The sequence below is a fragment of the Marmota flaviventris genome, chromosome 15 (genome assembly GCF_047511675.1).
Source record: "Marmota flaviventris isolate mMarFla1 chromosome 15, mMarFla1.hap1, whole genome shotgun sequence".
In the NCBI taxonomy this organism is placed as follows: Eukaryota; Metazoa; Chordata; class Mammalia; order Rodentia; family Sciuridae; genus Marmota; species Marmota flaviventris.
In genome coordinates this window covers 1,205,403-1,266,703 of record NC_092512.1, presented here as the reverse complement: position 1 = coordinate 1,266,703, position 61,301 = coordinate 1,205,403, and the positions used below count along the sequence as shown (strand labels likewise).

Here is a 61,301-nt window from a genome sequence, read left to right as displayed (position 1 = left end):
ACCTGTTTGAGGAGGTAGAACTGGAAAGGGGCTCTGTCTGCCCTGGGGTTTCAGCACCTCCACTCCTCCCCACCACTTATTAATCACAGCCATCCTAGTGGGTGTGATACCTCATGGTTTTGATTTGCATTTCCCTGATGACTAATGATCTTGAGCATCTTTTCATGTGCTTGCTGGCGATTTGTACATGTTTGATCCTTTGCTGTGGCCCCAGATTTTATTTATTCATTCATTCATTCATTCATTCATTGGTACCGGAGATTGAAACCAGAGGTGCTTAACCACTGAGCCACATCCCCGGCCCTTTTGTAGGTATTTTATTTAGAGAGAGGTCTCACTGAGTCGCTTACGGCCTCACTGCGGCTGGCTTTGAACTTAGGATCCTCCTGCCTCAGCCTCCCAAGCCACGGCGATTACAGGCCCCGGGCCCACACTTTGGCGCTGTGCTGTTCTGGGTACCAGAGCGGGTGCGGCCGGAACGCAGTGTCGCCGCCGAGGCCGGCCCATCCGCGGCCGGCGGGAGGAGGGGGTGCGGGCGGGTCCCGGGAGGTTCCGGGAGGGCGCCCCGGGCACGCAGCCGCGTCGTCCGCAGTTTCGCTTTTGGCTCCCGCGCGGTGCTCCCGGCAGCGGCTCCCTCCGCGGCTCCCTCCGGGCTGAGCGAGCTCAAGACCCCGGCCCGCCCGCCCGCCGCGCCGCCTCCCTTCGCATCCGGCCGGACCCCTCGGCCCGACGGCCACGGTGAGCTCAGCGGCGCCTCCCCGGCCCTGGCGGCACCCCCGGGCGCTGCCCCGCGCGGGCGGGGTGCGCCCTACCCGGAAGCCCTGCCGCTCCAGACCTGCAGGCCGAGTCTGCGCCGGACTCCGAGGTGGGCCCTCCGGGCGCGGAGACCCCGGCTGGCCCTGTGGCCCATCCTCCCACTTTGGCAGGTCCTGAGCCCCGGGCTCCCTCCCACTGGCCAGGTGGCCTGTGTGGCTCAGGCCTGTTTTGCCCTCTGACCCCTGAAGTCTCAGCCCGAGACAGGTGGCTCAGGGAGCTGCTGGGGAGAAGGCCCAGGAGACACAGCCAGGATGGGGAGACTGCCTGGCCTTGCCATGGACCCCTCCGCCAAGTGCCCTGGAGGCGGAGGCTCCTGCTCCTTCCTCTTCCCTGGGAGCTCCTCAGACAGGAAGGTGCTACCCATTCGGGAACCCTAAGCCTTGTCGGGTTAATTGCTGTATGACCCTCAGCAGGTGGACTAGGGCTGCCTCCAACACAGGTAGCCCCAGTAGCCACAAAAGGACCGCGTGGATAGCTTGAATCCTGCTGAGGGTCATGAGTGATGGTCCTGCCTGGAGTACTCACGGCCCTGGAGAGCTGTAGACAAGCAGGGGACAGGGTGGATACTGTTTTGCTATGGGTTGAGTAGTGGTCAGGGGCAGGAGCTTTCTCCCAGCCACAAGGTCTCAGGACTAGTTCTGGAGGGACTGAGGTCCCAGGTTCTGAGGCATTCAAGCACAGACTCAACCAATACCCTTCTCAGGAGTATGCCTTCAGCCTTTGAGGGGTTGGTCCGGAGCGTGGTCCGGGAGCTGGACCACAGCAGGGAGCTCATCCCAGTGGACAGTCTTCAGAGCTCCACCAGCTACCAGCCTTACAGACTGCTGAGCAGGAAGTCCCCAAGCTCCTGGTTCTGGAGACCTCGCTATACCTGTGTCAACCTGTCAATCAAGGACATTCTGGAGCCTGATGCCCCAGAACCAGGTATCCAGGGAGAAGAAAGGAGTGGCCTGGCCACACCTGCCACCTGCTAGGCTCACCAGCTCTGGGCCTCTGGCCCTGTTTGCAGAGGGTTGGCCTTTTCAAAGGTCCCACTGCCTGGGGGTGGGACAGGACAGTAGCAGGTGGGACAGGCCCCATGCTCAGGTCTGGTCTTGCTTCAGAGTTGGAGCGTAGTGGCCCTTTCCACTTCTATGACGCTGTGGACGGCCAGCTGCAGGGCAGTGTGGAGTTGGGAGCCCTGGGACAAGGGAAGATCTCAGGTGGAGCTGCAGTGTCCGGCAGCTCCAGTGCCTCCATGAACGTGTGCACGCTGCGTGTGGACCCAAACACTTGGGAGATCATGCAACAGGAGAGGTGAGCTCTGGAGGGACTGAGGTCCCTGACCCTGTGCAGCCACACATATGGGGAGGCCACTGGGTCATGGACATCAGGAGAATCCCAAGGCCATGCCTGTGTGCCAGCAAGGAGAGTCTAAGAGGCAAGGGAGCGCTGTGGCCATGGTGGGCTGCCAGGGAAGGAGGCGGCACAGTCACCCAGACCTCAGTTGCAAGGACATATCATGAAGGCAGGGACCTGGGGATCAAACTGAGCCTCAGGCTCAGTGTAGAGGAGAGTAAAGGCTAGCGGGTGCCCCGGGGTCCCATGGGTCCACTTCTCCCTGCTGGACCTCATCCCTCCTCTTCACACCCACCTAGACACTGTTGGGAGTACCCAGGAAGGGTACCCATGCCTGGCATCTGCAGACTCCCAGATGCCCTTGCCACTTCACCCCACCCATCGTGGGGCAGTGGGGAGGCCAGTCTGTGGTGGACATACCCCAGTGAGCTTCCTGCAGGCGCCTGCGGCAGCCCGAACACAAGATCCTGCAGCAGCTGAGGAATCGCAGGGACAATGTGTATGTGGTGACGGAGGTGCTACAGACCCAGGAAGAGGTGAAGGTCACCCAAACCCGCAAGAAGGAGGGCTCGGGCCAGTTTGCACTGCCTGGAAACATGTGCCTTCAGGTGTGTGGCCGGCCCTCAGCCCATCTTGGCCTGACATGAACGCAGGGTGGCAGCAGGCAAGGTTTTGCCAAGAGCCCTGCAGGAGCAGTTCACAGCCCCACGCTTGACCCAGGGCTCCCCAAAGCCTGGGTTGGCTGACACCAGTAGCAAGTTTGTTACTAGCACCCAGCCCACACCACACCCCACGTCCCCACACCTAGGGCCCAGTCCTGCTATGTCTATTCGTCCCTCAGGGTGAGAGCCAGGGCCACCTGAGCCGGAAGAATACGGTCACCGTCCCCGCAGGCAGCACCCTTGCGTTTCGAGTGGCCCAACTCATCATTGGCTCTGACTGGGGTCAGTAGAGCTGGGGATGTCTCTGGGGCCCAGACGCCATGGAGAGGTGGAAGGCCTTGGGAGGGCCACCAGCTGCCTAGGGGCTGCTGCAGGCATCTGGCTGCTCAACCTCCCAGGGCTCTGGTGTGTGGAAGACTGAGGCAAGGCCTCACCTGGGGAGGGGGCCTATGCAGGAGGGGATCCTGGTGACCTCCTTCCCCTCTCTGCTCCCACCCATCGCCAGACATACTGTTCTTCCCGGATGAGAAGCAGAGGACCTTCCCACGGTCCCCCAAAGGTGAGCCCTGCCTGTCCAAAGGGAGAACCCTTCCTTTGCTATTAAGGCCTTCTCCTGTGTTCAGGGCCCGTGGTGCTGGACAGCCTCCCCAAAGGACAGGCTCCTCATATGCACACACAGGGGTCACATCCAGGTGTCACGGCCCTCTGTGGCCTCACACCTGCTCTGGGCTGCCAGTGTTGGGGATGGGGCCAGGGAGGAAGGCCTCAGCCCTCTTCGGCTCAGGGACCTACTCTGGCACTAAGCCATGCTGTCCTCCCTCCCCTGTCCTCACACCTCTGCCCAGGCCACAAACCTCCCCGAGGGGCAGGCAGCTCACCGAAGCAAGCCTTCAGACTCTCCTCCATGTTAGAGTCCATCCACGACCGCCTCAAGTTCCTGTCAGGTTTGTGAACTTTTGATACCTCTTGGACCCCTGGGGGCTCTCCTTCTGCTCCTGGGGTGTGCCCTTCCTGTCCAGGGCTCTCCAGGGCTCTCTGTCCCCATAGATGGGCCACTTGAAGAGTTGGTTGTCACTGAAGACTTCCAGGGCCTGCAGGCAGAGGTGCAGGCTGGCTCTGAGGAACTGGAGCACATGGAAAAGAACCTGAGACAGCAGCTGCTGGGGGCCCTGGGGAGGATCCTGAAGGACCCGCTGGCCCTGCAAGCTTTAGAGTCCTCAGTAAGTGGGCTGTGTGGGGGTGGAAGGGTCTGCCCAGCCAGCTCAGGCTCATGCACCCTGTCTGTGCCCCAGCTGGAGCAGGGCCTATGCTATGGCGGGCAAGTGGAGCAGCTGGACGGCCCAGCAGGTGCTGTCCTCGAGTGCCTGGTGCTCCCCTCCAGGATGCCTGTGCCAGAACTTGCCGCCCCTGTCTTCTACTTGTTGGGGGCGCTGACGGGTGAGTGACCTCTGGGGAGTAGATGTGGGACAGAGGGAAGGACTAGGTTCCCCACTAGGCCTCCCTGAGCCCCCTCTCAGACCATGTCTCTCCCCAGTGCTGAGTGAAACGCAGCGTGAGCTGCTGGCTGACTTGCTGGAGACAGGGACCCTGTTGGAGCAGCTCAAGCTGGTGAGAGGGCACAGCATGGGGGCTGGAATGGGCCCTGGGACACCTGTGAGGGCAGAGCATGCCCAGGGACTCAGGACTAGCTCTTCCACCCATAACCTCCTACCCTCCTGCAGGTGGAGCACCTCTTGCAGCAGAGCACCCCATGGCAGGAGCAGAAGGCTATGTCCTTGCCCCCTGGGCTCCTTGGGAGTAGCTGGGGCAAGGAGGCCCCAGGGTGGACCCTGTTGGAGGAATGTGGCCTGGTGCTGCAGGTGGGCGCCCCCCATGTGTGCTGGGAACCTCAGGCCCAGGGCCCCACGTGTGCGCTCTATGCCTCCCTGACCCTGCTGTCAGGGCTACATGAGGAGCCCCGTTAACCTGCACGCTGGGCAGCTCTCCAGCCAGGCACCCCCCTGCCAGCCCTAGGAAGGCTGAAAGCCCATTTAACTACAGGGCCAGCTCACTCAAAGGCCCAGGAGTTGGGAAAACTCAATAAATATGATGTACAAAGGAAAGAATGGTAACAGTTCTGTTTTTGAGGGTCCTGAGTCCTCAAAAAGATGGGTAGGATGGGGACCATGCCCAAACAGGACCAGAAGGCACATGTGGGCCAAATGCAGGTACCCCCCATGGTCTTGCTCCTGCCAGGGGAGGAGTTTGGACATGGCCACATCCCCAGCCTCCCCAGCCTGCTTGGTTGCCTGTGAAAGGAAAGCAGAGCAGTTTAGGGGAGTCAGTTCCACAGGGTGGTCTGTTCCTGAGGCACAGGGAATGGCTGCCTTGCTTTAGGGAACTTGGGGTACCTTGCTGACAGGAGCAGGCCCCTTCTCAGCCCATAGGCTGGGACACAGGGATGCAGCTGTGGCTAAGGCCCAAGAGACCCAGGACTCCTGGGACCACAAGGAAGGTCCTGGAGAGGTAAGGGTGACTTGTCCTAAAGAAACACCTTTGCTCATAGGTAGGAATCTCTGCAGGTTGGAGGCCTCCGAGTCCTCATGTTCAGATCCCTGGGAATTCAGCAGGTCTCAGAGCACAGGCAGGGGATTCTTCCCAGGGGATCAGCAGCCCATGGCATCCATGTCTAGAGTGAAATGTGTGGTTGATGTGGCCAGGTACTATGGGTGCCCCGGGACCTGGGATGCCAGGTGAGTGTCTTTATGGCAGGTCCACAGTCCGCAGCACAGCACAGGCCTGTGATTCCAGCAACTTGGAGGCTGAGGCAGGGGGATCACAAGTTCCAAGCCAGCCTCAGCAACTTAAGTAGCTGGGGGTGTGGTTCAGTGGTGAAGCACCCCTGAGTTCAACCCCCAGTACCAAAAACAAATAAATAAATACAGCCTGGCTAGCCTCTGGCAGGGCCTTATGTGAAAAGGGGAGAGGGTGTACATGTGTCAGGGTGCAGCTGTCCCCTGGCCCTCTAAGCCCAACACCCAGGTGGAAGATTAACCATGAGTGGACTTTTCTGTGGGTGAAGGGGATGGGTCCCCTGGAGGGCTGGAGCTGAGGCGCCCTCACAGAGGGCCCAAGCCACCTGGCCACCTGCAGCTTCCCTGGAATTGTAACAAAGTCCCAGGGCGAGTCACACTTCCAGAGGCTCTGGGTACTTCACCTGAACCTCACACCACACCAGGGAGTACGCATGGCTGCCAGCTCCTGGGCCAGGGCCATGGCAGACAGGTGGACCCAGGTCTACAACAGGCAGACGCTTGGGCAAGACAGCCTGGCTCCGAGCAGCTTGCAAAGGGGTGTGGGCTGTCCAAGTACCACAGGTAGGGTGGTGGGTGCTGTCTTCTCACCACGGCTGCTTCCCCGTCGGAGCCCCGACCTGAGGGTGGGCTGGGCAGCACCGTAGGGCTTGCCCATGGACACGCTGTGCTCCGGGGTGCAGATAAGCCTGTGCTTGGAGGGAGAGTGTCACATGCCCCTCCTGGGGTCTGTTCCTGGGTTGCAAGGAAGGTGGGGAGGCCAGGCTTGCTTTGGGGGGCACTGTTCCTGAGGGGATCCATTTGGCTTTTGTTCTGACACTCACCCTGTACATGGCTGACCAGCTTGAAAGCTCCTGGAGGCCAGCATGGATGTCCACAGCTCCCACACAGACGCTTTTCCTTCCCTCCCTCTCAGTCACCAGATCTGGCGCCTCCCAGGCTCTCCGGCCTTTCCTTTGACACATCTCTTGCATGTGATCCCTTTCAGCATCTGCTCTGGAGGATCCAAATTGATTCACTGACCCTCGCCCCTGGGTCTACAAAGACTCACTCACACATTGGCCTGACCCTACAACGCAGCCTGCGAGATTCATCTACAGAGACCCTGAGGCCAGTCCCAAGAGCGCTGGCCCCAGGGCTTCCCTGGGCGGGGCCAGTGGCTCTGCCATCTGGCTGCACTGGCTTTGCCTGCTCCTTAGCTCTCCTGCTGGCACTCTCAGTCAGACCCACCCCTGTGAGCCGCGTGTTTATTGTCCTATGGGTGGAGTGGAGCCAGGGAGCTGGGGAGAGGGCAGGACCCCATCCCTGTCCCTGAGGGAAAGACACCTGCGTGTGTGAGTCTCTCTGAGGAAGAAGGTTCCCTCAGCCCATAAGGGTAATCCCCCTGTGCTGTCCTCAGGATGGGTCATCAGGGGAGCCTTCCAGAGAAGCCCACTGTCAGGTGGGGTAGGGGTGGGTGGCCCCTGGAGGTGGACAGCAGGTGTGGGCAGGAGGGCAGAGAGGACATAAACCAGGACAGCAATCAGGAATAGGGACAGGGTAAGGAGGGGGTGATGACTGCTGGCAGGGCTGGTCGGCTGTGGCGGGCGGAAGGCAGAGTCCAGGAAGGGGCAGGACAGCCTGTGGTGTGTGGCTCCATAGTGTCCCTACCAGACCCCCATTTAAGACCCCCTCTAGGCCAGATGCCAAGCCAAAGTTTGGACAGGGCACACTCCAGGGGACCAGGAAAATAGGCCTGGCAGGGGACAGATGGACCCAGGGATTCGAGAGGGGAGGAGCTCAGGGTGAAATGGTACCAGCTGTCCCTCTCTGTCACGTGGTGATCTCTGGAGAAGAGTCCCAGAGCAAGGGGATGGCGTCCAGCTCCAGGCCCAGGGTACCCTTTGCAGATCTGCCATCGTGGGGACTGAGGATGGTGTGGGTCAGTGCCCCCGTCAGACGCTGGTCCGAGGGCCCTAGCTTGAGCTCAGTGGGTTCCCGAGCTGCCCCAGCGGCCTGCGAGGCTCCTACGCTGGAACGGGCTGTCGTCGTAGAGAGGCGCGGGCTGAACTGAGCGGGCGCGACGCCAAGGGAGGCGCAGGAAGCGAGGACCGCGTCGTCGGTCCTGCGAACGGGTCAGCAGCGCCACCTGCTGGGCAGACACGAGCGCCGCCGCGGCCACCGCCGGCTCGGGGTCGCTCCGCAGCTGCCCTAGGTCTGTGCACACACACGGTTCAGGGAGGGAGGGAAGGTCACTCGGGATGCCAGCGTCAGAGCCCTGGCCCTCCAGCATCCCCCCGGTCCTAGCACCCGCCACCCCTTCAGGACCTCACGCTCTGACATGCTGAGTCCTCACCCTGGAACACGGAATCCAGCAGCTCCTGGCTGACTCCTCTGGGACTTGCGTGATAAATCAGGAAGCCTGGAGCAAAGCAAACCCCGAGTTCCGGCTGCATGTCCCAGAGGGGAGGGAAGGGTCCAGTTCATAGAGCCCTGGGTGAGATGGCCTACCCAGGACTACCTTACCTACAAGCACAGTGGCAGCGTGCCGCAGTGGGTCCTGAGGACTCCGCAGATAGCCCTGGGTCTGGCTCAGGAAGCTGGGCAGGTGGTTGGGGTATAGCTGAACCTGGGAACAGAAGGGTTTGTTGCAGGAAGGAGGGCCAAAACTGCAGAGGTGAATCTTGGGGTTGGGAGCCCGAGAGCTGGGCAATATGGAGCAAGGTCGTGCACCTGCCCCACCAGGAGCATGAGGGACCACACCCCCTCACCATCACCGTGCTTCCTCTACCTACCAGGCGCCGGCAGACACGGCTTAGAGCCTCAGGACTGTCATAGTGGGCCACAGTGACCATCTCCTCCAGCAGGCCCCAGCGAAGAGCCTGGTCACAGCGGGCCAGCGTCCACTCCGAGCTCTGGCATAGGGAAAGGGAGCAGGGTTAGGGACCCAGGAAGTGGCACGAGGTAGAGGGGAAAGGGTTGTGACCAGGAGCGTTGGAAGAGCCCAAGGCAGGGGATTGAGTACAGCAGCCCAGGGGAAGATTAGGAACCTGGGAGCCCATGAGGTCACTGTGGGTGTCCCTGACCTAACCTGAGGCAACAGCGTGGGAGTAGGGAGACACAATTGGATGAGATAGGGATGGGACGGAGGGGCAGCTGACCTCAGCAGCGTCCCGACTGGGGTCGTGAAGGCGCAACAGCAGCGGCACGAGACTCTGTAGTATGAGCTTCCGCAGGGGACCGCGGAGCCCCACACGGAGCCCACTCTGGCCCTGTCGCACCAACGTCCCCAGGAGCCCGACAGCCGAGGCGCGGACTGAGTCCCGGGCCTGCATGGGAGGACACAGTCAGGCGGATGGAGAGGGAGAAGGGTTCAAGAGTGAGGGGGTGGTCAGGTGGAGCGAGGAAGGAGAGGGTCTGGGGGCGCTGACTGGGGTGCCTCTGGAGTCAGGGCGGCGGGGAGCGTGCAGAGAGCCTGGGGGAGGGGCGGAGACTGCAGGCGGGACGGGGCCTGAGGGCGGGTTGATGGAGGAGGCGGGGCCTTGCTCACGTCGTCCAGCAGCGGCGGGAGGCGTAGCCGGAGCTCCCGGCTCAGCAGCCGCACCGGAGCTCGCCTTTGCATCAGTAGCCTCCGCAGTGCACCCAGCGCTGCACCCACGAGCCGCGCGTCGCCCTCGCCCAGTGCGCCCAAGAGTGCCGGCAGCAGCGTGCCCACATGCCGCACCTGCAGAGACAGGGACTAGTGGCCAACCCCTGGCAGACCTGTCCTGGCCCCGCCCTGACCCTGTCCTCACCTTCCCTTGATTCAGGGCAAGGTGGCCGAGGCCTAGCAGGCCCAGCCAACGCACTGTGGGCTCAGAGTCGCCCTGCCAGGTTCGAAGCCGCTCTAAGATGACGTCCTCCCGCAGTAGCCGTGCGGTGGGCCGGCTTTGCAACAGCTAGGGAAGGGACACACAGTCAGCAAGGCTCTCAGCCCCCGTGCAGGCCGGTGCTCCTTAGGGTTCACGTAACCATCATCCCTCACCGCCCTTCTGGAAGAGGACTCACCCCTGTGAAAAAGGCCATAGCGGTGAGGCGCTGCGGGTCGTTGGCACTGCGTAGCCGGGGAAGCAAATCTGCGAAGAGGCCTCGAAGGTGGTGGTCGGCGTGTGCCACCATGGCACTGAGGGTGGGGTAAATGGGAGGTCTCCCTCCACTTGGGGCCTCACCCACCCTCCTTATACCCCTGCCTTGAACCGGGCCAACAGGAAGCCTCCTCCTGGTGTGCAGTCCTGAGGCCCCTCCTCACCTGGCCAGCAGCAGGACACCCTCTAGGTGTGTGTGGGCTCCCACCAGTCTCCTCCAGCCTCCCGCTTGCTCCATGCAGGTGACCACCATGCGACCACCATCCCCGGTGAGCAGGGCCTTCAAGGCCTCCACCGCACAGCTGGAGGTAGGGGCAGCAGGTCAGTGGACAGTGAGGGCCAAGGAGGTGCTGAGCATCCCACTTACCTCAGTGTCTCTCCTCACCTGGCATGGCTGTGTGGAGGCCCTCGGTGGGACGGGGCCCAAACCTTAGGGCTGTCAGGAGAGCGTGCCCCGTGAGCCAGTTCATGTAGCTGTGTGACCAGCGCAAGCAGCAGGTGTGGGTAAAATCCTCGCGTGGCTCCCACACAGCCGGACACTGCCAACATCTCCCCAAGAGCCCGCGTGGCCTGTGGAGCAAGTGGTCCCCCAGGCTTGAGCAGTGCCCAGGACCGTATCAGGCACCAGGGAGGAGGGTGCTCCGCAGACAGGACGAGGACAAAGCCTAGGACACCCATGTGATATTCTGCAAGATATCCGTGACTCAAGTGGGAACCTGTGGGCTGACTCACAGCCAGGGCAGCCAGACTGGCCTCCTGCTGGTGCCGGTGGAGCTACTCACCGCCAGCGCCTCGGGCTCGGGCCCTGCTGCTCCCTTCAGCGCCCACAGCAGTTGCACCAGCACCTGTCCGTTCACGCGCTGGTTCCGGCTGAGGCTGCGCCACAGTTCTGCCGCTGCCCTGGGGGCACAGGGTGACAGGATGTGAGACAAAGATTGGGTGCAGGGCCAGTGCTGAGTGGCTGCGGGAGGTCCTCAGGCTGGGGCCAGGGAGGGGAGAGTAAACCATCCCTTGCCCTCCCAAAGAAACAAAATAAGCCACAACGACTTTGGGGTTGGGATGCACTTTGGAGCCCTGTTGGGCATGACAGTGAAACACACCTGGTTCTTTCTATTTACACAATAGCTCATAGAGAATAAAACCAAAGATGATTTCTCCTGGAGCAAATTAAACCAATAACTAGAGGCATCCCTGAGCCGAAGCCACTCTGCTTGCTCACCCACCCCAGAGCACAACACCAGGTATTTCGTGGAACAACCCTCGATCCTCAGGAGAGACAAGGTGACCCCATGAAGGACTTCCATCATCTGGGATCCCAAGACAGAAGGGCAGTGGGATTTCACAGAATGGTAAGGTGGAATGGATGGAAAGCAGCAGGGGAGGGAATTCCAAGGCTCTGTTCCCTTACAGCCTGCCTATTGCAGAGCCGGATGGCCAAGCAGGAAGGGGGAAGGAAGCTGCGTGGGGCCGCAGGGGAGCATTCGGATCAGGTTACCGATCTGGAGGCAGCGACCGTGGCAGCAGCGCCCACACCACATCCTGCGCATGCTCCAGGGCCAGTGCGCTCAGTACCCGCAGGGCCAACCGCCGCGGCCTCCCCTCGGCCAAGCTGGGCACTTGTGCCAGCAGCCCACGCACCAGGGCATGCACCTGGGTGGAGGGGGCAGGTGTCAGTGGCCAGAACTCCACTCTTCACTGAGACCCTCTTGCCAACACCCCACCCCCAACCAGCAGAAACAGCCTGAAGGGGGCATGGGTGCCAGGCTGCAGGCTCCAACACCCCAGTGTGAGTAGGGAGGGAGTGGGGGCTGACCTGCTCTCCCAGTTGTGCCCCATGGGCCTCCAAGGCTGAGGACAGGGTGAGTGCTGTGGCCTGGGTCCCTGCAAAGCCAGCCTCTTCCAAGCAGGCAGCCGTGTAGAGCGCAAGGTCAGAGAGAGCACCCTCCTCCCAGGAACTCTGGAAGGCCTAGGGCAGGGTGGGGGGTGTATGCAGTCTCCAATCCTCTCCCAGCTCTCCTCCCCAGCCTCCAAGCTTGGCTGTGGAACCCTGAGCCCCTGTATTGCTCCTCAGCCCATTTTATCCTGGAGCACCTTCCCCAGTTACAGCACCGCTTTCCATCTAGTGTCTGGGTGACCTGGAAGAGGAGCTGTGCTCCCCAGTGGTCCCCACAGTGCCCGATCCCTCAGCACTCACCTGCTGGGGCCCCTCTGGGGCTGGCTCCTGGGCACTGTGTGGGGAGCAGGGCTCACGGCCAGCTCTGGGGTCAGTGGTCCCACTTCCAGGCTCAGCTTCAGAATCAGTGGGTACCTGGTCCTGCAGCTCAGCCTGAGATCCAAGCTCCTGGGACTCAGGCTGAGGGCCTGTGGAAGGGGGTCCCAGAGGCTGCCTCTGGCCGGACCGTATTCCTTCAGCTAGAGCTGTCAGGGTTAGGGTCCCCATGGGGTGCCCCCAGTCAAGTCCCCACATGCCCCCAGCCATAGTACCCGACTGGCAGCACTTGCTACTGCTCCTCCCAGGAAATCCTGTCCAAGCTTGACCTAGAAGCAGGCCCCGGGCGGGCCCACAGACAGGTGTGGTGTGTCGTGGCGCGTGCGTGTATGCATGCATGAGCATGTGCCTGGGGTGGCTGGGGAAACGCCGAGCTGCTTGGCTTGTGAAGGGCTCCCTTGCTGGAGGAGAGCAGCCAGCCTGAAGCCTGGGTGTCTGTCATCTAGCTCTGCCCACCGGGGCCCTAGGAGACCATGGATCCAGAAAGAATAGAGAAGGATCCTTAACCCCAACGTCTGACCCCTCTTGCCAGGGTAGCTGAAGACATCCCTGGTGAGGTCCCAGAAGGGTCGGGCCTGGGCTGGTCTGTTGCATTCCAACCTAGTCAAGCATCTGGGTATAGGCACTGATGGGTGCTGTCACCATCTGAGGTTGGGGAGAGTTTGCTCCCTGCTACGGAGCAGAGGAGATAGGAGAAGTTGCAGCCTCTTGCCCACCACCGTTGGGATGGGCCCTTCTGGGTCCTGGCTAGTTCTGACATAGTGACCCCTGGGCTGGCTCCTAGGAGTACAGGGCTGAGATCACTAGTGCCTTGGGTGCCTGGGTGTCATTTGTGCTACCCAGGGTATGAGTCCATACTTCTCTCCAGGCTCATGCTTCTCAGAACTGGCCTGATAAGGCCTTTGCCCTAAATCCCTACCCTCCATCTTCACCCAATCACACAGTGGGTGCTGCCCAACCCAGAGCCAGGGGAGCCGGATAAGCTGGTCTGGCAGAGTGCCTGGGCAGGTGGCAGTGCTCCCGGAAGAACCCCAGATGGTTCGGCATTCTCCCCATTCCCTCACTGGCCTGTGTACCTCAAGCAGCCGGATGGGAGAGGCCCAGGCCCCGTGCCCTGCTGTCAAGCCTGGAGCACCCCTCCCAAACAGTTTTGAGGTCACCAACCTGCTGAGCAGAGGCAAGACTAGCCCCCACAGAGCTTCAGCTTTGCCCCTCCTCCTTCCCCTTTCCCAGCTGCTGTCAGGAGTTGACGTCCCAAGGCAGAGACCCTGGCTGGTCTGTGACACTTGCTAGGATCATGCAATAGCAGGGGACACCTGGGTTCTCCTTGGCTTGGGAGGCTTGAGACACCCCTACTGCTTCTGAGCCCAGGGACAGTGACCTCAGCAGGTGTGGGAGACAGAGCCATGCTTGGACTGTCTGATGCCCCTCTCCCCCATCTGCCCTCTGGCAGGAAAGGTCTTCCACAGTAACTCCTCCAACTTTGAGGTAGACACCAAAGCCCTCCCTCTCCTGGCCTGAGGCTCCAGCCTCAGCTCCGGTCCAGCCCCTGAGCCTGGGGTGCTCCAGGTGACCTCCACATTCCTGACTCCAGCCCAGCCCCCAGACCAAGAGACAAGCAGGCTGAATGAATAAATGACACGTGACAAGTTGTAGGGACAATGAAAGAGTCATGTTGTTTCCAGGCAGCACTCCCCCCCACCGCCAGGGATTCTCACAGGAGGCCTCCAGCACTCAGACTGTCCACCAGGGCCCGAAGCTTTTCAGAGAGAGCAACCTGCGGGAGACAGGAGGGGGCTGGCAGGTGGATGGTGGAGGGTGGGGTGTACGTACACAGGGCTGCCCACCCACAGGCCTTCTGCCCACCTGGTACACTGCAGGGCTCTGCAGCCGTCTGTGCGCAGGGCTGAGGCGGCTAAGGGACTGCTGGGCAAAGGCTCTGGACTCTGACAGGGACGGGAGCGGCTCACACAGCTGCAGGAGAGGGGTAGAAGCAGGGCTTGAGCGTGGCTGGGGGTCGGGTCTCAGCTGGACTCAAAGTGTGAGGAGCAGTCACCTCTCCCAGGCGCAGCCAGAGTCGCAACAGGGGCTCCACCTGGGCGGGCCTCACGGTGCAGGGCTCTTGAGCCCCTCGAGGCCAAACCCTCAGCTCCTGCCCAGCCTGGGGCGGTGGCTCTTCTGCCAACTGAAGCAGGTCCATCAACAGAGACCCTGTGTGGGTGGGGGGCAAGAATAACAAACGTGTGGTGGGGATCTGGGGCCTTGAAGAAGAGCCCCAGGGACAGGAAGGGGCTCACCATCAGAGCCCAGGAGCCGGAAAGCAGCCTTGCTCCCTGGCAATGTCTGTTTCTCAGGGTCCTCGGTCAGCTTCATTCGAGGTTGACCTCCCACAGATACCAGCTGCAGGGAGACAGTGTTGGGATAGCTGGACCCCTGTCCTCTACCTGCCACAATCTCCTGGACCCACCCAACCTTGGCCCAGACACTGTCCCCACCTTGTAGACGCAGCCAAGGGAAGGCTGTTGGGGACAGGTGACCACACTGGTGCCAATGCCAATGACGTTTACCTCACTGCCCTGGGGGGGAGAGGTAGAAATGAGCCCAGCCAGGACCTATAGGGTTACAGGACCCTTCAGATCACCCTCCATCTACCCACTTCCACCCCACCTCCTGGGCCAATCGGGCCAGCTCTTCCTCATCAATATTGTTGCTGACAGCGATGGGGACAGCCTCCAGCCAGGGCACCTGGAACCTGTGTGTGATGGGATTTGGGGACAGCCCCTTAGACCTTCCCGATTTACCTGGGCCTCCCTCCCACCCCCACTCAGTCACATTCACATTGGTCCTTAGCTTCAGAGACCCTGGTAGACCCACCCCATGCCTCCCTTCCAGGGCCTGCTCTATTGCCCCTAAAACAAGACCCAAAGCCTTCGCTGTGGGGAAAAAAACACTCTTCCTCCCTGCCTCTACACCCCATCTCCCAGCTCCCCACAGGGCCTCCTACAAGGCATGCCCCCTGGCGGGGGACTCACTGGGCAGCAGTGGTCCGGAAGACCCTGCGGATCTCCTGAGCCTGCTGAAGTAGGTCACCACTGTCCAGCCTCACACCCACTGCCCTGTAGCCCAGCTCCCCCAGTGCCAGGGCTACTGCCAGGAAGTTAGGAAGACCACTCCTGCAGGCATAAACAAAGGGTTAGGGGCTGCAGCTGCTCTGCCAGGCCAACCCCTGGGGAAAGCCTGCAGCTTACCTCCGCACACTGTAGGTGTCTAAGAGGCCCTGGAAGGCCCGGGGAAAGGCCAGAGCATAGGCCACAAAAGCTGCCTGCTCCCCCAGGTGGGGCTCTTGCAACCCCAGCCCCAGGTGTGCACACACTCGCTCCAGCCACAACTTTACACTGGCAACCAGGTCCACCCTGGGGCCTTTGCCAGCAGCTGGAGCCAACATCTGCAGAAACAGGTCAGTGAAGGTCAGACCCTGTGGGCAGTGTGAGCTCGGGAGTGGTGATACACCCTGCCCTGAGGGCAAAGGTAACGCCACCAGTGTGCCAGCTTCCTGAGGTGGCATCTGTGTATAAGCAGCTGGGCCCAGCCCACCCCTACAGGGACAAGGGTTGGTCTTGAGGTTTGCCCTCTGAAGTACAGCAGGGTTAAGAAGAGGTACTGACCGGGTCAGGGGGCACCTCATTGCCTGAAAATGAAGTGATGAAGGAGTGGGCCAGGGTTCCAGCTATCGGCACACCCCGAAGCTGCCCAGCAAGTACGTTGCTGCTGCTGTCAAACCCTGGGCAGAGAAGTCAGGCAGGCTTGTGGGCTCTGGGCTGTGGTGGGGCTTGCTCCTTCCCAGCCCTGGCCTTCCCCATTCTCACCGCCCAGGTAGCTGTAGGTGGAGGCCGTGAGACCCCCATCTGGGCCCTGAGCACGCCGCAGGCCAAGCTCCAGCAGTCGCTTATCTGGCCCTGCAATCAGGCGAAGCCGGGCTGCGTTGGTGGCGACCAGACTGTGGCAAGTGACAGGCCAGGGAACCCGAGTGAGGATTAGGAAGCTACCCAAGTAGGCTGGAGTTCCCATCCAGAGCTCCACCTCAGCCCTCCCACTGTCCCTCCTGGAGGCCAGCCCTCCAAGGATCCCAGTCCAGCGCTCCATCCAAGGGGCTAGGCCTATTGGGGCTTCCCACGAAGACTCAGGTCCCACCTGGCATAGCTGACCAGGCAGAGGAGCGGCGTCTCCAGCAGCTGCACCAGAAGGAGCGGCCCTGAGACCTGAAGGAGCGGAACCTGCGGGGACGCTAGTCAACTCCATTTGGCCGACGCACCTCCGGTCACCCCCTCCACCCCTCCACCCGCACTCACGCCTGGGAAAGCAAGAGAGCCCTCAGGAAGGGCTCGCACGGTCACCCCGGAGCAGTCAAGGGCCCGAAGGTGCTTGAAGAACGCAGGGTCCGTGTCTGGGGGCAGCATCGAGGCCAGGAACTGCACGTCTGAAGAGGACAGAGGCACTTGTGCAGTACGGGGTCTCGCGGGGTTGTGGAGGGGCGTGGGGCTTCTGGTGGGAAGGGGACTGTCCCGTAGGGTCGCGTGGGCCTCGCGGCTACCTGCGTCCAGAAGACGGAAGGTGCGCAGAAAGCGCATGCAGTCGCGCAAGCCCGCGGCCAGGGCGAAGGAACCGCCGAATGGGCAGCGGCGGAAGAAAAGCTCGAACTCGGCGGGGTCGAGCGCCCGGCCTGCCCGCCAGTAGCCCAGCGCCATGGTGGCCTGGTAATAGTCGGTGAGCAGAGGCCGAGCCGCCGCGCGCCCCTCGGCGTCCCACTCCGCCGCCATCCTGCTCCGCTGAGCTAGTGACACGCCCCGCCTAACCCCAGCCCCATGACCCCGCGCCTTCCCCACCCCGCAAAACCAGCCGGCGGCCACAAAGCTTGTGGAATCTGGACGGGGCGGGGACTTGTCTGTTGCTCGCCCCTCTCGGAACCCAATCCAGAGCCGGCCTCTGGACTAAGGGGCGGGCCCTCCAGCAGTCATCTCTCCCGTGGCGGGTAGCGACTTGCAGGAAGGCAAGAACTTGCCAGGAAGTGGGTGTCACCCTGGCTTGTGCCCCAAGTGCAGAGATCCAGGACAGGCTAGGACTAAAAGGAGGTGGGTAGCTGGGGAGCTTGCAGCAGCTGGGCTAGGACACAGCTAGCCAGGTCAGGCCCCCAAGTCTGCCCTTCACAAGTGAGGGGTGCCTAGGAAAGGGAGAGGGGACTGCGTGTTGGTTTTTGAGTTTCTTCACTCCAGGCCCCCACAGGAAATTCTCACACTTTTTGAAAAGGTATCACTTTTCCTGGTGGACAAGAACCCCAGGATGACAGCTCCAACATTAAGTAACCATATCCCCAACACCCTTTTAACCCCAAACCCATTGTGACCAGCAGTGCTGGCTTACAGCCCAATGGGGCACAACTCCAGAACACGACTCATCACATTTTGGACAGCCCAGTTCATAATGGGACTGGGCCAGAGCCAGGTCTCCAGCAGCTGGGGAAAGGGACCCAGAGAGTTAAAGAGGTGCAGCATGCTGCAGATGGTGGGAAGAAGCCAGTGTCAGGTTGACAAGGGGGTTGGTTCCACCTTGTAAAGCAGCAGGGCCAGGACACCTACTGGGATCAGGGACAAGAGGCAGAGCAGAGAAAGGAAAGGGATAGGGGGGTTGCTCTTCAGTAAATGAGCCAATAGGCAATGTCTGGCTTAAACTGCTTCAGACTTGTCACTTGCATCAAAAGCAAAAACAGGTGGAGACCAGAGCAGAGGGCAGGTGAGCTAGGGGTGAGGTCATATGACCACACAAAGCTGTGGAGCTCCCAGTGCTGTGTAGGAGGGGCAGTGCAGGGGCAGAGACCATCAGGGACAAGTGTAGGTCTGGGGCCAACCAAATGACAGGACAGGAGTCAGAGTGCTGAGTCTCAGTCTTTAATCTCTGTAGGGCCTCACACAATGTGTGCTTGGCTCAGATCTTGTTGAAAGCTGCAATGTCGACACTCTGCACCTGTGGAAGAAATGGGTACCATCAGAGGCTCGTTTCCCCAAGGCCCACTCGCTCCAGTGCCTGTGCAGTAGGAGCGCAGTGGGGCTCCATTCAGGGACTCATTCATCACCGATGGGGCAGCAAGTGCAGCAGTGGGATCCCAGGTTCCGCCCAACTGCTCACCACCCCTTGCCCCTTACTCACGTGCTCCTCAAACTTGGTGATCTGCTCCTCCAGCAGGTCGGTGCCCACCTTGTCATCCTCCACCACACACTGGATCCGCAGCTTGCGGATGCCATAGCCCACAGGCACCAGCTGAGAGCCACCCCAGACCAGCCCATCCAGCTGGATGGAGCGCACACAGGCCTCCAGCTGGGCCATGTCTGTCTCATCATCCCACTGTGAGAGAGTGGAGGAAGGCTGAGTGAGCCACCCAGAAACCCCCAGAGCACCAGGGGAGAGCCCACCCCTCTTTGGCCTTGAACCACCACGAAGACATAACTCTGCTTCTTTTGAAGGGCTCTTGGAAACAGCCCCACTTACACCCGCCCGGCCCCAAGTTTCTGTTCTTATCCCAAGATTTCTAATCTTGACTTCCCACCAGGAAGAGTCAGAGGCTGAGGCTGTGGGCAGGCCACGATATCCTGCGGTTGAGGGGACTCCTGCCCTCCCCGAGTCCCTCCCTACCCCCACTCACAGGTTTGACATCCAGGAGGATGGAAGACTTGGCCACCAGCAAGGGCTTCTTGGCCTTCTTCTCTGCATACTGCCGCAGCCTTTCCTCCCGCAGCCGAGCTGCCTCCTTGTCCTCCTCCTCGTCACCGCTGCCAAACAGGTCAATATCATTGTCCTCGTCGTCCTCTGCAGGTGTGGCAGCCTTCTTGGCTGGGGGTTCCACTTGGCGCATGGGAGACACGTGCTGCCACAGGTGAGGAGAGGCTGAGACCCAGCCAGGCCTCTCCTCTCTGCTGACCCTAGGCATCCCAAGGGCCTGGGCTCTGGGTCCACAGGAACTGCCCCCCCAGGTGAGGACAAGCTCCCTCCACCCTGACTTGGGGGTCAGCCTGGGCACCATGAACCTTTCTGGGCCCTACTACCTCACTGCTGACCACAGCAAGAGGTGTGAGCCAGGAGGGTGCTCACCTGGGTTTGAGGGGCTGTGGCTCGGTGGGCGGGCGAGCTCTTCTCCAGCACGCTCAGCCGGGCCTCCAGCCTAGCAATGGCCTGCTGCAGGTCCTGCACCACTGTGGGTACAAGGGGACAGGGTCGGATGGCAGGTCTGGGGTGGGGAGGGACCCAACCATCAGCCCAGGCCTCACCACTTCGCAGGTTCTGGTTCTCTACTTCCAGGCTGGCAATGCGTACAGCCAGCTCGCTGTGGTCTCCACCAAGCCCGCCAGAGGCCCCAGGGCCTGAGCTCTGCAAGGCAAGGGAAGGGGAGCTCAGTGCCCCAGCTGTGCCTAGGGCCCCTCAATCAGCCACTCAGAAGCAGAGTGCCATCCTGGGCAAGAGGCTCAGGATAGTCCTCCCTGCTGAGGCCCACCCTCGAGGGTGTGAAGACCTGTTAACCTCAGGGAGGGTGGCTGCACAGCCACAGTAACATTCTCAGTCAAGCATGAGCACAGGACAAGAAGCAGGGGGCCTGTGGCAGCTGAAACACAGCAGCAGCTCAGGGTTGTCACTGCTCAGTAGCTGGACAGGAGGCAGCAGGACTTACAGTCCCAGGGGCAGCCTGGCTCAGGGATTCAGGGGGGCCGGGCAGCACCACCTTGAGCTGGAAATGGGAGGGGAGAGCAGTTGAGGGGCCAATGGGAAGGAGCAAGCGTGCAGGAGGCCACTAGTCCAGCCCCTTGCCTCCCAACCCTCACCCCCCTCAACTGGGGATTGAACCCAGGACACTCTACCACTGAGCTGCATTCCCAGCCACTTTCATTTTATTTTTGAGGCCTCATTAAGTAGCCCTGCCTGGCCTCGATCCTTCTGCCTCAGCCTCCCAAGTTGCTGGGACTACAGGTATGCACCATGTCAGCCAGAGCTGACCTGTGAAGGTTCCACTTAACCATAGGGCAGGCTCCCCCCATAGGGCCTACCTAGCTTCTAGACTACCTCCAGATGTTGCGGTCCTTAGGCCAAGGGGGCAGGGAACTACATAACAGGTCAGGGGGTGCACGAGTCCTAGCCTAATGGTTCTTGCAAATGGGATGGGATCCTCCAGAAGGATGGGAGGGCCTTTCTCAGGATCTGCTCCACAGCAGAACCTAATCCTTTCAGCAGGAGGCAGGATTCAGGCCTCTGCCCATTGCACAGCACGTGGGCCCCTGGGTCCTATCATAGCTCTTGGGAAGACAGTGAGTGTCCCCCCTGTGGGAGCTGAGTGACACAGAGCAGAATTTGGGCAGGGATGGCAATCAAAGTGAGGCTCAGGAGACCCACCTGAGAGTGGAAGCTAGCTAGAGTGCCAAGGCTGTTTCCAGGGCAAGGAATGGGGCTATGCCCTGGGGACTGGTGCCCATTCCAGTCTGTGAGTGGCAGGGCCTGGGAGCCTGGGGCCTCACCCACCATATGCAACAGGCCTGAGGAAAAGGAAAAGGTCCCTCTGGAAGAGGCACAAGTTAGCACAGGATCTGGGAATGGTCTCACTCTGTCTCCACACAGCCTGGGCTGGCTCCAGGGATGGCCAGTCAGGCAGGCGGGAAGACTTCCTGCAGCCCCAGAGCCACCAGCCGGGTCTGACCCTCTGGATGCTGGAGCTCAGTATGCCTGATTCCAGTGCAGTAGTCTGTGAGGGTCTTCCTGGACTGAACTGGGGTGAAGGGTTGGGATTTAGGACTGCTGAGATGAGATCAGGTAAAAGGCAAGGACAACAGGGAACCAAGGATGGGCACGGTGGCCAGGCCTGTAATCCCAGCTGCTTGGGAGGCTGAGGCAGGAACATCAAAAGTTCAAGGCAAGCTTTGGCAACTAAGCAAAACTCATCTCAAAAAAAGGGATGGGATGTAGCTCAATGATAAGAGTGCTTGCTAGCAAGCCTGAGGTCCTGGGTTCCACCCTCAGCATAGGGGGAAAGAGAGGGAAAAAAAAGTGTGTGTGTTGGGAGAGAAGCCAAGCATGAAGCAGGAACCATCATACAGTGGTGGCACTGCTCCCAGGAGCCCATGTGCCAGCTGTGCCAGACAGACTGGCCCCCAGACTTACCATATGAATGCCATACAAATGCCCAGAGCCTGTAACACTGGCTCACATGGCAAAGTGGATTCTGCAGAGGGCATTAAGGACCTGGAGATAAGGGTAGGCCTAAGGTCACCACAAGGCTTTGTGCAAGAAAGAGGAGCCAGAGGGGAGGCCGGAGTGATGGACAGCTGAAGAGAGCCTGTGCTAAGGCAGACAGAATGGAATTTCTCTAGAGACTTCAGAAGGAACCTGCAGACAGCTAAGACACTGCCTCCTGAGACACATTTCAGACTTCTGATCCCGGAACCACAGGATAATAAATGCATACCATTTTAACCACTAGATTGTGGCAATTTGTTACAGTGCCAGCAACTAGAAAACACAAACAGGCCTTGGCTTCTACAAGGCGGGGGGGTGGGGGTGCTGCTAAAAGTCCCTAGAAATGTGGAAGTGGCTGTAGAATTGGCAACAGTAAGGCTGGAAGGCCTCTGTGAAGCATGACAGAAAAATCCTGGCTCCCTTGAGCAGGCTGTGGAGCAAAAGCCTGGGAAGAGGGTGAGAAGCAGCATCACCTTGGAGAACACTAATGGCAGATGCTGCAGTGAGCTTAGGTGACAGAAGTATGCATCACCAGAGAGGGTAGGGGCATTGGAGGACAGGCTGGCTCCATGTATCAGGCAGGGCGCAGAAAGCAGGACTCCTAGATGAAGGAAGCTGACCTTCCACTGAGATTCCTGAGCCAAGTCTGGAAGGCACAGGTTAGCTTTGTGACCCTTACAGCAAGATGAGGAAAAGAGAGGAAGGACTTGATGGTCTGGGGAATTCACAGAGCCTCGAGACTGCAAGACACTAGCGAGGCGACTCATGCCAGGAAAGCACGCTCTGGAGAGAGCCGGCGGTGGCTGGTATCCAGGAAAGAGACACAAGTCAGAGGATTTACATGCCCACCCAGAGATCAGGAGCTTGACTTATGGCTCTCCTCAGCCAGCTCAACAGGAGCCAAGAATGGGATGAGATGATCCACTGAAGACCTGCAGACCCTGTGGCATACAGAGGGACCCACAAACCTCAAGAAGTTTGTATCAGCAGAACCCCTACCAGCTTGGACCAAAGGAACAGAGACAAGATGAAGTCAAAGGAGGCTGTAGGACCCCAATATTCACAGGCAAGAAGGCTGCTGAAGTCCCTCAGCTACAAGTGGTCTCTGGCAAGATGGTCTCCAGGCAGGGTCCTAAGCCACAGGCTTTCGAACCCCATGCAGTTTGCCTGGCTCAATCCTGAGCTAGCTTGAACTCTTTCTGAATGAGAATTTCTACTCTACACCTGTCCCACAACTGTACCTGGGGAGCAGATACCACAGCACAACTCCCCAAGCCTAACTCAGGTGACCTGCTGAAGTGATACAGTGGACTATGGTAGACATGTCTCCCACCCCCAAAGATAACATAAGCCTGTGAATCTGTTACCTTACATGGCAAAGGGAATTAGCAAATATGACCAAATTCACTTAAATTTTTTTTTTTTAGTATATTTGTTTAGTTATCAAGAGCTATACCACTAAGCCACAGCCCCAACCCCAAGGTTACGTTTTTAGAAGACAAGAAGGGCCAGGCACAGTGGCACTTGCCTATAATCTCTGTGGTTTGGGAGGCTGAGGCAGGAGAATTGAGAGTTCAAAGCTTACCTCAGCAACTTGGTGAGGCCCTAAGAAAATTAGGTAGACCTTGTCTCTAAAATATAAAAGGCCTGGGGTGTTGTTCAATGGTTAAGTGTCCCTGGGTCCAATCCCTTGTACCAAAAATAAAAACAAAAAGGATATCCTGGGGCTGGGGTTGTGGCTCAGTGGTGGAGCACTTGCTTGGCACGTTGTGAGGCACTGGGTTCAATCCTCAGCACCACATATAAATAAAATGAAGGTCTATTGCTAGCAAAAAAAAAAAAAAAAAAAGTTTAAAAAAGGGGATGTAGCTCACTTGGTGGAGTGCTTGTCTCACATGCCCAAGGCTCCGAGTTCAATCCCCAGCACCACCACCACCACCACCAAAAAAAAAAAAAGCAGCAGAGACGGAGGGTAAAAGTGCAGGCCAGAGCCATAAGCCAAGAGTGTGGCGAGTTCTGAAATCTGGCAAAGGCAGGGATGGATGCTCTTAGAGCCTCAGAAGGATCACAACTCTGTGGGCACCAGGGCTTTAGCTCTGACATCCATTTTGGATGTATGGACCTCTGGACCACGATAGAGGGTAAGTTTGTGGGGTTTTGTTTTGTTTTGGTGGTGCTAGAGATTGAGCCTAGGGCCCTGTGCAGGCAAGGCAAGCAACTCTACCAACTGAGTTATATCCCCAGCCCCAAGTTTGGTTTTAAGCACAAATCATGGAGTAACCCATTACAACAGCCAATGGGAAACCGGAACCCAGCCCTCAGGACAGGACATCACCCACATCCCAGAATGAGGCCCTGACTTCCCTAGAGTAGGGAAGCCAGAGCAGCAGATCTGTCCTCCATCTGAAGGGCACACCTTCCCCATCCAGCCTGCCAAGCCAGAGCGGGACAGAGCTCGCCATTCCTCCTCAGTCTGGGGCCTAGAGGCCAAGCAGGTGCCAGCTCTGATCTAAAATGCAACACACCCTGTGAGCCACCGTTCTTTCCCTGGGGAAAGCCACTAGATTGTGGCTTGGCAGACACACACACTCCTTCAGCAGGGAGCAAGCAGGAGGACACAGGCTTCCAGAGTGTACCCAGTGTGTGTCTTGAACCACTCAGCCAGCAGCCCAGGGTTGACACCAAGGGAGTGGCCAGGGTGACCACCAGCAAACAGGTGAGGGGTGTGTGTAAAGGTGGAAAGCAAAAGATCATCTCTGTGGAAGTTTGGGTCCTGCAAGAACACAGCACTGCACGCGGTACCCTAACTTTGATCCACAGGACCAAAACAGTCAGTAGTACCAAGAGGGAAAAAAACAAAACAAAACTGACGTGCGGTTTGGCCGAGCACGAGCCCACGTATATGTGGGCCGTGGGTACTCACTCCGGCCAGGGATTTCTGGATGTTCTCTCTGGCTCTTGCAATGTCGCGGAGGATCACGCTGGCACCATTCTCCTGCAGACAGTGCAGAAAGAACCAGTCTCTCTCTTTTTTGTTGTTTAAACACACACACATACATACACACACACCACACCCACACACACTCCCAAGAATCCTCACTCAGAAAGCAAGAAAGAACTGCACAGAATGAAAGTTCCAGGGGCAGTGAAAAGCAGGATTCAAGGACAGGACCACAGGGTCTCAAGTGCAGTGTCTGCAGCCTGGCCCCCCACTGCCTGGGAGCATCAGAAGCATGCTGTCCTGTGTTGGGGCAGGAGCCAAGAGCAAACGCCACTCCCAGCACCCTGAGAAGAGCTACTTGGCCCAGACGTGCCACTACCCACCCGACCTTGCCAGCAACCTCTTTGCAGGCTGCAGCCACTCCTACTGAGCAGCAGAGCCACCTGGTGGCCCCAAGCATTCCCTCACCTGGCGGGAGGCACCAGCCACAGGCCCATTCATCTGCTCATAGAACTTCCTTTCTGCATCATCGTATTTGAACTTGTCAAACCAGATCTTCTCATGCACTAGAAAGTTTGTAGCCATTTTTCTGCTGGGAGCAGGAGGAGAGGTAAGGTCAGAATGGCTGGGAAAAGGGGGGTCCCAGTCAGTGCGGGCCTCACCTTCACCACAAGCCCCCAAGCCTGAACCACCCTGCCTGGGGAGTGGCCCAGAAGCAACAGGGTGCTGGGTGGGCTGTAACACCCTCCTTCCGTAAAGTCCCAGATGTCAACTCTGGGCCTGCCCAGTCCTTCTGGCCCATAGACCACCAGTCCTGGGTGAGAGGCTCCAGAACCCAGGGAAAACACAAGTGATCCTCGGCATGACGACACGAAGCCCACAAGGGCCCTCTGCACATAAGTGGCCACACCAACACATCATCCTCTCCTCCCACCCCGTAAGGGTTTCCCCCAGGGCCTCGATGGGGTCCATAGGCTTGTCCCCTGGCCAGTGGGTCTCAAAGTTGGTCCAAAATCCTCTGGGGATCCCCAAAATTCCTCTCCTCCTCCTCCTCCTCTTCTTCTTCTTTTTTATAAACAATTCTGGGGATTAAACTCAGGGCATGAGTGCCAGGCAAGTGCTCTACCACTGAGCGACATCCCCAGCCCTAAGGTGCTCCCTTTCAAAATCAGTCAATTTCTGCAGCTGAGGGCAGAAGCAGCTGCTGCCATGAGAACACAGAACTCTGACCCAGACAGACCAAGGGAGACTGCAACAAGGTAGAACAAGGCCACTCTGCTTTCTGAATCATCTTGCTACAGGAAAGGTATTTTTGACAACATGTTTTGGGCACTAATGTGCAAAAGCAAAGCAAAAAGCTTTTTTTTCTTCAGTAAATATATACTTTTGGTACTTGTAATTTGCTTTAATAGCCAAAATGTAAACATCAATAGATACAAAAGCTCTTCAGGGTCCCAAGACCAAAAAGTTTGAGAACCACTGCTCTGGCCAAATCCAGCAAACTATGGCCCACAGGCCATGTCCAGTCCCATCTCTGCACGCCAGGCCTCACTGGGTCTCTGGCCCTTCAGTTTATCTACTCTTTTTCTCCAGCTGTCCTGCCAAGTAGTACAGACAGACCTGTCTGGCGCTGCCATCAATTCTCTGTGCCAGGGACCCCATACTATCACTGGGCCTCACCAAGTGCCCTCTCCCAAGAGAAACAACCCTGCGTCTCCTTTACTGCCCTCACCTAGCACGACCTGGCATGCAGCCAGGTCACCAGGACAGGTAGGTGCAGGCAGGAAGTTGCACACCTTCCCCCAGCACACAGGGCCCAAAGGGTATTGTTCCTAGGAGGCCCAGGCAACTGGTTGAGACCCTTCATATTCCCTCTGTGTCCACCCACCTCACCCATCATCTGCCCAGGTCCAGCAGCTGTGGACATAGATGCATTCTATGACCAGGCACTGACCCAAACCCCAGGCCTCCAGCCTCCACTGCTGGGTCTATGTCCACCTATCCTGGAACAAGGCCACTTGGTTCCCAGGCTGAAGGTCTCCCTCCGCAAGGAGTCCTTTAGACAGAGGCTGCTAGACGAGCCACCAACTCTCGATCTGATGCCCACCTTACCTCAGAGGCAGGCACACCCAGTGGCCGGGCTTGCCACCATGGCCCCCATACCTCACCAGGGTATCTGCCCAATGATGACATCTTCCCCGACCAACCTCAACAGTTTAGAACTGCCACCTCCAGGACAGACACACCAGCCTTGCCCGCCCACCCCACATTCAACTTGGCCGGGTCCTCAGGTAACTGGAGTGCCCCCACCCAGGGGAAGGGTGGGGAGGGAAGCATGAGGGGCCCAGGCCGGACTGGGTGCCCAAGAGCACAGGTCTCCTACTTGGGTCTCAGGCTGGACATGGATGGGCCAGAGCGGGGCCCAGTTCGGTGAGCCAAGGAGGCGGCCTCAAGGCGCCAGGCCATGCGCAGGGCCTCGGCAGCATGGTGGCGGCACTCAGCGCTGTCGTAGGAGGGCTTGCTGAGCCAGGGGGCCTCAGCATCCTTGTGCAGGAAGTACCAGTAAGGCAAGGCGGAAGGGGCCTCCCCATCAGCCCGCCGTGGCCCGGCCCTCTTGCTTCCTACGGGGTTGCGGCCCCGCCGGTCTCTGCGGCCCCGCCGGGTGCCCTCTGCCTGGCCAGCTCGCTCCTGTAGGCGCACCTTCCCGGGAGGATGGCCATCAAACAGGGCTTCATAGAAGCCCCTCTCGGCAGCATCATACCGGGGCTTCTCCAGCCACACCTCCCGGACCAGTGCCTGTAGGGTGCCCAGAGGAGGCTGGCCGTTGGCTGGTGGGCTGGGCTGGTGAACCAGGGCCAGGCTGGGAGTGGCCAGCAGCTGGCCCGCATCAGGAGCCCCCAGCCTGCAGCTCCCCTCTGCGGTCAGCAGCAGGCTCTGAGACCGCTCCACAAAAGCTCGCTCGGCCTGGTCAAAGGAAGACTTGTTGACCCAGACTCCCCAGGTCACGTGGTGACAGGCCACCTGGTTCCCATGTGTGCAGGGACCCCAAGGGGCCAGGGCAGGCAGCTGGGCTGCCTGGGCGGCCACATCTGCCAGCCTCTGGCGGTAGGAACTTTCTGCCTGGTCGAAGAGTGGCTTGTCCAGCCACACGTGATCGGCTGAGAGGCCCACGAGGGCCAGGTCCACCTGGCCGAGCCAGCTCTTAGGGGAGTGCTTCCTCTTCTTCTGCAGGGGCTTCTTGCTGTCACGGCTCTTCCTGGGATCGCTGCTGCTGCTGCTGGTATCGGGGGCCCCTGCCTCGCTGGCCTCCTCGGTGTCCTCCTGACCGGGCCCGTTCACGGCTGGCACCTGTGTCAGGAGCTGCTGGGCAGAGGCGGCGGCTTGCGTGGCCTCCCGCTCATGGAAGCGCCGCTCGGCCTCCTCATACTTGTGCTTGTCCTCCCAGACGGTCTCCAGGGCACAGGAGGCCTTCCCGCTCCTCATCTTCGGGCGCAGCATTAAAAAGCAAGCACAAGAAGGCAGTTGCAACACAGCAGAGGCACCTGCCTCCCAGGCCCTCCTCAGCCTGACAGGCAGAGGTGGGCAGGAGACCTGGGGCAAGGACTGGGTGGGGCACCTCCCAAGGGGCTCCATGAGAGGACATGCCGAGGCTCAGAAGTCAGACCCTTGTGGGGAGCTTTTGTAAATAAAAACCAGGAGACATACATACACATCTATGTATGTGTGTACCTGTTTTCACTGCCAAAGTTGTCTTTGCTAACTCCACAGGCCCCACGGCCCCCTGAAAGGAATCTAGAGAACACTACTTCCAAACCTGCCACAGAACCCTCTTCTCATGGAGCCTCCAGGTAGGTTGCAGACGAAACAGAAACAGCTGTGCTCAGACTTGACTTTCATGTGAACCCCCATAGTCTTCTAGTACAAGTATATTCCATTAAATATTTGAGAGTAACTTACATTAATTAACTACTCCCCGTTTATCTGAACTGAACTCCAACTTGACTTCCTGGGCGTGTGCTAAACCCGGCTGCCCACCCTGGAATAGCTGGTATTGCACTTCACAGAAAGGCTGCTGCGGCTGCCCATCACCATGCCACCTGTACTGCCACAGCCTCACCACTGCCCCACCCAGGGCAGCCGCCTGTCCAGTACAGGGACAGGGATCTTAGCAAAGGGACCTGACTGACCTCACAGGAGGGGTGGGTGGCTGGGAGCAGAGGTCAAGTGTCCATCCCCAAATGATAACATCAACAGGACACACCAGGGAGGGTGCGAACAACTGGTCCTCAAGGGAAGGAACCAGAGCCCAGGCTGCTCAGCCAGCTGTCACTATGTCCTCAGTTGGTACTGTGGCCAGTGGAGGCAAGAGTCATCCCTGGGGGCTTCAGCCTTCTTACTGGCCTGGGTGTTCCCTCAAGCTGTGCGAGACAGGGCCCTGGGTCTGATGCATTCACCAGCAGCCACATGATGTCATGCCCCTGCTGCCCCAGCATCCTTCCAGGAGCACAGAAGCCCACAGTCTGCCCCCAGGTACCGTGCCATGAAAAGGGAAGGCCACAGAGACTCTGCCAGCCAGCCCAAAAAGCCAGGAGGCAAGTTGCTCAGAGGATGTAGGTAAGCATCGGCCATGTGCTCAGCTGCCCTGCCCCATAGCCATCTCTGTCTGGATTCCTTCTAAGCCAGATTCAACTAACAACCCACAGAAGCTGACTACAGATAGGGGCACCACTGCCCCACTGCTTCTGTGGGTCTGCAGGGAGCAGCCTAGGGGAAAACAGACTTGACGGGTTCCAGGACCTCTGTGTAATCATGCTACCTAATGGTCCTCACCCAGGAGGGCAGCAGCCTGTGGCTGGACAGCAAACCTAAACCACTGTCCAGGACCCTTTCCTAGTATCCACAACAAAAATCACAGTCTGACCTCCCTTGTCCTGGGGGTGCTTAGTTGTCTAAATTCCACCCATGTAGTAGACTTCAGGAAGCCCTGCCTGTCCTATCCTGACACCCACTAGGCTCCCTCCATCACAAAAAGGAGACCAGGAGCCATAGAGATTCAGACAGGGAATCCCTGGGCCACCCCTCACTCACCAAGGCCAGGCTGCCAGGGCAGAGGCAGGGGTGAGTGTGCAGCCCGGAGCCCAGGAGGCAGGGCACTGTGACATCACCCACTGTTGCCAAGAGGCAGCAGAGTTGGCCTTGTGTGTGTCAACGCAGCAGGGACTTGTCTGTTCTCTAACCTCCCCAACATCAAACCCCTAGGACCCACCAGCTGCTCAGCACCCATGGAGCTGATCCCTGTCCCTTCAACAACGCCCACTAAGCTGGCCCCAGAACTCACACCCTGCCAAACCTTACTGACCTAAATGACCCAAAACCAGGACCTAGGGGCTCTTCCTGGGGCAGGAGCTGCAGTTCAACGAGGGGAAGCCACCTCCAAGGTACATGCCAACAAGGAACACTTCTTAAGGCCACATCTTCACATGTGGCTGCCAATACCCTGCAGGGGGCTGCATGCCACCTGCCTGTCCCAGGCCAGGACCCTGCTTAGTGCCACACTGCTGCCCCCCGCCCTCCAGCAAGCCCAAATCCTCACGGGCAGCAAGGGGATGGCTGGGGGGCTCCCTGGCGCAGGAGAAGAGAGGCGGTGCACCAGACAGGTGTACTTACTTCTGCTTTGGCCTCCTAGGACAGCATGAAGGAAAAGCATCAAGGTTAGAGCAGTGGGAAAGCCAGCCGTGCCAGGCAGCAGCTGGGGCAGCCCGAGCAGGCTGGATGGCCTTTCGGAAGCTGCTGAGGTGACATGGGTCAGAAGGTGAGCATTGAACACACCTGTACCACCCAAATCCCAGGCAGCTGCCTGCACACTTGAGGCAGCCTCACCCCATCATCCCTCAAAACACAGCTCTTATGTCGGCTGCATGAGATCAGCTATTCCCTGGAGCACACACGTACGTACAAGACCACAGCTGTCCGGAAGGTCAGCCAGGAACAGGAAGCAACGAGGTTCTTGAGCACCAGCTGCATCCCTACTCAAGGTGGCCCTTCTGAGGCTCATCCAGGCAGCAGAGCTTGCCAAGAGAATGAAGCACAGGGAAGAAGGCCAGCTGCCAGACAAGGGAAGCGGCCTGAGCAGCTCTTGCTCCACTTAGGGATGCAGGCTGGACTCCTGCCAAGGTCTCTCCTGTGAGAGGTGGAAGGGGCCCAGTCTCGGGGGCGTTCCAGGATGCAGACAGCTTAACGGGCCCTTGGTCCTAGTAAGAGGTGCCCAACAGCCCTGTGGGGCTGTCCAGCCCAGCAACCTGTACAAGAAAAATCTCATAAGAAACTTAACAAATGAATGAGCTCACTGGCGGAGGCAGACGCAGCCTCTGAAGTATGTGTGAGGCCCCATGGCCAGGCCACATCTATTCTGCCGAAGGGAGGATATGGGGTATGGGGCCGTGTCATTTCCTAACCTGGAACCTGGCAGCAGCCCCTGTGAAGGACCCTCCTGAAGTGCTGTGCCCTGAGGAAGATGAGGGCATGACCTGGCACAGCTACATCCACCACAGTGGCAAGGGCCTGGAGGTCTCCCTGTACCAGGGCAGATGGAAGAGGAAGAGAGGGCTCCCAGGCCCTGCCCTCCACACCTTCCATCCTATGGCATGTCACCCCATTCGCCACCCACACTGATGGGCTCCCAGACTGTCCACCCTCCAACACAGAGTGGAAATTCGCTGAGGATGGGGTCAGCTGGTTCGACTATACTCCAGCAACATGTCTCTCTGGGCTGGCCTGAGTCTGTGGATCAGTGCTGTCCAAGAGAATTTTCGACATATTCCTTGTCCAAAAGGGCAGCTGCTAGCACTTGAAATGTGGTAAGGATGCCAGAGGAAGGGGCTTTTTTATTCAGGACAGGCATGCAGCCACGTGGGAAAGAGCAGATCTCTGCATGGGAATGAAGCCTTTGACCTTTTTTCACAGGCTGAAACTCCATAGTACCAAGTTTCTACTAAGATGCTTCCCTGCACATTGGAGCTAACTAAGCCACCCCACCCCAGGCCTGGCCAGCCCCAACAGCTTTCTTGCCTCAAATGCCATCTCTGTCACTTCTATTTCTGTCCCAGTCCACAGTACCCTGGGCTGACCCATCAATCGGCCCAACTCAGCCATGGGGCCTGTTAGGTGCCTCCTGCTTTCCCGACTCTTCCCCACATATACACCTGACTATAAGACAGGTGTGTCCTCACACAGGAATGAGAACACCTAGCTGGGGACAAGAGTGTGATATCTTACACTGTGGGAAAATAAGGCTCCAAGTGTTATGGCCACTGAATGCTGCCAAGTCAGTGAGGTGAGGGGCTCGACACCAGCATTTCACACAAATGCATTTTTTGCAATTCCCAACATGCACATGTCATCTTAGAATTCTGGCACAAGACAAGGGCCCTACAAAGGCTTAATGTCTCATTTCCTGCCCTCAGCCCCAGAAACACTGACAGCAGCAGCAACACCCCAGAGACACTCTCTTCAACCACCAAGCTCTCTTCAAGCACATGTGCCCACCTGTGCTGAGCCCTGCTCCCTTACCCAGCTCTCCAAGGTTTATACTTATCAGGCTCCTCCAGAGGGCAGGAAGCCATTCAGAGTAATCCCAGGCAAGAAGGTACCAGTAGTCTTTCTCCACCCACACCATCCCAGTAGCCCGCAGGAAATTGCTGCTGTCCCTTAACTCCAAGATAAGAAAAACAGCAGCCTGAACTGGTCACCATGCAGCTTAGAAGGGGACCTGCCCTCCTTTAAGAGGTCCTTCTTCTTCCTGGTAGATCCTTGATTCTGCTGACACACAGGGTTGGCTCAAGACCCCTTCGTAAAAAGGCCTAGGAGCTCAGCTGGACCTGTGCCAGGGACAAGGTGAGAAAGCATTTCTCAGGGAAACTTGGGAGCTCCTGTCACATCTGTGTTTTGCCATCTCCCACTCCTAGCCGGGCACAGTTTCAGGAAAGGAAAACCAACAGCTGGAGATCTCATTTCCTTCAGCCTCTGGCAACATTAAGAAGCATCCCTCCCAAACTGGTAGGGAACACCCCAAAGTTTAGCTTCAGCGTTCTTTTGCTAAGAGGGGCCCTTCACTCAATAAGCAACCCGAAGTCCCCCCACCTCACTTGCTCAGCTATAAGTCTCTGCCTTCTCTCTTCTGCTTACGCCTTTTGAAAGTGTTCATTTCCTAGGAACAGCACGACAGTCCCTCTCAACGTCCCCTCTCCACCCAGACCACCTATCTACACCAAAACTGTTTCTTTCGAACCACTCAGCAGAATACATTACTCCTTACTCTCTCGCGTGTTTGGGAACCATCTAAGTCTCGCAAAGGTTGCACCAGTGTCCTCCCCTCTATGACCAGAGCTCGGTGTGCTGTAGGTGTTTTAACACGTGCTGGACGAACGCAAGGATTACAAGCACGAACAACAGCTGGGGCAGATGGGTGCTATGGTTCCCACGAGGACGAAGTCAGACCCCAAACCCAGCGGCCCCACCAATCTCAGGGCGGGTTCCAGGTTGGGCCGCCCGCCACGCAGTGCGTCTGACCACGCGCTCAGCAAGAGGCGCGCGGGGTCTGCGCCCAGGGCGGCCGTCGCCTTGGACCATGTGGCGGTCCACGCTGGCCCACTCGCGCTGGCCCGTAGGGCCTCTCCGGCGCGTGCGCTCCTTACGACGGGGTCGCGGTACTCACACGCCAGCCACCAACACGACCAAGAGGAGGGACCTGCAGCACGGGTCTGCTGAGGAAAGGGCGGGCCGTCCGCGCCGCGAACGGGAAATGGAGCGGGGCGTACCACGACAGGCGCCGCGGGGGACGCAGCTCTGAGCTCACGCTGCCTCGCCGACGGAGCTCTAGGAGTTATGCGCTTTGTAGCTGCCAAGGTACAAGACAGTGGGGTTCTACCCCAGAGGCCTTCTCCAAGGGAGAAATTGGCTCAAAGTGCCGGGGAAAGAACAGCAGCCAGCCCCCCACCCCTCCGCCGTCCACCTAATGGAGACGTCCGCTAGGCCTGGCATATTCGGCGCACGCGCCCAGGGACGGCGCGAGGCGGCCAGCGCGCAGGCGCGGCGAGGCTGGGGCGTGGCCGAGCTGCTGGGGCGGGGCCAACGCGCCTGCGCCGGCTGGGCTGGCGAGACAAAAAGGAGGAACCCGGGCGGCCCCGCCCCTAAGCGCCCCGCCCCGAGCGGCCCGCGGGCCGGCGTCAGGCTCCCGCGCCCCAGCGGTCTGCTCCGCAGCCGCTATGTACCCCGCGAGTCCTCCCGCAGGCTCGGCCCCGCACTTGGCCCCACACTGCGACCTCTGCCCCCCGCCCGGGCGCCTTGCGGAGCCGCCGCGGGCCCCCTTGCCCGCCCCGGACCCCGTCGCGCGCCCGCCGCACGCCGCGCCCGGGCCGCGGCCCCGCGTGGCAGTGAAGATGGCCTTCCGCAAGGCCTACTCCATCAAGGACAAGCTGCAAGCCATCGAGCGCGTCAAGGGCGGCGAGCGGCAGGCCAGTGTGTGCCGAGACTTCGGCGTGCCCGGCGGCACGCTGCGCGGCTGGCTAAAGGACGAGCCCAAGCTGCGCTGGTTCCTGGACCAGCTGGGCGGCGAGGTGGGCACGCAGCGCAAGAAGATGAGGCTGGCCAACGAGGAGGAGATCGATCGCGCGGTCTACTCTTGGTTCCTCACGCTGCGCCAGCACGGCGTGCCACTGTCGGGGCCGGTCATCCAGGCACAGGCTGAGGCCTTCGCGCGCCAGATCTACGGCCCCGAGTGCACCTTCAAGGCTAGTCACGGCTGGTTCTGGCGATGGCAGAAGCGCCATGGCATCTCCAGCCAGCGCATCTACGGCGAGGCCGAGCCCCCGCCTGCTGGATCCGCGCCTGGCCCACCAGTCAAGGAGGAGCCGGCGCAGCCTCCAAGCGGCGGCCCGCTGCCCGACCGGGCACTGGCCGCGCCGCCCCCAGCCGAAGGCGGCTATGGTGACGAGCAGATCTACAATGCCAACGTCACTGGCCTTTACTGGAGGCTGCTTCCGGAGCAGGCTGCACCCCCGGGCACAGAGGACCCCAGGGCGAGGGTCTGTGGCTGGCGCGCCGACCGGGTGACAGTGCTGCTGGCCGCCAACTTGACAGGCAGCCACAAGTTGAAGCCACTGGTCATCGGGCAGCTGCCGGACCCGCCCAGCCTGCGCCACCACAACCAGGACAAGTTCCCGGCCTCCTACCGCTACAGCCCCAATGCTTGGCTCAGCCGCCCGCTGCTACGCGGCTGGTTCTTTGAGGAATTCGTTCCGGGCGTCAAGCGCTACCTGCGTCGAAGCTGTCTGCAGCAGAAGGCGGTGTTGCTGGTGGCCCACCCGCCCTGGCCAAGCTGGGCCACCAGGATGCCCGCCCTGGAAGAAAGCGAGGAGACCCCCAGGCGGTTTGGGCCTGAGCCCTTGGGGCCCCCTGAAGAGCTGCAGACACCAGACGGCGCTGTGCGGGTTCTTTTCCTGTCCAAGGGCAGCAGCAGGGCACACATTCCTGCACCGCTGGAGCAGGGTGTGGTGGCTGCCTTCAAGCATCTGTATAAGCGGGAGCTGCTGCGGCTGGCAGTGTCCTGTGCTAGCGGCTCCCCACTGGACTTTATGCGCAGTTTCATGCTTAAGGACATGCTGTACCTGACTGGCCTCTCCTGGGACCTGGTGCAGGCAGGCAGCATTGAGCGCTGCTGGCTGCTGGGCCTGAGGGCTGCCTTCGAGCCTGGACAGCAGTCAGCCCACCAAGCTGAGGAGGCTGCGGAGCACAGCAGGGCGCTTAGTGACCTCACACATTTGGCTGCTCTGGCCTACAAGCGCCTGGCACCCGAAGAGGTGGCTGAGTGGCTGCACCTGGACGATGATGGGGGCCTCCCTGAGGTCTGCAGAGAGGAAGTGAGCCCTGTCTGGCCCCCTGCATTGGCCCCTCTATCCCCAGCCAGCCTGCCCTCTAGCATGGGGGGTGGAGAAGAGGAGGAGGAGGAGGAGGTCACTGAGCGTGGTGGGGTGTTGGTACCCACTGCAGGGGAGGCTGTGTGGGGGCTGGAGACAGCTCTGCGGTGGCTGGAGAGTCAGGACCCCAATGAGGTGGGGCCACTGAGGCTGGTACAGCTGCGCTCACTCATCAGCATGGCTCGGAGGTTGGGGGGCATTGAACCTTCCCCAGCAGTTTCAGATGACAGTGTGTGACCACACTGACCCAATGGCCTTTTTCCTGTACTCTGAAGGAGAGGCATGCACAGTCTCACATCTCCCTCCCTCTCTTCTCCCTGAGGTGGCCCACCACATGGGCCCAGGGGTTACTGGGTCCAAGCCCAGTCCAGCTTGGAGGGGGTCCTTTGATGAAGTGATGTCCTGCCCCATGGTCCACAGTCTTCTGGGGGGATACCAAAAGAGAGGCCTCAGCTCACACTCTTCCCTGAGCAGTCATACACGTGGGGTTCCCCCTAAACATGCTGGGCACCCAGTCACAGCATCTGAGAGCAGTTGACTGTGCTCTTGCTCTGGCCCCTGTGGGGCTCACACCTTCCTCTCCCCAGCAGGTTATATGTGCACTGGATGAGGCCTCTGCGCCATCGTTCTGCGGCCCTGGTGCTACTTGGTCCTATCATCTCAGTGGAGAAGTAAACCACTTGTTTGCTCTTTTTTTTTTTTTTTTAAACACATTGAATCTGAATCTGTTTTTAAAGGTGCTCTTCAGAGGGGACAGTGAGAACAAGGGCAGTATGAGATGGTCTCTGAGTTGCTCCTGCCCTTGCTCTGGAAACTACAGGCTCCCATCCTCCTGGATCAGAGCCCAGACCCAGTGCCCAGGAGGCCCAAGCCAGTTGCTCACAATGAAGTGGTAAGGGGAGGATGGACTCAGTACTGAGGTTCTGGATGCAGCAGGGAGTGTAGACTTCTGTTCCACTTGGATTCTAAGTCCTTAAGATTTCATTCTCAGCACATCTTTTATTCCATGGGTTTGGCAAGTGTTGAGATTTGGTCCCTGATTGATTCCCTCATTGACCCCAGAACACTGTCTAACCCCAGGGCTTGGATCCACATAACCTACCTCGGAACAGGCCTGGCACTGGCAGCCATCTGGGGACAATCCACAGTGCCTTAGTGCAACCCCCTTGGGCTCTTTTTGCCCCAGCCCCCCTCCCCAAATTTTTCCACTTCCTGATACTGCCAAGGGTGTGACAGAGGAGCTGCTTCTGGGTAGCTCAGTTTGAGAGTGTAGAAAGGGCCAGGTGACTGTCCATCACTCATGCCATTCTGTTGCTCTGTCCAGTTCTAGATTCAGAAGTCTCCCAATGGCCTAGGACTAAGAGGTGCCCATGCCTTTTGCTGCTTTGGCAGAGATGTTGCCCTGAACCCTCATGAGGAGTCTGGTGCCAGGGCTGAGGAGGACCACATGTCCTCACCTGATGTCCTAGTAGTCTAAGCCTTGAACACAAAAACAGTTGGTGAGTGCAGGTGCCTGTGCACAGACATTATGTCCATGGACCAGAAGGGCTGTAACTGACAGTGGAGCAGTGGGAGGAAGTACCTCCCCAGAGCAATTTCCACTCGGGTCTAAGAACAAACAGCTCCTTGGAACTGCCCCAGTCCAAAAAAAAAAAAGAACATGTGCTTGTGTGACACACACATGTAATATTATACATATCTCAAACCTGAGTGCAAGGGAAGGTATGAGAATCTGGGAGGAAGAGAATCAAAAGTCTACCTGTCTAGGTTTAGGCAGGAGCCTCCATCCATACCTGCTGAAGCTCATCTGGCCACCTCCATGTCCAACCTCCTGGAGCCTGCAGACCTAGAAACTCTTTGGTGGTCAGGGCTGGCTAAGGATCTCCAGCCTAAGTAGCTGGGACTGGGCCCCAGGAGATCTAAAGCATTTACACCAGAGCCTTCATATCTACCCAGCACCCAGACTAGGAGCTGGTACCCTGCTCCTCTGGCTCTGCCTCCAGGGCTCTGAGGAAAAGTGAACTTTGGATCAGGAGCATGGTGAGGACTGCACACCGGACCTTAGTGTGCATGCAGACTGGGTAGCCTCAAGTAGCAGCCCTCTTGCTGTCTAAGAAACCAGGGGTGAGGCCTCTTACTTGTTCACCACCTGTCCCATGCCTCTTGAAAGGACACTCATGGCCTGGGAGGTGGTTCTGGTCTGTCCCTTTGGCACCAGATGACCACTCTATAAACAAGCTAAGTGCAGGCCGGCAGGGTTTTAGGGAGCTCCTTAGTGTCTGTCAAGTTGTGGATTTGTGTACTGACATTTGCTGGTCCATGAAACACCCCGAGAGGGCTCAGAAGGTGTTGCCTTGGGCCGGAGATGTTGCTCAGTGGAAGAGCATCTGCCTTGCGTACATGAAGCCCAGGGATGGATCCTCAGCACCACAAAAAAAAAAAAAAAAAAAAGTGTTTTTGTAAAATGGGATACACTGGTGTTCCTGTGGGCCATGGGCAGTTTCAGGTGGTTGTCGCCTGCTTGTGGAGAGAGCTGCTCTGCTCTGATCCCTGGCCCCATGGGCATCCACAGCTATGGGTCTCAGGGACCCCTGGGGCCTTGCAGTGGTGCACAGATGCTTAGCCCCAACCATAGCTCTACCACTGGCTCACAGCCACCCCATTTCTGGGTTTGGCTCTGTGGTAGGGATACCCCAGGGTTCATGGACCCCTTCAGGAGGGCTGCATATCCAGCTGGCCTGTGCCCCACTGCTGTTCGCTGTGGGCTTTCTGAGTTTGCCACCTCTGGCTTGAGATAACATGGCAAGTCACTGGGGAGCTTGAAGCTGCAGTTTCTCCTTGGCAGGTGGCAGCCCTTGGGCTGTGGTAATGCTGGCAGATAGCAGCTTCTGCTTCAGGGTCATTAACAAAGTTCCTGGACTGGGGAAGGGAAGGCATTGTGAATAAAAAGGCAAATGCAGGTTGTTGAAGCCATCACCAAACCACTGTTTTAGGGGGAAGGATATGGCTGAAGCAGCCACAGGCGGTCTTCCCCCAGGCCTCTGCACACTTGGGAAGTGACTGCCTGAACATCAGTTGGGCTGTGGATGGAACAGCATGCTCGGAGAGGGAGAGAAGGGGGAGCTCCCTAAGCTGGGGACATGGCCCTCCAGGAGCCTGGCAATCTGGCCCTCACTGGGTGTGCCCAAGGGTGACACCTGACCCCAGCAGTGTGTCCTCAAGAAGACCGTAGGCATGTGAGGTTCACGCAGTGTCCAGGGACCTTCCTCTAGCACTCAGCCCACTCACAGCTGAGTGCTCACGGCCACATAGCCCAATGGCACTTGTGTAATAAATATGGAACATGTCAACTTCATGAGCACCTATTTCAGTCTTATTTTTGTAACTCTTGGTCCAATGCCTGAACCTGGAACACCGCACAGATTGGGAGGCATAAAAGTTGAGCAGTAGTGATTGAAGAGGGTACCCTGGTCACAGCCAGTTTCCATCTTGAAAAGCTGTAATTTTAGCCTGGCAGCATAAGGCAGAAGAGGATTAGATGGCATGATCACAACCCTGTTCCCCATCAAAGTTTCCCTTCTTGAATAACTAATGTGTCTTTGTTTTGGGCCATAGCTGGGCCTGGGGCTCCATCACAGCCTGCAAAAGTTCAGGACTGGGCAATGGAGAGGTGCTTTCCCTGCCAGGTGTCAGGCAGTGACAGGTGTTGGCTCATACAATAGTGATTCTCTTGGCAGGTGGCTCTTAGGTGGGCTGCCCAAGGAGTTCCTGCTCAGTGCAGCCTACAGAGTGTCTTGGAACCTCAACATGCCCAGGCTTGGTGTGGCCTGATCAGGGTCAAGATACAGGGCAGTGGGTGATCCTGTCTGTACAACCCACATGATAGTGACCTGTAGCTAGAATGGGACCCTCTGCCATCCACACTGCCTACACCTGCTCCTACTCTTGAGGTATGTCTTCAAAAGTTTCAGGCACTTGCAACTTGAATTTCTCAGCCTATAATCAAAGACCAGTTCACCCAGAGCTCTGAGATGTCCTTTATTCCCATTTCACAGATAAGGAAATCAGGCTGGCTCTTCTGACAAGTGAAAGCACCGGGGTCTGACTAAGCAGTCACTGACCGAGAGCAGCCATCTTCTGGCTGGGAAAGGGGTTTGGTGGGATGCCCTGGGCAGCAGTCTCGGGGAGAATGAGCGAGACAGTGTAGAGACAGGAGGCATGGCAGAGAATTACACACAGGGATGGAACATCCTGTCCCTGCTGCCTAAGTGCCACTAGCCCCGCTTCATAATATACCTGCCATCACCCAGCTAGCAGATGGCACTGTCAGAGCCACCCAAGCCAGGCATGCAGGTGCTTTTGCCCAGGCTCAAGAGGCGAGGAGTGGAAGCAAGGGAGAGTGCAGCACGCCCGAGTCTGTGTGGCAAGCCAGGCCCAGGAGAGCAGAGGCAGAGGGATGGGTGGTGCCCAGTGTAAGGATCAGAGCTGTATGTTGCTAGGCCAGACCCTCCCCACTCAGTGACCTCAGAGCCCCAGCCCTCAATCTCATGGCCTTGCTCCTCTCCTAGTCCTAGCTTTTCTGACTTGTGGTCCATCTTAAGGGACATACTTCAGAGTCGAATCCTGCAGAGGCCAGTGTAATGATGCCATGGCCACAGGACCTCCAAGACTTCTGACCCAAGAGGCCATCCCAGGGCCTGGCTCCACCTGACTATGTGCCAGGAGCTTAAGGTCCAAAGGAGGGAGAGGGCATCTGGCTGGCGGGGGGGGGGGGTCTCCTCTCCCAGACACTGAGCAGCCTCTCTGACTGCCCACTGCCCACCTGGTACTGCCCAAACACTGAGGTGGACCCAGCAGGCACACAGCCTTCCCAACAGCAGCAGGCCAAGCTTACTGGCTTTAAGGAGGGAAGGGTGCATCTTGTGCAGACTCCATGGTCCTGGGCAGGTCCTGGAGCTGTGGTGAGAGCACTGGCCTGGCTGCACTGCTGAGAAATCTGAGGAAGGGCCAGCGCTCCAGACCAGCCCCAGCTACTCTTGTTGCCAGCAGCTCTGCTCCTGGCCTCCAACCACCCCAAAATGCAGGCCCCTAAGAAAGAACATCACCCACTATGGTGGGCTCATTAGGGTAAGGTCACCACTATTACAGGTGGGAGATCCCCACAGGAGGGGCTGCATTTATGTCTGCATTTATAACTTGTGTGGGATGGAAAGAGAATTGTGGTCCTTAAGGGAAGGGGAAGGAGGGAACTGGGTGGGGTGGGTCTGGACAGCAAGGAGGCCAGTGTGCCACAAAGGGCTGTTCTAGGCACTCAGGAGATTCAGGTGGGCAAGGAGCCATGGCCTCCTCTTGAGCTTGGGACCTATTTCCTGCTGAGCTCTTTCGCCCGGCAGGTGGCAGCTTCCACAGCGCTCATAGTAGCCGCTCGCAGTCCACCTTGTTCCAAGGCGTGGAGCCCATAGATGGTGGTGCCAGCTGGTGTAAGCACATCTGTCCGTAATTGGGCCGGGTGCTGTCCCTCCTGCTGCAGCAGCTTGGCTGTCCCCTGGGAAGAAAGACATTAGGGGTGGTCACTCAAGAGAGGTGGGGTAGCTACATGTTTCCCCAACCTTGGCCTGGGATTGCAGGCCTGCTTCCTCCCTGGCCACTGGAGATGGTACAGGTTGGACCTTTCCAACCTTCCCCTGGGAAGACCCTCACTCACCAGCAGGGTCTGGGCAGCAATGCGGTGAGCCAGAGCACTGGGCATACCCATCTTGATGGCGCCTTCAGCCAGGGCCTCAGAGAATGTGCACACCTATAGCAGCAGCATGGTGGAAGGGTAACATCAATGCTGACACTGCCCAGACACAGCTCCCGGCCTTGAGAAGCCTCAGAAGCTTCAGGAACAAGGCCTGGAGCATTACCATGCACGCCCAGAGCCAAGATCAGCCCCAAAGGCCACCAAAGCACAAAGTTTGGAGAGGGAGAAGGGCTAACGGAAGGCTTGGAGCCAGCACTTGAGGCCCCAAGGCTGGACTCCTGAGGGCACAGGTATCATGTGAAACCGGGAGGGCCTCTTTTGGCTGAGGGCTTACCTGCTGGGGGGTGGGGTATGGGCAACTCAATACTCACAAAGGCTACACCACTGCCACTGAGGCCAGTGTGGATGTCCACATAAGCCTCAGGCACCTCCTCACACTGCCCACAGGCTTCCAGCAGATTTCGCAGGAGCTTGGCCTCCTCGCTCCCAGCATGGTGACCCCGTGCCATCACCATGGCCCCCTCCTGGACTATGCAGGGCAGATTGGGTGAGACTCGTAGCACTCGTGTGTCCGGGGGCAGCAGCTGGTCAGAGAGAGGTCAGAATCAGGCAGCCTGCAGGACAGGGCCCTGCCGGGCGATGTCTCAGGCAACTGTAGGCTCCAGTCCCCATGTCCCAGGCAGTGTCAAGAGGCTGTCTGCTCCTCCAGTCCGACCAGCACAGCCGAGGCTGTGGTCAAGGCCTCACCCACAAGTGTTGCTCACCTCCTCCAGGGTGCTCAGGGAGACCCCGGCAGCCACAGACACCAAGACATGCTCAGCAGTGACCACAGGAGCCACCTCTTTCAGGACAGCTGGCAGGACTTGGGGCTTGGTGGCAAAGATGACCAGCGAGCAACTCTGCAGCACTTCCTGGTTAGAGTGAGTGGTCTGGCAACCCAGAGCCTGCAGAGGGACACCAGGACCAGGACCAGAGCTGCATGAGCGGGCACTCTACCACACCACAAGCTGCCCTGCATCCCACGAGTCCCCTCAGGCCTCTTTCACTTTAAGAATCTGCATTAGCCCTGCTCTCAATAGCCAAGACCACCCAACTGGCCCTGTTCTTCACAGACCCCCAAGCCTGCACCTTCCTGACCCCTCCATCCCAATGAATGCCCATGCCCAGCCCTGCCTACCCCAATAGAGCACGAATGTGTTCAACTTGTACCTGCGCCTCCCTCTACAACCTTGACTTTCCTCTTGGCCTTTGACCTCCCTTTCCCCAGCCACCCAGACAGTCTTAACAAGCTACACTTTCCTGAACCTAATGACTGTCTCAGGAGGACAAGTCATCTGGGCCCTGCTTACCCGGAAGTGGCAGAGATTCCTGTCTGTTGGTGCACTGGCCAGCACCTGCTTAGCTTCCACTTTGCCTAGAGAGAAAGGCAGAGGTGGAGGCCACTGATGAGGAGGAGATGGAATGGCCTGGCAACCCGAAGTCAGGCTATCAAACCCACCTGATTCAACTCGGCAGTCACTGTCACCTGCCTGCTGCTGGACACAGGGGCCAGGAGTTTGTCTGGTCCTGTGAGGACACAGATGCTAGGGGCCCCAGCCTCCAGGGAAGGGATGGCTGCCTGGAGCACTTAGGTTGTTGGCCAAGGGACAGAACCCCAGAGGGAGCACCAGGTCTAGGGATGGGGTGGAGGAGTGGGTATGAAGCAGCTAACAGAAGGTTCAGCAGCAGCTGGGCTTCCTTGAAGGAAAGGAGTGTGCTAGGATGTCCTAGAGGAAGCTAAATGACCATTTGGTGGAAACTGTCTGCTTTTGTAGGATATAGGGATGAGAAAACTGAGCCAGATTTCTGTAAGGTGGAACAGGAAGACAGAAATGCACACCATGGCCCCTGGATGCAGGTGAACCATCAGGTTTTGCCTGAGACTGTGGTAAACTATTTTCTGATTGATTGTGACCTGTCTGGACTTTGAAGTATGGCTGAAGGCAGAGAGCCAAAGGTCACCAGATCCCTATCTGTAACTTACATGCAAAGGTTTCTAAATGCTGTGCAGTATAGGATTAGGGTGGCAGTAATGCCCCTACTATATACTATTGAGCCCAGCTGGGATGATATCCCTGGCCCAGAAGACACTGGTGTTGTCTAAAGACCAGCTGTCACAACTCAAAGGTAACTAGCATCTAGGGAGAAGAGGCCCAGAAGGCTACATGCCCTTGGATACACAGGAGAAATTATCTGGTCTAAATGTCCGCAATGCTGTCCACTATTGGATGTGGAGCCTGCACACAAATAGAAAAAAGAATTAGAAGCTCAGGAAGGCTACCTGGACCTAGGCCATGAGTCCAGGAAGCTGGCCATAGATGCCAGGGTAAGTCAACACTGTCCAGGAGAAATATGGTTCGAACCAAATGTGTAACTATAAATTTCCTAGCAGCCACTTAAAGACAATAAGAAACAGGTGAAGTTAATTGTATTCTTTACACCCAAAGTATACAAAGTCAAAGTCACAGCTGTACTGAAAAAAAAAAAAGCCTAAGGCGTGTTACTTTTTCTAACTCTTCCCAAGCCAGAATGTTCTTTATTCTGCTCATCCACACGCGCATCCAGAGGCTGGTTTCACACATGGCTCACGGCCAGGTCGGGCAGCAGCTCTGGCCGCCCACAGTAGGAAGCCAAGTCTAGAGGAGAGGGTGGGCACCACGCCTAGCACAGCCACAGCTGGTGGAAAGAGGGCTCAGCCAGCCCGGAGATCTTGGGGGCGTGGGGACCGTGGAAGCACCGGGAGCTTGCTGCCCAGGAGCCCTGCAGTTCACAGCACCCACCCGGGCGCGCCCCTCCCACCCAGCCAGGCGACCTGTTCCCACAAAGGACCCCCCAACCAGGCACAGCCACCCCACCTGCTCGGATGAGGCCTTGCGCAATGGCTTCCGCCATGCGGCCCGCACCCACGAAGCCCACGCGCAGCCGGGCTGGCACCGCCGCAGCCTCCATCGCGTCCGGGGTCACTACTTGCGAGGTTGCGGCGGTAGACCCCGCCCCTCGCTGCTCATTGGCTGCAGGAGCTACGGGGCTCCTCCTGGCCTTTTGCGGGGAAGTCGGTGGGCGGGGCGTACCAGCACACCGGTCAGTGCTGACGGTAATAGGGAGCTGTGGTGGGTTCTGGACCCAGCTAGGGGCCAGACCTTGTTTTTTACTGACTGCATGTCTGTCCACTGAAAATGCGATGGCCCATGATACTCAACCCCCTGGTGGCTGGAGCTGACCTATCAAAAAAACAGTGCAGCCTCCCCCAAACCCCTGCCGCGCAACCAGCTGCTGCAGAGGGCTATGAGATGAAGGGCCAGGCCTGGCTCAGCTCTTCTAGAGTCTCAGAGAAGTCCGTGCTACCCAATCACCACCCCAGGTCCTCCTCACAATATCAGACAGCCCGCTGAGCTCGTCCAAATCCACACCCTGCATCTTTCCTAAAGGTCCTCAGGGTTCAGATGAGCAGGCCCCAGGGAGCTGCTCACCCAGGCCTAAAAGGGCTAGGCTTCACTAAGACCCAACTGGACTACGGAGACATTCCCTCTCTGCACCTCAGCCCATCAACAGCCTGTTCTGCCTGCTGCTTCCTGCTCCTCAGAATCAGTTCTCAGGGGCTGATGATCCCAAGGGAAGAATGGGCCCCAGGACTGGCCAGTCTGGGAGACACTCAGTGTTGGGTGTGGGGGATGGCTGAGCACAGAGCTGCCGAAAACAGGTCTGTGGAAACGTACTTTATTGGCTCCCAGACAAAGCACAGCGGGCCCAGAGTGCACTGAGGCCAGGGCGGTGGGGGGTGAGGTGCTGGGCCGGGCCGGGCCTTGATTTCCCTGAGGATGAGCACAAATGGGTCCCCACTGGACAACTGCCTGGAACCCCTGGCAGAGGCAGTGGGACGTGGCCCGGGTTGCTGAGCAGCGTCCTTGGTTCCTGGCAAGGTCTGAAGGTGGTGGGCACTGGGCTTTGCCAGCTGAGTGCCTGCTCGTCTGCACAGCTTTACTTCCGGGCCTGCTCATAGTTGTCAGTGAACCAGGCACAGGTCTCCTTTACAGCTGCAGGTGGACAAGTGAGGGCTGGTGAGCAGGTGAGGGCCAAGACCACAGTGACCTACAGGACCCAGGGAGGGTACAGGTCCCAGGGACACAGGGAAGTCACTTCCTCCAAGCTGCAACGCCCTGATTCCCAGGTGACCAGGCCTGGTGACCAGATCTGCAGAGCACCCCACCTCCACATCACAGTAGGAAAGCAGAAGCCACAGCAAGGAGCAAAAGGGAGGAGCAGTGGAGGAGGGTCCAAAGCCAAGGAGGGGCCGGGGGATAGGAGGTTGCCAAGGGGAGGACACTGGAGGGGGAGGGGCTCACCCTGCTTGAAAGGTGTGAACCGGAAGTCAGGTAGGTAGCCCCGAAGCTTGGTGTTGCTGGCTGTCTTCTTAAACTGCCCGTCTGACTTGGTGGTATCATACTAGGCACCTTGGTCAAGGCCACAGCAGGAGGTACACCCCCCCTCCTCGCTACCTTAAACCTGCCTTTCCTGGGGAGGGAGCCTGGCCAAGACAGACCCCCCTCCAGCTGCCAGGGCAAGTACCACCAGGCAACAAAATGGTGTTAGGCTGAGTGTCCCACCTGGGCTTCAGTTCCTCTAGAGTGCCCCAAAGGATACGGTGACTTCCCCATGGAAGCCCATGGCCTCCATCACAGCCTCAGCTGCCTCCTTGATGGAGACCTCATCTTCCTCGCCCACTGTGGGAGCAATGGGCAGTGGCCTATCAGGCTTCCTACCAGCCTCCCGTGGGTATTCTGCCCCTACTCCTCTGCCAGCCCTCAAAGACAAACTGGGTCTTGTCCCACTGTAGGAATGGGTGTGGGGGCCGTGGTGCCAACCTGAGAGGATGATGGGCTCCACCTCACTGTACTCCCGTAGGACCCAGATGAAGAGCCGGGCCAAGTCCTGGAGGTCAGGCAGGCAGGCAGGTCAGAGCCCACAGTGACAGGCAGATGAGGGAGCCAGGGGGCCACACTGCTATCTCTGCTCACTGGGGGCACAGCCATGGCTCACCCAGGAGGGTATGGGGTTCCTCCTCCAGGCAGCCCTTTCTCTTTCTGAGCTCACAGCTGGACCAGGGACTCCCAGGCACCCCCAGGCACCCATAGGGACTCTACCCAGACCCCCTCATGCCACTGCCTCCCCATCAACCCAGCAGGCCAGCCTTATACACACCAGCGAGTAGATGAACTGCCTCCGTGGCTTCCCTGTACCCCACACTGTCAGGGCAGAGCCACTGCCTGCAGATTAGGGGCAAGAGCAATTGTCAGTAGTACTCCAGCTGCCATGAGCTGTCTAGATGGGAGCCCAGGGACCCCATCAGGCCAGAACCCTGGGAACCCTGGATGGGACGTGCTGGGCAGCCGCACTCACTCTTCGCCAGGTGCACCTTGTGGATAAGGCCGGGCAGCACATGGCCATCTTCGATGTTGAAGTTGTCGTGGGGCCCAAAGACGTTGGTGGGGATGACCGCGGTGAATGTGCAGCCATGCTGCTGAAAGTAGGCCCTGCAGAGGCCCAGGGTCTCCTGCCTCATCCCAGGACACAGACCCCACCCACAGCTGGTCTCTCACAGATGTAAACACCAGACTCAAGAAGGCAGCCACCCAGCTAGCCCCACCACCAGAGCTTAAGCCCTCCCCCACTCCTGGTTAGGCCTGGCCAAGACAGCAGAGGAGGACCTGTTCTGCACGTCAATCATCCTCTTGGCGTAGGAGTACCCAAAATTGCTGTTGTGGGGTGGCCCATTGTGGATCTATGGGAGCAAAAGATGCACTGAGGCTCCCACTTCCAGGTTCCACCCACAGACCAAGTCCTACCCCACATAGGCCCCCCTCACCATGGTCTCATCAATAGGGTAGATGGTCTTGTCAGGGAAGATACAGGTGGACAGGCAGGAGACCACCTTGCAGACGCCCACCTCGAAGGCAGAATGCAGGACATTGTCGTTGATGTGCACATTCCTCCTCTGCAGGGTGGAGCAGGGCAGGTCAGGCTGCCCAGGCAGGAACCCAGCCCCTTTCCACTCCTCCAGAGACAGAGGTGGGGACATACTCTGGCCCCTCAGACATAGGCAGTACCTGTGCCTGTTCGTCCTAACTCCTCCTGGGACAAGACAAAGCCTCTCAGCACTGACCTTACTGAAGCCACTATCCCTATCATAGCCACATAGGGTCTGGTTCTGTTCTGCCTGCCTGGGGTTGCTGAAGGCAGGGCAGGTCACAGAAGAAGGGACAGGAGCTCAGGGGCCTAACCTAGCCCTGGGTGGGAGGCTCCCACTACACAGAAGTGGCCCCTCCCCTGCCCACCCCAGGGGAGCTCACACCCAGGTCTCCTTCCCTGTGGCCTACCCTGATCCCCCATGACTCCCAGTTCCCTTTCCTAAATTGACATGAGATGGCCATGGCATTTGGCCAGGCCTCAGAACAGGGAAGAGGCTGGTGGCCAGGCAACTTATGGGGGAGGCTGAGATAGACAAGGAGGGCCATGGGTGACAGTGACTCTGGGCAGAGTCTTGCGGAAGCTTCTGATCCCAGTGCTGGCACAGGCCAGTCAGGCCAAGGCTGCTGCCCAGAGGCAGGAGGCCAACCAGTAGGGGTACAGCCCTTACATTATACCCCCTATTCCCAGGGCACAGACATCCTTGCACCCCATCGAGCACAGTGGGCCTGGCTCAGGAAACAGGAACCAGCCTCAAGCCACGTAGAATGACAGCTTCTTTCAAATCCCCAACCCTTTTTGCAGGTTGACTTTTTACTGATCTAAATGCCCCCAGACCCACCTACATGGCCTTCTGCCTGCAGCACGAATGTGTGTCACTGGGAGTCCCTCAGGGGCTGCCCCCATCAGGCTGTGCCAAGCCCCAATCCTCAGGGACTCCATGAGGTAGGAAGAGGAACCTGAGAGTGGGAGATCCGCTAGAAAGTTCTCAGAACCTGGGCTCCTGTCTTCCAGTGCTTGCTGTCTCCCCCCAACTTACCCAGAAGTCCAAATTGTATTTGATATTCCGGAACAGGCCCCCTACCATTGCAGCAAGGTGGATGACATGAGTGGGCTGGACCCTCTGGAACAGGGCTTGGGTCTGTGCTGTGTCCCTGGAGGAAGCCGGGTTGTCAGGGGCCCCGTGGAGGGCCCTGTATTGGGGAATGGGGGCTAGTACTAAGTGGGACCATTGCAGAAGGGGCAGCCAAAAGCACAAGTGGTGGAGTTCAGTGGGTAGCTGTGAAGGAATGGCTTGCAGAGAGGAATGGGAGGATGCCTGCCCAGAGCAGCACACCTAGGCCAGGCCAGACACCTGGCAGGGAGGGCCCAGACTGTGGCTGGGGCCAAGCTGGGGGTGGGGGTCAGCAGATGTGACTCCAGGCTCTTCTGTCTGGAGAGGGCATGGGGAGGAGGGGAATGCTTCTGGGATGGTCTCCACTCACGTGAGATCAGCATCTTTGGAGGAGACAAACACCCATTCCTCTCCAGGAAGGCCAGCCCCATCTTCCACCACCTTCTGGATGGCTCTGCCCACCAGTCCAGAGCCCCCTGTCACTAGGATCCGCATGGACCTCTGGGGGTCACCCATGGTGGCTGTACCTGGAGGGCCAAATTGGTGTGAGGCCAAGGCCATCCGGTTCCAATCCTTCCATGCTGCATCCCCGGGGGCAACGGTCACAGGGGCAGACCCCGAGAGGGGACACAGGCCACAGGCAGTCAGACAGACCCTGCTGGACTGAATCACACCACCTCCCAGTCCTGTTTCCCGCGGCCCTGCCTAGGGCTCCACAGCGGAACCAGAGCAGCTGGAGGCAGAAAACCTTGGCGCCGAGGCTCCAGGAGCAAATCGTGGGGGCTACTCTCAGCCAAAGCCCACAAGCCACAGACAGGCAAGGGGCAGTATGGTGTTTGCAGCCCCGTGTCCACCCACGCCTGGCTGGTCCCTGGAGGCCCTCGCGAGCCAGATTCTTCCCTGCAGGCCGCGGGCTGGAGGAACCCGGCGCGCCGCCACCTGGAGGACCCAACCTGGGAGCTGGAAATCGGCTCCGGCCGCAGGGCCCCCACGACCACTCTGACGGGAGGGGCCCCGCTGGACACCTGGCGGTCCCCACCCGGCTTGCGGCCCGCGCCGTCTCACCCGCGCCCGGCCCCCAGCGCTGGCAGCTTGCGGCGTGGTCAGCGGCGGCGCGGCCGGTGGGGCGGGCGGCCCGCGGCACTCTGGGAGCCGAGTCCCGGCTGCGCCGGCGCCGCTCGGGCGCTTCCGGGAAAGGCGCAGGGCCGCGCGCCGCGCGAGAGTCCGAGCCCCGGGCGCGCCCGCCAGGTTCCAGCGCCTGCCGGGGCCGCCGGGGACTGGCGAGGGCTGCGCGCCCGGCGCCCCCGCGCGCAGCGTGACCCTGGCAGAGTCCGGCCGCCCCGAGCCGCGCCGCTCGCCCGCGCGATGCTTGTGGCGCGCGGGGCCGGGGCCTTGGGCCAGGCGCATGGGGACGCGCAGGCCTCGGTCGCCCTCCCCGCCGTGAGGCCCCGCACCTCGGTGTCTGCCTGCTCCCTCTTCCCGGTGTGGCCGCTCCCGGGAGCCCCTAGTTGTCTGCGAAAGGACAGGGCGCAGACTGCCCCGCTGCACCCACGGGGACGGGGGACGCCTTGGCAGGGACGACCCGCCGGGAGCAGTGTGCCCTTCGCTGCGGGCCTCGTGACTGCTCCGTAGATTCCGCGGTCCTGCTCCTTTCGCGCGGACCGTTCCAATCGCCCGTTTTGCTAATGGCCCCGCATCTTCGCACGACTGCGCCGCAGCCTTCACTGTGCCACAGCACCGCCCTACCTGGAGTGCTGGTGACCGGCCTTGGCGCAGCTCGAGGGCCCGGGCAGGAGCTCACAGGGGGCTCGCATCCTATCAGAGTACAAGGCTTTAAAAGCAACCGGTCCACCAACCGGTAAATAAACTGCACCCTGCCCTCCTACCTGACGTCTTATTGTGAAAGTGTGTTTCCTAACGACAAAACCCTCAAATATCCATAAAGGGATGAGGTTTTCATGTTGATACCGCTGGCGATGAAAATCAGGACCGAGTTCTGCTTCCTCAGATGTTGAAATCAGAGAATCCTCGAGGCAAGCATAGAAAGCTAGTTTTATTTGAATAATAATAGACTTCTCCCGTGAAGGAGAAGGGGGCTATGGACATTTTAGGCTTTCTTTGTTCTCCTGCCCTCTTCCCCCTTATCTCTGTCCTTCCTGGTTATGTGATGAGAAGCAGATGCCAGGCAAAGGGCCCTACGGAGTAATCCAGGCAGGTCGCAGCCCAGGAGGCATTAATTAACACACATATAACTCCTTGCAGCGAGGGACAAGTTACCTTAGCCACAGGTTGGAGCAGGAGTAGGTTACCTTGCTAAGGGCTCTGGAGGCATTAACATTTCAATCCTCCACGGGTGCCTTCAACTTCCCAGACCCAAAGACTCCATCTTTACACCCGGAATCCCATACCTATCTACACTGACTGCCTGTCTTTAATTCTTGCTTCAGTACAACTGAAGGCCCACAGAGCATCAGCAATGGTAGAGTTTTCTTTGCAGTGCACATGTCAGGGTGCTCTGGTGAGAGTTTGGCAGTGCTGGTTAATACAGATGTCAGTTGAGGCCCTCACAAGCCTTCAAGCAAGCACACTGGCTGGGGAGTGGGGACTCCCGGGACAGCTGTCAGCCTTGTACATGGAAGTGGAGGACTTGTCCTCTGGGAAAATGAAGCAGTCTCTAAAAAAGCCTCCTACATAATTGGAAGAAAATAAAGACATCATGATTTGTCTCCATTCCAGAAAATTTTAGCGTTTTACTCTATATTTCAGTAAAATTACTAATTGTTATTATAATGAAAAGTCACATAATTTGTATTCTGAACAAGACAATAATTAGTTTTTTATTGTTGCTTTTTCTTTCTGGTACTGGGGATTGAACCTAGGGGTGCTCTACTACTGACCTACATCCTTAGCCTTTTTTATTTATCGTTTTGAGACAGTGTTAGAAATACTAGGGTGCTTCAAGGAATCAAAGGCATGCTCCAAAGTAGCTCAGGAAGGCAAAGAGAAAACTTTACTTCTGCAGAGTATGCTGTAAGCAAGCACACTGGGTGGGGGGAGCTTCTCATTTTGTTCCTAATAGAGCACTGCCCCTTGCTCTGATAGGAGGAAGGACAGGAGGAGCTGGGGTTACAATCTATGCATTTGCTAATTTTAAATTTGGGGAGGGCAAGGGGAAGGGCTGTAGTTACAATAGCTAGGATTGGGTCATACATCCCAATGAAGGCTAAATACTATATTCTGAAAATGGACCACTGGACTTTCTATTTCTTAAAACAGGTTCTCCCTAGGTTGCCCAGGTTGGACTAAAACGTGCAATCCTCCTGCCTCAGCCTCCTAAGTTGCTGGGATTACATGCATGCACCTCTGTGCCAAGCTAGACAGTCTTTCTTAACTCATTGTACTTCTTTTTTCTTTATTTTAAAAATTTGGTTCAGTTTGTAGAATTTTGCTCTATCAAGGCAGTAGCATTTGAAAGTGTCAATAAAATCCAAAAAAAGTACTTCAACTTCGAAATGAGCTGTTGATTTATATATATCATATCCCCAGATTGTAACAGATAATATATGATAATTTTTCAGGATTGCAGAAGCTATACTAAACATTTCAATTCCAATTAAAATCACCACCTCCGGGCTGGGATTGTGGCTCAGCGTTAAGAGCACTTGCCTAGCATGGGTGGGACCCAGGTTCGATCCTCAGCACCACATAAAATAAAGGCATTGTGTTGTGTCCATCTACACCTAAAAAATAAATATTTAAAAATAAATAAATAAAATCACCACGTCCATGGAGTGCTCTTCACCACCTGTCTGTTGGGCTGCTATAACAAATACCATAAACTGGCTGGCTTAAAGCAACAGAAATTTCTCACAGTTCTGGAGGTTGGCAAGTCCAAGAACAAGGTGCCAGTAGATTCGATGCCTGGGGAGGGCCCACTTCTGGGTTCATAGATACCACCTTCTCACTGTGTCCTCATATAGTGAAAGGGACTGTGAGGTCTCCCTCAACACACACACACTCTCTCTCTTCTTTCTTTTTAAATCCTTTAAAGACAGAGATTCCTATGTTGCCCAGACTGGTCTCAAATACTTAGTCTCCCAAATAGTTGGGGCCACAGGGCGACACCAGCCTGCCCAGTTTCTCAGACCTCTGTTATAGGGACACTACTCTCATTCATAAGGGCAGAGCCAAAGACCCCACCTCCCTCTGTCACCTTGGGGTTAGGAATTCTGTATAGAAATAAAGGACACAAACATTCAGACCAGGCACTATCTCTTATAGCAATATATGATCACTTTGATGCAGAAAAGGCAAACTGCAACACATTGTCAGGAGAACATTCAAGAAGCTAGAAAAAGAGGAAACCCCCTAACCTGATGAAAAGCCCTCACTGAATATTATACCTAATGGTGGAAGACCAAAGCTTCCCCTTAAGATTGGGAATAAGGATCCCATTTTCCCTGAATCTATTCACACTGTTCTAGAAGTTCTAGCCAGAGAAACTTGGCAAGAAAAAGCATTCAAAAGCCTCCAAATTGGAAAGGAACAGGTAGAACCATCTCTTCACAGTGACATAGGACATGTAGAAAATTCCAGGATACACAGAGATTGTCACAGCTAAACAACAAATTCATCACAGTGGCAGGGTACAAGATAATACACCAAAATCAATTTATTCCTGTACTACAAGGAAAAATCTTTAAAAAAAGGAAATTAAGAAAACAATCAATTTACAATAGCATCAAAAGCAGTAACTTTAACCAAGGAGGTGCAATTTTTGTACACCGAAAACTATAAACACTGTTGAAAGAAATTTAAATGGAAAGCTATTCTGTGTCCATGGACTTCAGGACTTCACATTGCTCAGTGGAATGGCATGACGGGATGGACGTTTCTCCCAGATGCCTGGCACAAGGCTCCCAGATCCCTTAAAGTGTCCCTATGGCCAGGAGCATAGCTGGTTACTAAGGTCCCCTTTAGATCACACCTGAGTTTGTGCTAATGAGGCAACATAGGACAAGCTGAGGGCCATCGGATAGCCCAAGACGAGTGTGCTATTAGAAGTCTGTGACTTTCAGCACCACCCATGGACCTCCAGGGAGCTGTTGGCATGGGACTGGAAGTGAAGCTGTATAAAAACTCTTCAAGAGGGCTGGGGTTGGGCTGGGTTGTGGCTCAGTGGTAAAGCACTTGGCTCACACATGTGAGGTACTGGTTTTTTGATCCTCAGCACCACAATAAATAAATAAAGATATGTGTCCATCTACAACTAAAAAATATTTTTAAAGGGGGTGGGGCTGGGGATGTGGCTCAAGTGGTAGTGCACTTGCCTGGCATGCATGAGGCATTGGGTTCAATCCTGAGCACCACATAAAAATAAAATTGTCAGAACCCGCTGACAATCTGTAATTCCTGGTACAGCAGAGATGCTTAAGAAATACACATGCACACACACACACACACATATATATATATATAAATTTTACACTCGGCAGAACATTCTTTTATCTTCTTAAGACAGCAACAAGGACACAGTTCAAAGAGTTCATACTTTCTCTCTTTTTTTTAATATTTATTTTTTAGTTATCGGCGGACACGCTTGAGCCACATCCCTAGCCCAAGTTCATACTTTCTCACAGAACTCCTTGTTTTGCTAAGCACAGCAAAACTTAACTGTTTGTGTGCGTGAGCACACAGTTCCCCCTTAAATAACAATGACGGCGATTGCGCCTGTCTTAGGTTGTGAACCATACTGCAACATTCTTACCCGTCATGGAGGACTTCCATTGATGGAAAATGAAAGCCTCTGTCTTAGGTTGATATGTGCAGTGATTCGTCTTACCCGTCACTGGCAACAATCATCCAAACTGTCAGGGGGCGTATGAAGTCACCACAGGAGGACGAGGTAAGAGACAAGTGATCATACAACGACCATTGACACAAACAAGTATAGACATGCCAAGTATCAAAATCACACATATCATTAATTCTTTTAACCAGGAAATATTAGGAAGCCAAGATGTTAACCATGACAATAAGTCTTCATTCCCTTCATATTGTCTGACATTACCAATCATTTCTTTCAAATGATGAATTTCTGTGTCAATAGGAGCACTGTTATCTGTCAGATTAAAGCAGCACATATTTTTTACTTGAATACATTTTTGTGGTGTAACAATAGTAAATAATCTATAGCAGCTCTATTATCCAAATCTCCTTGTCGTAAAACCTGCTGTTCTTCATTCAACAAGCCTAGAGCAGTAGATGTACGATTAATGTTCTTTGCCATTACACATGCCAATTTCATACTGTCTTATAAGCTCCTACTGCCAACCCAGGGATCCCCACAGGGAAAAAGTCAATGCATCAAACTCTGCTTTAGATAATAAGTTTATATTGTCCTCACAGTCCGATGTTAGTGTAGCCATTCTTCATAAGCGACGAGAAGGAGTTCAGGAAGCAAATCACCAATGGAGGGAAGGAAAGCTGTGAGACGACTAAGCCAGCAACGTGTTCCATGAGTCATATTTGCCGGTATGTAGTTGAATGTATAAGTTCCACAGGAAAAAAACCAGCCTCTTGGAAGTGGCACATGTCCATAACTTGAAGGAACCGCAAAGGAATTATTACATGCAAAGGAAAGTCCCATAGATCTACATTTAGTTGCACAATTGTGAAGCTCAGCGCAGGTGTCATTATCTGTCACAATAACAGTAGTGGTTGTAACTTGAACTGCATTGCGGGGTAGGAGATAAGAAGGGGTGCCCCAATTAGAATAATCAGCATAAGTAATAGTTTTATCAAAATTGGAGAAAAAGGTCATATTTTTTATTTCTTCTGCTGGATGACAGTCAGGTAGTAAACAGGAACCCAATACTGCTCCCAGATGGACATCTTGTTTTAGGCAGATATTATCAGTCCCTGCCCATTGAGCCAATCTCAGCCATACATTGGTGTGATTGAAAGAGGCAACTTCCATAGCTCTGAAAAGGAGAAAAAAGGTTAGGGACAGCGTCTATAAAATATAAAACAAACCAAAGAGATAAGAGCATTCATGATGTCGTTTTAGAAGAGTCAAACGTATCAAACGAGAAGGAATGCATCGAGGTCCAGGGTCATTTTGCGGAAAAACACAGGCAGCTCCTTTTCCCCACATTAATACAGGATCAGGACCCATCCATTGTCCTGTTAAAACATCTTTCCACCTTACAAGTGGATGGGCTGTTTGTCCCTTAGCATGCCATAAGCGATCTGCAGCTGTCAGTTTTGTAGCTGGGTCTAAGTTAAAAAATTTAAAATAAATAATACATGTGCTAGACGAGAGCGGGGACTGCCGTAAAATAAAGATATTTAAAAAATAAAAAAGGAGGGCTGGTATTGTGGCTCGGTGGTGAAGCGCTTGTCTAGCATGTGTGAGCACTGGGTTCAATTCTCAGCACTGCATATAAACAAATAAATAAAATAAAGGTCCATCAGCTATACACACACACACTCTTCAATAAGGAACACGTCATCTTCTACATTGCTGAACACATCGAGGTGCTTGGGAGGGTGGATCCCTGGAGAGGGCATGGAACGACTTGCACCCCCAGCCCCACCCCCATCCTGTCCTTTGCATCTCTTCAATTCAGTTGTTCTTGAGTTGTATCCTTTACAATGAACTGGTAAATGTCAGTAAAATGCCTTCCTGAAAGTGTTAGTCAGCTTCCCATTACTATAATAAATGCCTGAGACAGTCAATTTGAAAAGAGAAAAGGTCTGGTTTGCTTCACATTTTCAAGAGTCCAGTCCATGACCAGTTGATCTTCTTGCTTTTGGCCTGTGATGAAGCCGCAGGTCATGGAAAGAGCATGCAGAGGAACAACTGCTGGCATCATGGCAGCTAGGAAGCAAAGAGAGAAACAGGAAGTGGTAGGCATCCCAATATCCCCTTCAAGACATGCCCCGATGGCCTCCCTTCCTTTCACCAGGACCCACCTCCCAATAGGGCCAGACACTGGGGACCCACCCACCCTTTAAGACCTGGGCCTTTGAAGACACTGATCCCAGCCATGAGCACCGCATTCTGAGAGCCATTCCAGTACAGTGCCCATGTTGTAGAAGGGGTCACGGGTCCCCAAGGGCTGCAGTTGCACCCGGTGAGACTGACCCCTTGGCCTGTGGGGTTGCACTAGCACCGGTGGTGTCGAAAGGGACTGGCATCATTGGACACACAGCTGGTATCCACTGAGCAGTGGGTGGTGTGGGGACAAATCCCACACGTTTGGTGTCAGAAGTGTTGTGAGGGCTGGCGTTGTGACTCAGTGGCAGAGCGATTGCCTCGCGCATGTGAGGCACTGGGTTCTATCCTCTGGACCACATAAAAATATATAAACAAAATAAAGATATTGTGACAATCTGTAACTAAAAAAAATATGCCAATCAGGAGAAGGAAATAAGTAAAATTAAAAAATAACAACATTACTCACTAACAAGACTCATTAAAGGAATAGGAAAAAATGCATAGTAAAAATGTGGCAACACATCTAGTAAGTAGAGGAATAGTTTCCCAGACGGCAGTGCTACTCAGGGCACTATGGATTGAATACAACCCACACAAAATTCCAAAGGCCCTGGGGCTGGCGCTGAGGCTCACTGGTAGGGCATTCACTTAGCACGGGTGAGGCACTGGGTTGGATCCTCAGCACCACATAAAAATAAAGTAAATAAACTCATGTGTCCATCTATAACTAAAATAAGAAAGTGAAAAATCACAACGGTCCTCTGTTGAACAATGAGAAAGCCAATGCTCAGGTCCTCTGGCCCACGGAAGGCACAGACCACCTCGAAAAGAAACCACATTGGAGAACGCTCCTTTCCCCATCTCAAAACAGTGCAGCACCGGCTCAGGACAGATGTGGGGACAAACAGCATGGAACCGAAGGTGCAGGAATAAGCTGAGTGATGACGACCTGTGTCCAGGACATGTGAAGGCCTCTTACGACCCCATGCAAAAACAAACAATGCAGATAAAAAAGGGGACAAAAGTGGTACACGCCTGTCCTGCCAGCTCCTTGGAGCCTGACGGAAGGGGGACTGCAAGTTCCAGGCCAGCCTAAGCTACTTAGAGAGGCCCTGTCTCAAAATAGGAAATAGAAAGGCTGAGGGTGTAGATCAGAGGTAGACAGTCCCCGGGTTCAAGCCTCAGCGTACGCACGCAAACACACACGCACACACAGCGCACGCACACACGTGCACACACACTCACACACTCTCACACACACATGCACACTCTCACACACTCACACTCTCTCTCTCTCTCTCTCTCTCTCTCTCTCTCTCTCTCTCTCACACACACACACACACACACACTCACACAAAAGGGGACTGAGAGACATTTCTCCAAAAATAGATAAATGACAAAGATGGTCCACCTCATTAGTCATCAGGGCACTATAGATAAGTCCCAACCACCATGAAACACCCCTGCATACCACTAGGTCAGCTTAATAGCAGCAAAGGAAGTCACAGATGTTGACATACAAAGAAGTTGGGACCCTGGTCCCGTATTTTCCTGGTGGGAATGTAAAACAGTGCAGCTGCTGTGGAAGACAGTTGGTTGCTCCTCAACAGGTGGGTACCCAGAACACCTTCCCGAGTGTGTACCTGGACAATGAGGCTTGTCCATGCAGAAGTGTCCACACAGCTGTTCTCAGCAGCATCATTCATCATTGTCAGAGGTGGAGACTACTGAGATGGACAAATGGAGGAGCACAATTTGGGGTTCGGCCCAAGGGCATTCCTCCAAAATCACAGGAGCAAAGCCCTGGCAGGTGCAGCAGCATGGGGGACGCAGAACACCACTCAAAGTGCTAACGTCGTCCACCCCAGGCCGCGGAATGTGTGACTCCGCTTGACAAACCAGGGGGACAGGGAGTAGATGGGTGGCCACCAGGGCTGGGGGGCAGTGGGGGACAGGGAGCAACTGCCCGAGGGCACAGAGTCTCTGGCGTGACAGGTATCTGGAACCAGCGGTGGTGGTGGTCACAGAGCCTGATGAACCCACGTCCTGAGCCGTGGTGTCAAGTTCATGCCAGGATAATTTCACCTCCGGGAATAAAAGGGCAAACAAAGCCCAAGAGCAACGGTCAGACAGGAGGGTGGACCGGAAGGAAGGGCAGGGTGTGTGCAGGTGGAATTCGGGTGGTGTGGGGAGGCGAGGGCGAGGCTTCCGGAGAGTGAGACACCTGAGGGATATTGTGTTCAATTTTATATAGAGTTCCCCGAGTGGGCACCCATTGCTTCTGCAATTAAGTCATTGGGGTGTGAGAACATGGCTGAACCCACCTGTACCAGGTTTCACCATAGATAGTAACACTTTGAGTGATAACGTGAGCTCTTCAGGACTGCAGAGAACTCAGCAGGGTCATCGGTCCACAGAGGCACAACCCTCCCTCTGCTCCTGGACACATGGTCAACTAACTTTGCCAACAAACTGACTTTCATGCCAACCCGGTATTTTTCCTGGTCTCTGGCTTGTCTTATACATCTTGCATTACAACAGTTGTCACATTACCGTGGAAATCTTCACACTCTGCAAACTTTATGGAACAACTGTGAAGAAAAGACTCTGAAGAGAAATGTGCACACTGAGTTTTCATCCACCCCTGACTCCAGCCAAAGGGCAGCATTTGTGAAAGGCAGAGTAATTGGCTAAAGATCCTGGTGCCTAAAACCAGCAGGGGCTGAGCCTGCCAAGAAGACACATTAGCATACAGTTCCAACAAATTAGCATCAGAAAATAAAAAATTTGACCCAGCCAGGCATGCACCATACTTGCAGTCCCAGCTAGTCGGGAGGCTGAGGCAGGAGGATCACAAGTTTGAGGCCAGCCTTGGCAACTTAGACCCTGTCTCAAAATATATTCTTTTTGTCTGGCATATTCGAGGCCCTGGGTTCCATCCCTAGTACTTTACTGAAACAAGTAAATAACAAAACACACACACACACACAAACAAACAAACAAAAAAACATCCTGGACTAAATGATGATTCGCATTGTAACTTGTGGACCTTCTTTCCACAACAGAGATCTGCCAAGTGCTTGCCCACTGTGGGCAGCCCCTTTTGAGAGTCGTGGCCATTTAGAAAACAACTATGTTGCAAATAAAAAGAAATCTGGGGCTGGGGATGTGGCTCAAGCGGTAGCACGCTCGCCTGGCATGCGTGCGGCCCGGGTTCGATCCTCAGCACCACATACAAACAAAGATGTTGTGTCCGCCGAAAACTAAAATAAATAAATAAATATTAAAAAAAAAAAAAAAAAAGAAATCTGTCTTTTAGAACTAAATTCTAGTCAGTCATGGTGGCGCCCGCCTGTAACCCTGAGGCACGGGAGGCTGAGGCAGGAGGATGGCAAGTTCAAAGCCAGCCTTAGCAATGGTGAGGTGCTAAACAACTCAGTGAGGGGGGGGACGTGGCAGGGATGTGGCTCAGTGGTTGAGTGCCCCTAGTTCAATCCCCAGTACCCAAGAACAAACAAACAAAATCAAAATCCCAAAACTAAATTCTAGATGCTTTTGAAATGCCTAAGGTTTGTGGAAGGAAGGGCCGCAGAGACATCAAGTCAAACTGCAGCACGATGCTCCCCAGGAGGACCAGAAAACACGCCTGGTTTCAGGTCTCAGTCTTTGGACTGCAGGGCTGTGGCCTGAGGAAGTGCTCTACTGCTGAGCCCTCGAGCCACACCCCAGCCCTTTCCCTTTTGCTCTTCCTGTGTGCCAGAGGTACCCAGGCTGACCTTGAAACTAGGGTCAAGCCATCCTCCTCCCTCTCCTCCAAGGAACTGGGACCCCCCCCCCAGGTCTTTAGGGGTATTTTACAAGTAAGGATCCACTCTTCCTTTGCATAGGTCTATCCATATTGTCTGTGTCTCCCTGGGTCAGCCCATGTCCCTTTGATCTAAGCTGATTCACAGAATTAGATGAGGGACTTGGTTTTCTTTTGAGAGGAGGGCTCACTGTTGCCCGAGCTGAGCTTGTGCTCCTGGGCTCCAACAGTCCTCCTACCTCACCTTCCCAGTAGCTGGGACAATGGGTGACAACCACTTCAGAACTGAAATGCCCACGTTGACCCTGGGGCTGGCATTCTGTAGGGCTGCTGTCCCTCACCGGTGAGTCCTGTGGCGTCCCTCACTGCATGAAGCAGCCCTTGATTTCTCGCAGCCTGGCATTGAGTCCCTGCCCTTCTCTCTCCCATGGCTGCTTCCAGGGCTTCGCTCTCTGGGTCAGAGACGCACAAGGCACAGGTGTGACTTCTGAACTTGACTTCCGTGCACCGCCCCTCCCACTGCCCACACTGAGCGGCATCTCCTGGGCGTGGATGTGGCATGTGCCGCAGATACGTCTCCCCAGGCCGGCGCTCGAGCTGCAAGGCTTCCCTCCCCTCGGGTGCGCTGGTGCTGGTTCTGGGGCAGCATGGCCAGGCATGCCAAGGCTTCGGTGCCCCTGTGGCAGCTGTGTGGCTTCTCACAAGTATGGTGGCTTCTTCCCGCTGTGGATGGGTGAATCTGAGCAGGGGCGACAGGTACTGGCAGCTCTGTGGACTCTCTCCTCTCAGGTGTCTCTCTGATGGGGTCCCAGGTCGTCACTCGGGGTATCCTGGGTTCTGTTTCCCGCATCGCTGGGCACCTCCCCCTCTAAAGACTGTCTGTCCGGGGTTCTGCTTTGCATCCCTCTGGGACTGCGCAGGCGGCCCTGACTCCAGGGGCCTCTCTGCTGACAGTGGTAGGTCCCTTGGGAAGCTCAAAGGTGCTTCTGACCATTTCACTGTAGCTATACGGTCTTTGCTTAGCATTTGAACGACAAATGAAGTGACAACCAGCATTTTAAGGAAAAACTTTCACTTTCCCGCCCAAGGACCTTTCTGAAAAAGACCCATCACTCCCTCCTACCCACGCCACCCTTAACTGCCTGCATTAGGATCCTCCAGGCTCTGACTCCTGAGCTCCTCCATAAAAGTCCCAGAACCCAAGCCTGTCCTGCCTCTCTCTCCTACAGACAGATGGCCTTTATTTGTCAGCTCTGACAAATAAACTCTTGTGTGTATCTGCCTTGCCTCCATCTTTCATTTCTCGCTTACCTGTCTCTCATTCTTTACTTTCCCTCCCTTCTGGTGCTGAAACCTGGGATCAGGTTCCCCAGTGTGCCCACTCCCCTCTTTGAGGGGTCACTGAGCATCCCGGGCCCCAATCTGGATTCCATCATGGGACCAGGCCCTCCACTCTGCACCCACCACCAGACA

The 61,301-nt window shown here is 56.7% G+C and overlaps 7 protein-coding genes across 11 annotated transcripts; 2 read left to right on the top strand and 5 right to left on the bottom strand.

The window, feature by feature from the left end:
- Nucleotides 1-626: 626 nt before the first annotated feature.
- Gsdmd (gasdermin D) lies at nt 627-4,921 on the top strand. The gene is made up of 11 exons (XM_027950985.2): nt 627-738; nt 1,520-1,740; nt 1,920-2,112; nt 2,594-2,762; nt 2,996-3,098; nt 3,322-3,375; nt 3,662-3,760; nt 3,864-4,036; nt 4,109-4,253; nt 4,351-4,424; nt 4,538-4,921. Exons 2-11 carry the CDS (start codon nt 1,524-1,526, stop codon nt 4,778-4,780), a joined length of 1,470 nt encoding a protein of 489 aa, XP_027806786.2. The 5' UTR covers nt 627-738; nt 1,520-1,523; the 3' UTR covers nt 4,781-4,921.
- Nucleotides 4,922-6,841: 1,920 nt separating this feature from the next.
- Nucleotides 6,842-12,190, bottom strand: Mroh6 (maestro heat like repeat family member 6). The gene is made up of 14 exons (XM_027950899.3): nt 11,906-12,190; nt 11,525-11,677; nt 11,207-11,361; nt 10,494-10,611; nt 10,097-10,281; nt 9,876-10,013; nt 9,635-9,749; nt 9,382-9,525; nt 9,138-9,311; nt 8,749-8,916; nt 8,383-8,502; nt 8,114-8,216; nt 7,944-8,009; nt 6,842-7,804 (listed from the first exon to the last, which is right to left on the bottom strand). Exons 1-14 carry the CDS (start codon nt 12,188-12,190, stop codon nt 7,575-7,577), a joined length of 2,154 nt encoding a protein of 717 aa, XP_027806700.2. The 3' UTR covers nt 6,842-7,574.
- A 1,440-nt stretch (nt 12,191-13,630) lies between these two features.
- Nucleotides 13,631-17,005, bottom strand: Naprt (nicotinate phosphoribosyltransferase). Of its 2 annotated transcripts, none has more exons than XM_027950956.3 (13): nt 16,572-17,005; nt 16,330-16,457; nt 16,172-16,254; nt 15,847-15,977; nt 15,646-15,761; nt 15,229-15,425; nt 15,013-15,153; nt 14,648-14,732; nt 14,476-14,556; nt 14,278-14,380; nt 14,076-14,191; nt 13,847-13,954; nt 13,631-13,757 (listed from the first exon to the last, which is right to left on the bottom strand). In XM_027950956.3, exons 1-13 carry the CDS (start codon nt 16,795-16,797, stop codon nt 13,695-13,697), a joined length of 1,578 nt encoding a protein of 525 aa, XP_027806757.1. In that variant the 5' UTR covers nt 16,798-17,005; the 3' UTR covers nt 13,631-13,694. The 2 variants fall into 2 exon arrangements, with proteins under 2 accessions (XP_027806757.1, XP_027806747.1); XM_027950946.3 differs by having other exon boundaries at nt 14,037-14,191; nt 16,572-17,002.
- Nucleotides 17,006-17,906: 901 nt separating this feature from the next.
- On the bottom strand, nt 17,907-27,686 carry Eef1d (eukaryotic translation elongation factor 1 delta). Of its 2 annotated transcripts, XM_027951062.3 has the most exons (8): nt 26,572-27,686; nt 24,657-24,777; nt 24,171-24,242; nt 19,297-19,396; nt 19,121-19,221; nt 18,675-18,896; nt 18,182-18,376; nt 17,907-17,998 (listed from the first exon to the last, which is right to left on the bottom strand). In XM_027951062.3, exons 1-8 carry the CDS (start codon nt 27,684-27,686, stop codon nt 17,960-17,962), a joined length of 1,965 nt encoding a protein of 654 aa, XP_027806863.3. In that variant the 3' UTR covers nt 17,907-17,959. The 2 variants fall into 2 exon arrangements, with proteins under 2 accessions (XP_027806863.3, XP_027806853.3); XM_027951052.3 differs by lacking the exons at nt 24,171-24,242; nt 26,572-27,686 and having other exon boundaries at nt 24,657-24,780.
- Nucleotides 27,687-33,398: 5,712 nt separating this feature from the next.
- Nucleotides 33,399-38,516, top strand: Tigd5 (tigger transposable element derived 5). Its single transcript, XM_027950907.3, has one exon. The coding sequence runs from the start codon at nt 33,452-33,454 to the stop codon at nt 35,396-35,398; it is 1,947 nt and encodes a 648-aa protein (XP_027806708.2). The 5' UTR covers nt 33,399-33,451; the 3' UTR covers nt 35,399-38,516.
- A 658-nt stretch (nt 38,517-39,174) lies between these two features.
- On the bottom strand, nt 39,175-43,909 carry Pycr3 (pyrroline-5-carboxylate reductase 3). Its single transcript, XM_027951077.3, has 6 exons — nt 43,799-43,909; nt 42,254-42,318; nt 41,669-41,848; nt 41,276-41,488; nt 40,866-40,958; nt 39,175-40,706 (listed from the first exon to the last, which is right to left on the bottom strand). The coding sequence occupies exons 1-6, from the start codon at nt 43,890-43,892 to the stop codon at nt 40,524-40,526; spliced, it is 828 nt and encodes a 275-aa protein (XP_027806878.1). The 5' UTR covers nt 43,893-43,909; the 3' UTR covers nt 39,175-40,523.
- Nucleotides 43,910-44,644: 735 nt separating this feature from the next.
- Gfus (GDP-L-fucose synthase) lies at nt 44,645-49,156 on the bottom strand. Of its 3 annotated transcripts, none has more exons than XM_027951027.3 (11): nt 49,087-49,156; nt 48,392-48,548; nt 47,947-48,061; nt 46,807-46,935; nt 46,649-46,722; nt 46,341-46,474; nt 46,143-46,207; nt 45,806-45,872; nt 45,585-45,664; nt 45,287-45,386; nt 44,645-44,977 (listed from the first exon to the last, which is right to left on the bottom strand). In XM_027951027.3, the coding sequence occupies exons 2-11, from the start codon at nt 48,535-48,537 to the stop codon at nt 44,922-44,924; spliced, it is 966 nt and encodes a 321-aa protein (XP_027806828.3). In that variant the 5' UTR covers nt 48,538-48,548; nt 49,087-49,156; the 3' UTR covers nt 44,645-44,921. The 3 variants fall into 3 exon arrangements, with proteins under 3 accessions (XP_027806828.3, XP_071458172.1, XP_027806839.3); XM_071602071.1 differs by lacking the exon at nt 49,087-49,156 and adding an exon at nt 49,047-49,067; XM_027951038.3 differs by lacking the exon at nt 49,087-49,156 and adding an exon at nt 48,975-48,996.
- Between the last annotated feature and the right edge of the window lie 12,145 nt (nt 49,157-61,301).

What these genes read in the sequence shown, in the direction of transcription:
- Mroh6 (XM_027950899.3), bottom strand. Translation starts at nt 12,190, where the DNA reads ATGGCTGGGGGCATGTGGGGACTTGACTGGGGGCACCCCATGGGGACC. An exon ending in GGGCACAACTGGGAGAGCAG is followed by an intron (nt 11,362 to 11,524) that starts GTCAGCCCCCAC and finishes CCCTCCACCCAG; the next exon opens with GTGCATGCCCTGGTGCGTGG. An exon ending in GCTGGATTCCGTGTTCCAGG is followed by an intron (nt 7,805 to 7,943) that starts GTGAGGACTCAG and finishes GTGTGTGCACAG; the next exon opens with ACCTAGGGCAGCTGCGGAGC.
- Gsdmd (XM_027950985.2), top strand. Translation starts at nt 1,524, where the DNA reads ATGCCTTCAGCCTTTGAGGGGTTGGTCCGGAGCGTGGTCCGGGAGCTG. An exon ending in CCGCCTCAAGTTCCTGTCAG is followed by an intron (nt 3,761 to 3,863) that starts GTTTGTGAACTT and finishes CTGTCCCCATAG; the next exon opens with ATGGGCCACTTGAAGAGTTG. An exon ending in TGTTGGAGCAGCTCAAGCTG is followed by an intron (nt 4,425 to 4,537) that starts GTGAGAGGGCAC and finishes ACCCTCCTGCAG; the next exon opens with GTGGAGCACCTCTTGCAGCA.
- Tigd5 (XM_027950907.3), top strand. Translation starts at nt 33,452, where the DNA reads ATGTACCCCGCGAGTCCTCCCGCAGGCTCGGCCCCGCACTTGGCCCCA.
- Gfus (XM_027951027.3), bottom strand. Translation starts at nt 48,537, where the DNA reads ATGGGTGACCCCCAGAGGTCCATGCGGATCCTAGTGACAGGGGGCTCT. An exon ending in TCCAAAGATGCTGATCTCAC is followed by an intron (nt 48,062 to 48,391) that starts GTGAGTGGAGAC and finishes GGCTTCCTCCAG; the next exon opens with GGACACAGCACAGACCCAAG. An exon ending in ACCCTATTGATGAGACCATG is followed by an intron (nt 46,723 to 46,806) that starts GTGAGGGGGGCC and finishes TTGCTCCCATAG; the next exon opens with ATCCACAATGGGCCACCCCA.
- Naprt (XM_027950946.3), bottom strand. Translation starts at nt 16,797, where the DNA reads ATGGCGGCGGAGTGGGACGCCGAGGGGCGCGCGGCGGCTCGGCCTCTG. An exon ending in ATGAGGTGCCCCCTGACCCG is followed by an intron (nt 15,426 to 15,645) that starts GTCAGTACCTCT and finishes CTGTTTCTGCAG; the next exon opens with ATGTTGGCTCCAGCTGCTGG. An exon ending in CCGGCTCCTGGGCTCTGATG is followed by an intron (nt 14,192 to 14,277) that starts GTGAGCCCCTTC and finishes CCACCCACACAG; the next exon opens with GGTCTCTGTTGATGGACCTG.
- Pycr3 (XM_027951077.3), bottom strand. Translation starts at nt 43,892, where the DNA reads ATGGAGGCTGCGGCGGTGCCAGCCCGGCTGCGCGTGGGCTTCGTGGGT. An exon ending in GGAATCTCTGCCACTTCCGG is followed by an intron (nt 41,849 to 42,253) that starts GTAAGCAGGGCC and finishes GTCCCTCTGCAG; the next exon opens with GCTCTGGGTTGCCAGACCAC. An exon ending in CCCTGAGCACCCTGGAGGAG is followed by an intron (nt 41,489 to 41,668) that starts GTGAGCAACACT and finishes CTCTCTGACCAG; the next exon opens with CTGCTGCCCCCGGACACACG.
- Eef1d (XM_027951062.3), bottom strand. Translation starts at nt 27,686, where the DNA reads ATGCTGCGCCCGAAGATGAGGAGCGGGAAGGCCTCCTGTGCCCTGGAG. An exon ending in ATGTCCAGCCTGAGACCCAA is followed by an intron (nt 24,778 to 26,571) that starts GTAGGAGACCTG and finishes TGCTCCCAGCAG; the next exon opens with AAAAATGGCTACAAACTTTC. An exon ending in TGGCTGGTGCCTCCCGCCAG is followed by an intron (nt 24,243 to 24,656) that starts GTGAGGGAATGC and finishes CACTGTCTGCAG; the next exon opens with GAGAATGGTGCCAGCGTGAT.